The sequence below is a fragment of the Scyliorhinus torazame genome, chromosome 15 (genome assembly GCF_047496885.1).
Source record: "Scyliorhinus torazame isolate Kashiwa2021f chromosome 15, sScyTor2.1, whole genome shotgun sequence".
In the NCBI taxonomy this organism is placed as follows: domain Eukaryota; kingdom Metazoa; phylum Chordata; class Chondrichthyes; order Carcharhiniformes; family Scyliorhinidae; genus Scyliorhinus; species Scyliorhinus torazame.
The window spans coordinates 71676861-71748949 of NC_092721.1; the positions used below are offsets into that span (position 1 = coordinate 71676861).

Consider the following 72089-nt stretch of genomic DNA (forward strand, 5'->3'; position numbering starts at 1 on the left):
GAAATAATGGGCAACTTAGGACTTAATATACTCTGTGGTGCATTGCTCCATGTGGTGATCATAGAATTCTAAAGCACGAAATGGGGCCTTTTGACTGATCATGATGTATCAGCTCTCTAGACGAACTGTCTAATTAGTCCCACTCATTTCACCTATTTCCATAGTCCTACATTTTTCCTTTTCATTTTTACGTTAATATCCAATTTTCTTCTGTAGGAAAATATATATGTGTTGTTCCCTTTAGTGAAAAGGCTTGCATTCTTATCCCAGGCCAACATGTAGTGATTCTGCATCCTCCTCTACAGTGAACATGTAATTATTTCCTACATTTTGCTATTGGTGGGTTTATAGCATTTATATATCCTTTTCCCCAAGTCTGTAATGACCTTGCAATTGTCTTCTCTCGCTCTTGTTATGTTCCTTCCAGCCTGGAACAGCTTTGCAGTTGAATTTTATGCTCACTCAATCAACACTTTATAACGTGCTACAGACTAAATAATAGCAGTCTTATGTTTGCTGTAAATTAGACATGCCAGTGCCAAATTGATAAGTATTCAGTTCTGGCAACATCCAATGTTTCTTGCAGACCTTGCAGCCGAGTGTTTGTGAATCTCTCCTCCAATGTTTGTTCTGCCCTTGTCACTTGATATTGTCAGATGAATTAACAAAGTGACACAATCCTGTGGAATGAACGAAGAGGGGTAGTATTTTCTGTCATTTAATCAGATCAAGGCTGATTTGTATCTTAGCTCCATCCAATAGCACACCCTCTCCCCCCATTACACCCTGCTTTCTCGGTTCCATAACCTTTAATATCCTTGCCTAACAAAACTCTATCAATCACAATTTTAAAATTCTCAACTGACCTAGCTTCAACGTTTTTTTAGGGAAGGCAATTCGGGATTTCCACTAAGCTTTGTGTGAAGGAATATTTTCTGATATCACCCCCCAACAATCTAGCCCTAATTTTACGTTTATTCCCTTAGCTCCTTAACTCCCCCACCAGACAAATAGATTTCCCTATCCACCCTATCAACTCTTTTAATCATCTTAAACAGAGCAATTAAATAATCCCTTTATCTTCGACACTGAAGGGAGTAGAAACCTAGTCTAGAAGCCTGTCTTTATAATTTAAACGTTTTAGTCCCAGTATATATCCTGATGAATCTGTGCTGCACTGCAGTCTTGCAGTGAGGTAGCAATGATGTTCTGAGTATAAACTGTCATGCAATCCAGTCATTATAATTAGCATTGGCTTTTCCATAGTGTAAGTACAAGGCCTCAGTGCATAGGCTCAATACAAGAGTTTAAAAATCTTGGCCAACGATTGATTTTCTTTACACAAGCACTGATGTTGTTTTAGTGCCAACACAAAGTGGAATCTTGTCCTCTCCCCTTTGGTGGGGTTGCATTTAATCAGGTGAGAATGTGGCAGCTGGGAACCCCGCCACCTCCCACCTTCTTCCAAGGCAGGAAGGTCCACGGACGGCCCCCACCACCTCCATCGCCAATTGAAGCCCAAACATGGACAATTATTGGTCACTGCTGGCATTAACCCAGTGATGGTTGGGGACTCACTATGTGGGGAGCATGACACCAACCTCCCTGGGGTGATCCCTCATTCAAAGACACATAGTGTCTGTTTGAGGAACAGATCATCGGAAAGAGAGGGGTGGCTGCTGAGAATCACCCCCCCCCCCCTCCCTTCCATTATTGCGAACACTCTCTCCCTCGCGGCCCCCTTCCCATGACCCTCTTCCCACCATCATTCACCTTGCCTGGGTTCCTCCTCAATCCTAGATCTCAGGTAGGTGTCAAACTGGCAGCTTGTCGAGTGCCTGAGTCGCACAAGATGTTGTGGGTCTTCCATAAAAGAGGGTACACAGAGTCTCACCGGCTCCTCAGCCAGTGACCAAGAGCCTCATTGCCCCCCACAAAATTCTACTCGCTATGTGAAAACTCGGCCACCCCAATGTTGTTAATTCTTAACTGTTCTCTGAACTGGTCAAGCAAACTATTCAGCTGTAGGCTGCTCACCGCCACCTGCTCGAGTTCAATTTGGGATGGACAATAAATGCAGGCCTAGCCAGTGACAACTCACATTCCAAGAACAAATTTAAAAAATGGATCTTGCAAGGTGTTTAAAATTGGAGCACAGCCAAATAAATGCCAGAATACCTGATAACTTATTCCTTCTGTTGGCAACCATGGTATTAAAGAAGACGGGAAAGGGGAGTGTGTGGGTGCGGGGGGGGGGGGGGGGGGGGGGGGTCTGCTGATCTGAAGGGATAGGATCAGAAGGATGGTTGTGCATGTCCAATTGAAAAATACCATCAGATTGTCAGTTAATGCAGCCCTATACCCTTGCATCTGCTGCTATGCTATGGTTGTGATTGGGTGTCAAAGTCAAAATTCGGAATGGACAAGAGAGATCCACATAAGACCATAAGACATAGGAGCAGAAGTAAGGCCATTCGGCCCATCGAGTCTGGCAAGGAGCTCATTATTGCTGATGCCTTGTTCCGCTCCATAACCTTGCCTGCTGACCCACCGGCATTCATCCAACAGATCGAATCACAGGTGCAGCTGTGGGCCAGCAACCTCCCGGCGTCAGATGAAAAGGTGACCCGCATTCGCGACGAGACAGCCAAAGACCATAAGACATAGGAGCGGAAGTAAGGCCATTCGGCCCATCGAGTCCACTCCACCATTCAATCATGGCTGATTTCAACTCCATTTACCCGCTCTCTCTCCATATCCCTTAATTCCTCGAGAAATCAAGAATTTATCAACTTCTGTCTTAAAGACACTCAACGTCCCGGCCTCCACCGCCCTCTGTGGCAATGAATTCCACAGACCCACCACTCTCTGGCTGAAGAAATTTCTCCTCATCTCTGTTCTAAAGTGACTCCCTTTTATTCTAAGGCTGTGCCCCCGGGTCCTAGTCTCCCCTGCTCATGGAAACAACTTCCCTACGTCCACCCTATCTAAGCCATTCATTATCTTGTAAGTTTCTATTAGATCTCCCCTCAACCTCCTAAACTCTAATGAATATAATCCCAGGATCCTCAGACGTTCATTGTATGTTAGGCCGACCATTCCTGGGATCGTCCGTGTGAATCTCCGCTGGACCCGCTCCAGTGCCAGTATGTCCTTCCTGAGGTGTGGGGCCCAAAATTGCTCACAGTATTCTAAATGGGGCTTAACTAATGCTTTATAAAGCTTCAGAAGTACATCCCTGCTTTTATATTCCAAGCCAATTGAGATAAATGACAACATTGCATTTGCTTTCTTAATTACGGACTCAACCTGCAAGTTTACCTTTAGAGAATCCTGGACTAGGACTCCCAAGTCCCTTTGCATTTCAGCATTATGAATTTTGTCACCGTTTAGAAAATAGTCCATGCCTCTATTCTTTTTTCCAAAGTGCAAGACCTCGCACTTGCCCACGTTGAATTTCATCAGCCATTTCTTGGACCACTCTCCTAAACTGTCTAAATCTTTCTGCAGCCTCTCCACCTCCTCCATACTACCTGCCCCTCCACCTATCTTTGTATCATCGGCAAACTTAGCCAGAATGCCCCCAGTCCCGTCATCTAGATCGTTAATATATAAAGAGTGGGCTGTTTAGCACAGGGATAAATCGCTGGCTTTGAAAGCAGACCAAGGCAGGCCAGCAAGCACGGTTCAATTCCCGTAACAGCCTCCCCGAACAGGCGCCGGAATGTGGCGACTAGGGGCTTTTCACAGTAACTTCATTTGAAGCCTACTTGTGACAATAAGCGATTTTCATTTTCATTTCAAGAGAACAGTTGTGGCCCCAACACTGAACCCTGCGGGACACCACTCGTCACCGGTTGCCATTCCGAAAAAGAACCTTTTATCCCAACTCTCTGCCTTCTGCCTGACAGCCAATCGTCAATCCATGTTAGTACCTTGCCTCGAATACCATGGGCCCTTATTTTACTCAGCAGTCTCCCGTGAGGCACCTTATCAAAGGCCTTTTGGAAGTCAAGATAGATAACATCCATTGGCTCGCCTTGGTCTAACCTATTTGTTATCCCTTCAAAGAACTCTAACAGGTTTGTCAGGCACGACCTCCCCTTACTAAATCCATGCTGACTTGTCCTAATCTGACCCTGCACTTCCAAGAATTTAGAAATCTCATCCTTAACAATGGATTCTCGAATCTTGCCAACAACCGAGGTTAGGCTAATTGGCCTATAATTTTCCATCTTTTTCCTTGTTCCCTTCTTGAACAGGGGGGTTACAACAGCGATTTTCCAATCCTCTGGAACTTTCCCTGACTCCAGTGACTTTTGAAAGATCATAACTAACGCCGCCACTATTTCTTCAGCTATCTCCTTTAGAACTCGAGGATGTAGCCCATCTGGGCCCGGAGATTTATCAATTTTTAGACCTCTTAGTTTCTCTAGCACTTTCTCCTTTGTGATGGCTACCATATTCAACTCTGCCCCCTGACTGTCCTGAATTGTTGGGATATTACTCATGTCTTCATGACTCATGGCAATATTGACTATTTCTCATAAAAATGGAAAACCGGGGCAGACGTAGATTACCATGTAGTTACCATGCTGAATATTTTGGAAACAAATGCCTGAAGCTATGGTGCAAACTTGGCACAGCGAATTAACGTTGTGCCAGCCAGAACAAGTGGGCCCCAGACATACCCAATATTGACACTTGTCCATCATTTCCTTTAGGCTGGAAAGCTGTGGGCATCTGCTGGATGTCCCCTCAAAGCTCATCGGCAAAGAAGATTTCAATTTATGGTCATTGTGGTGCTGGTAACAACTCTCAAGTGGGTCTTGGGAGAGTAGGGTGAATGATCGGGACAGGGTGGGTGGGACAGTAGTGGGTAAGAGGCATGCAGTTGGAAGAGGGATAAATGCAAGTGGTCGGCAATTGGGAGAGGATAGTGATCTTAGAGGGGTTGGCTGAGGTAAGTTTAAAGAAAATGTATTACCATTTCCCTTATGGGTTCGGCTCCTCTGGGCATCACAAGGAAACTCTGCCCCCCCCCCCCCCCAGTCCTGAGTTTTATTTCCAGACTGGATCATTCCCCTCTGTTCCCTGGGCCTTTTCCCATCGGATTTGAAATGGATAGACAGCTGCTTCCCACCACCTTCCTGACTGTTTTTGTCAGGACCTCAGCAAGTGCCAACTTGATATGGCCTACCTGTTAAAATAGGCCAAGCCTCTCTGTATCCTCTCTAAAGTTTAGAAATCTCTCACCTTGCTGTCACCCCATTCAAATATTAAAATTAAAACCATTGATCTGTCATAAATTCAGAAGCAAGAGTTGGTAATTCATTAGCCCGCTTCAAATACAAGTACATATAACCACAGCACCATAGAATTCCTACAGTGCAGAGGGAGGCCATTTGACCCATCAAGACTGCACCGACCCTCTGAAGGAGCACAGTACCTGGGCCCAAACCCCGCTCTATCCCCGTAACCCATCCTGACAATGGACACATCTGGAATGGTAATGAACCTTGCAAAGTACATTAGCTACTGAAATATCCTAAAGTAAATTCAATTTTGCCTTCACCAATGCCAGTGATGAAATGATCCACCAGGACAGATCCTCAACATACTTGTTACCATTTATTTGGGAATTGAATGTTGGAGAAAAGTTGGAATCATTCAACTTCTTTCAGGAAGTGATAATTCAAGTAGACTGTGGAAATTAATTATGTCACTATGGCACAGAAGGAAGCCATTCTGCCCATTGAGCCCATGTCAGTTCTCCATAGAGCAGTGCAGTGGACAGATTATCCTGCACATTCCCCATAATCCTGCCGTTTTATTTCCCTCAAATGCCCCTCCAATTTCCTTTTGAAATCATTGATCACCAAGACTCTCAAAAAGGCAGTCTAGAAAAGTTTAGCGTGGAAGACTAAAATTAAGTTCAAGGCTATAAGGTCCAACCCAAGTCTTGAGATTTGATAAGAAATTGGCTGAAGTATAATGTATACCTTTCAATGAGCAGGTTGGGATGTTTCGGGAAAGAACTGACTGAAGTGACCCATATTGTGTTATGCACACTGAGATAACACGGGCCGCAACTGGATGCAGCCATAACTGAATTATACTCCAGACCTTGAAGTTAGTTCAATTTGATTTATTGAATCTGTCACACAGTTAGCACAATTCTCTGTGAGTTCGACTCTCTGCTAACCTAAGTGTGATTACTCTGTCTGACTGAACCAGACTAGCTCTTAGCCAGGTGGTGAAGGTGTTATGTTACATATACACCGGACTCACTCTGTAGATGTCCCCAGTGGAAAGAGGCGGAGTGTGAGTGCCTCGTGCCTTTTATAGTGGGAAACCACCCCCAAGTGTTCTGCCTGCTGATTGGTTATGTCCTGTTCCCTGTGCTGATTAGCTGCCTGTCTGTATCTCATTATGTGCATGTCTGCATATCATGACATCTCCACTTTTCAAATGTTTTTCTGTAGCATATGTGAAAGTATTTACATGTGTAGGCCGAAAAACTAACTTATTTACATAAAATGGCAGATGGGAACATACGTACATGTGAAAACAGGGGCGTCATTCTCCGCCGGCGGGAGTCTCCGTTTTGCCGGCGCCCGGGGGTTTCCCGACGGCGTGGGGCTGCCCCACAATGGGAAACCCCATTGACCGGCCGGTGTTACAGAGACTCCTGCCAGCCTGTCGGGGCAGAAATGTGGCGGGGCGGGTAGGAGAATTTCACCCCAGGTGTCTAATGTGCGAAAACAGAACATAGCAAACAAAACAAATGTTCATAAGTCCAGTCTCTGGGGCTTGCGTCAGATCCGGAGAGGAGGTGGTGGGGACGATGGCGCCTTGATGGGCGGGATTGCAGCCGGACTGGTGGCCTCGTGGTTCGAGGTGTCAGGAGGTGGCACAATAACAGATGGAAACAACAAAGAATGTGGTTGTGGGCGGGCAACTGTGCGCAGTGCCCATCTGTTTCGCCGCACAACAGAGCCATCAGCCATACGCACAACATACGATCGAGGACCAGCCTGTCGAAGAACAACCGCTGGAGCTGACCAGCCACCATCAGGTAGCTTGATCCGAACAGCATCCGCTGGGGATAGCACAGGCAAATCGGTGGCATGAGCATCACAGCCCTGCTTTTGCCGGTCCCTGAGTTTCTGCACCTTCTGCAGCACCGGGAGGTGATCCAGATCAGGCAAGTGTATGGCTGGAAGTGTCGTCCGCAGGTCCCTGTTCATCAGGAGTTGAGCCGGTAGACAGAGGGGTTGCCCTGTACGCAAGCAGTGCAAGGTTGACGTCAGAAGCAGAATCTGCGGCCTTTCAGATGAGCTGCTTCACCATGTGTACCTCTTTCTCAACTTTCCCATTGGACTGCGGGTAATGTGGGCTGGAAGTGACGTGATGAAACTGATATAGCTAGGCAAATCTTGACCACTCTTGGCTGCTGAAGCAAGGACTGTTATCACTCATGACAGTGAGGGGAATACCATGCCTGGAGAACGTCTCTTTACAGGCCTTGATGACAGTCTTGGATGTGAGGTCCGAGAGCTTCACGACTTCTGGGTAGTTGGAAAAATAATCAATGATTAGCACATAATCACGATCTTTGGCGTGATAGTGGTCGATGCCCACCAAGGACCACGGGGAGGTCACAATTTTGTGCTGCTGAAGGATCTCCTTGCTCTGTGCTGGCTGGAAGCGTTGACTGGTCGGACAGTTGAGGACTATATTTGAGATGTCCTGACAGTAGACAGCTTGGCTGGCTCTGCGCCTGCACTTCCCGACACCCAGATGTCCCTCGTGGATTTGCCGGAGCACCAAGCTCTGGAGACTGAGTGGAATGACAATGCGGTCCAGCTTGAGGAGGATACCATCAACCACCGTCAGGTCGTCCTTCACATTGAAGAATTGAGGGCACTGCCCTTTTTGCCAGCCATTGGCGAGGTGGCGCATGACACGCTGCAGTAAGTGTTGGCTGCTCGAAGAGCTCCGGCTCAGAATTGATGAGCTGGAGTCTGAGCTTCAAACACTGAGGCACATCCGGAAGGGGGAGACTTACCTGGACACTGTGTTTCAGGAGGCAATCACACCTGTCAGAGTAAGTAGTTTAAATCCTGCCAGAGGCCAGGGACAGCAGGGTGTGATTGCAAGTCAGGCAGGTAAAGGGAACCAGCAGTCAGGAACTCAGGAGCCTCAGCCCTTGACCCTGTCCAACAGGTATGAGGCACTTGCTCCCTGTGTGGATGGCGAACAGGGCTGCAGGAAGGATGAGTCAGCTGACCAAGGCACCATGGTTCAGCAGGCCATTCAAGGGGAGGGAGTAAATAGGCAAGTTGTAGTTGTAGGGGATTCTATTATCAGGGGGATAGTTAGTATCCTTTGTGAGCAGGATAAAGAGTCCCGCATGGTATGTTGCCTGCCCGGTGCTAGGGACATCTCTGACCGGCTTGAAAGGATACTGGAGAGGGAGGGGGAGGATCCAGTTGTTGTGGTCCATGTCGGTACCAACAACATAGGCAAGTCTAGGAAAGAGGACCTGTTTAGAGATTATAAAGAGCTAGGATTCAAATTAAAAAACAGGTCCTCAAGGGTCATAATCTCCGGATTACTGTCCGAGCCACGTGCAAATTGGCATAGAGAGGCAAGAATAAGGGAAGTTAACACGTGGCTGAAAGAGTGGTGTGGGAAAGAGGGGTTCCTTTTCATGGGACACTGGCATCAGTTTTGGGACAGGGGGGACCTATACCGTTGGGATGGTCTCCCCTGAACCGAGCTGGGACCAGTGTTCTGGCGAAAAGAGTAAATAGGGTGGTCAATAGGACTTTAAACTAGAGATTGGGGGGGGAAGGGAAAGTCGGGGAACCAAGAGGTGAAGTAATCAGTGGGAAGCGTAGCTGCTTAGGAATACATAAAAGCACGAAAAGACAGAACTCAGGAGAGGTTATGATAGTCCCCATCCCACAATATATGACAGTGTATGGAAAGGCTCAGTAAACCAAGGTCCACCACACTAAGAAAAGAAAAAGGGACGGTCAATAGAGAATTAAAGGTGCTATATTTAAATGCGCGCAGTGTACGGAACAAGGTAGATGACCTTGTGGCCCAGATTGTGACTGGCAGGTATGATGTGGTAGGCATCACAGAGACGTGGTTGGAGGGGGTTCAGGACTGGCATTTAAACATCCAGGGATTCACAACCTATCGAAAAGACAGAGAGGTAGGCAGAGGGGGCGGGGTTGCCTTGTTAGTTAGGAATGAAATTAAATCAATAGCACTAAACGACAGGGTCAGATGATGTGGAGTCTGAGTGGGTAGAGTTGAGGAACCACAAAGGCAAAAAAACCATAATGGGAGTTATGTACAGGCCTCCTAACAGTGGTCAGGACCAGGGGCACAAAATGCACCATGAAATAGAAAGTGCATGCCAGAAAGGCACGGTCACAGTGATCATGGGAGACTTCAATATGCAGGTGGACTGGGTAAATAATGCTGCCAGTGGACCCAAGGAAAGGGAATTCATTGAATGTTTACAGGAGGGCTTTTTGGAACAGCTTGTGATGGAGCCCACGAGGGAACAGGCCATTCTGGACTTAGTGTTATGTAATGAGCCAGACTTGATTAAAGATCTTAAAGTAAGGGAACACTTAGGAGGCAGTGATCATAATATGGTAGAATTCAATCTCCAATTTGAAAGAAAGAAGGTAGAATCAGATGTAAAGGTGTTACAGTTAAATAAAGGTAACTACAGGGGCATGAGGGAGGAACTGACTAAAATCGACTGGGAGCAGAGCCTAGTGGGAAAGACAGTAGAACAGCAATGGCAGGAGTTTCTGGGGGTAATTGAGGACACAGTACAGAGGTTCATCCCAAAGAAAAGAAAGGTTATCAGAGGGGGGATTAGGCAGCCATGGCTGACAAAGGAAGTTAGGGAATGCATCAAAGCAAAAGAGAAAGCCTATAATGTGGCAAAGAGTAGTGGGAAGTCAGAAGATTATCATAGATTATCATAGAATTTACAGTGCAGAAGGAGGCCATTCGGCCCATCGAGTCTGCACCTGCTCTTAGAAAGAGCACCCTACCCAAGGTCAACACCTCCACCCTATCCCCATAACCCAGTAACCCCACCCAGCACTAAGGGCAATTTTGGACACTAAGGCCAATTTATCATGGCCAATCCACCTAACCTGCACATCTTTGGACTGTGGGAGGAAACCGGAGCACCCGGAGGAAACCCACTCACACACGGGGAGGATGTGCAGACTCCGCACAGACAGTGACCCAAGCCGGAATCGAACCTGGGACCCTGGAGCTGTGAAGCAATTGTGCTATCCACAATGCTACCGTGCTGCCCTTGGGAAGGCTACAAAAACAACCAGAGGATAACGAAGAGAGAAATAAGGAAAGAGAGGATGAAATATGAAGGTAGGCTAGCCAGTAACATTAGGAATGATAGTAAAAGTTTCTTTAAATACATTAAAAACAAACGGGAGGCAAAAGTAGACATTGGGCCGCTCCAAAATGACGCTGGTAATCTAGTGATGGGAGACAAAGAAATAGCTGAGGAACTAAATAAGTACTTTGCGTCAATCTTCACAGTAGAAGACATGAGTAATATCCCAACAATTCAGGACAGTCCGTGGGCAGAGTTGAATATGGTAGCCATCACAAAGGAGAAAGTGCTAGAGAAACTAAGAGGTCTAAAAATTGATAAATCTTTGTCTTATGTCTTATGTCTTATGGTCTTTGGCTGTCTCGTCGCGAATGCGGGTCACCTTTTCATCTGACGCCTAGAGGTTGCTGGCCCACAGCTGCACCTGTGATTCGATCTGTTGGATGAATGCCGGTGGGTCAGCAGGCAAGGTTATGGAGCGGAACAAGGCATCAGCAATAATGAGCTCCTTGCCAGGCATGTACACGAGCTCAAAATCATACCTTCTGAGTCTGAGGAGGACGTGCTGCAGCTAGGGCCGTAGACATAAACGTGGAACTTGAGAATGCCCAGGCATTCCTTTTCAATTTGGGCGTTCCGCTTCTCGGTGGGTGTCATCGTCCATTATGCGTAGGCGACCGGTGCCAAGGATGAGGTGTCATCGCGCTGGAGCAACACCGCGCCGATGCCGTCCTGGCTCGCGTCTATCGAGATTTTTGTTTCCCTGTCAGGGTCAAAAAATGCCAAGACAGGTGCAGTGGTGAGCTTGGCTTTCAGCTCCAACCACTCTATTTGATGTGGTGCCTGCCACTCAAAGGCAGTAGACTTTTTCACCAGGTGTCTTGAGTGCCGTGGTATGTGAGGCCAGGTTTGGGATAAACTTGCCCAAAAAGTTTACCATGCCTAGGGAGTGCAGCACCGCTTCTTGTCTTCAGGGGTCTTCATGGCTTCGATGGCCTTGACCTTGTCTGGTCCGGGCGCACACCCTGCTGAGATATCTGGTCACCTAAGAACTTCAGTGTCGACATGCCAAAGCAGCACTTGGCCCTGTTCAGCTTGAGGCCATTGGCATGGACACGGTGGAATACCTGCTGTGATGAGACATGTGCTCTTCGGGGGTTGTGGACCATATGATAACATTGTCCACATACACACAAACCCCTTCAATGCCCTCCATCATCTGCTCCATGATTCTATGGAAGATCTCCGAGGCCGAGACAATGCCGTACGGCATACGATTATCGCAGTACCTGCCAAACGGTGTGTTGACGGTGCAGAGCCTTCTGCTGGACTCATCCAGCTGGATTTGCCAGAACCCGTGTGACGCATCTAACTTTGTGAAAAACCGGGTGTGTGCTGTCTCACTTGTCAGTTCCTCCCGCTTCGGGATGGGGTAGTGTTCCCGCATTATATTCTGGTTGAGATCTTTGGGATCAATGCAGATGCGCAGCTCCCCCGAAGGCTTCTTTACACACACCATCGAGCTGACCCAGTCAGTCGGTTCTGTAACTTTGGAGATGATGCACTGGTCCTGAAGATCCTTTAACTGTGCCTTCAGGCGCTCCTTCAGTGGAGCCTGGCAGCGTGGAGCGTGGACCACAGGCGTGGCATTAGGCCGCAGCAGGATCTTGTACCGATGTGGCAGAGTGCCCATCCCGTCAAACACATCCGGATACTGAGCAAGGATGTTGTCAATGCCGGCTTGAAGATCCACGTTGGAGGAGGTCATTGTGTAGACCCGCTGCACAAGGTTTAGCGGCTTGCATGCATCTGCACCGAGCAGGGAGGCCCTGTCTGGCTTGATGATTTCAAACCTTAGCCTTGAGTGAATGCTCCTGTTAGAGACGAGCAGATGGCAGGATCCCAGTGCTGTGATGGCATTGCCGTTATAGTCCAGGAGCTGGCAGGCTGCTGGAAGGAGCTTGGGTGGCTTCTTGATGCGGTTGAAATCTGCCTGTGAAAGGAGATTGGCAGAAGCACCGGTGTCCAGCTTGAACTGCATAGAGCATTGATTTACTTGCATCACCACACGCCATTCGTCCGCAGAAACCACAGTGAGGATGGGCAGGTTCCGTGATGATGTCGGTGAGGCATGTTCACGTGTGGTGATGATGCCCACATGGTAGGGGGACTCCAGGCAATCGTCCTCTGGATCCGTTGTACTGCCAGGATCAGAATCCTGTAACCTTGTTGGACACTCCGAACGCGCCTGCATTGGAATTGGGAGCGCTGGCCCTTGACTGGTGGTGCAGACCTGCACAAGGCTGCATAGTGTCCAGGCTTTCTGCAATTTAAACAGTGCCAGCCTCTTGCAGGGCAGTGTTTCAAGTAGGCGGTGCCGCAGTTCGGGCACGTCATGACGTTGTTACGCTCTGTGCGTCGTCGCACATGCGCAGTGCAGTCGGCAGATGTTCGCACCTGCGCAGTGTGGTGTTCGCTCGCTTCATTATCCCATTCGTATCGCGCATGCGTGGGGCTCCGGGAAGAGCGGGCAAAATGGCCGCTTTCATCAATGCTGAGGCACTGCATCCGGGCGATGGCCTGCACACTCTCTGCCTCGTGGGAGGCAAGTTTCTCATTTTCAGCCGATTTATATTGGGAATACCGATTTTTGGCGTGCTCATGCACTGTACATGTTTCAATCGCGACTGACAGGGTCATATGCTTGATTTTTAAAACCTGTTCTATCAGAGTGAACTCCAAAAACGATTTGGTCTCTGATCATGGAGTCAGCAAGATCACCAAAGTTGCAGGACAGCGCTAGCAGGCGGAGATTAGTTAGGAAGGAGTTGACAGATTCATCTTTACCTTGTAGGCGTTGTTTGAATATATAGCGCTCGAAGATTTCATTGGTGTCCACTTCATAATGACTCTCAAACTTGTCCAGGATGGCCTGAAACATTGTCTTGTCCTGGCCTTCGGTGAAGTTAAACGAGTTGAAGAGTTGGAGGCTTGATCCCCCGCAGTTGAGAGGAGAAGCGCGACCTTTCTTGTATCAGATGCACCCTCGAGGTCTGAGGCTTCGATGTACAGCAGAAACCTTTGCTTGAAAGTCCGCCAGTTGGCACTGAGATTGCCGGAGGTCCACAGCTGTTGAGGAGCCTGGATCTTCTCCATGGTGCCGGGATACATTTGCTGGTCGTCACGGAACAGATTGAGGTAAACCACCTGAGGTAAACTGAAATATACTCCAGACCTTGAAGTTAATTCAATTTGATTCATTGAACCTGTCACACAGTTAGCACAATTCTCTGTGAGTTCAACTCTCTGCTAACCTAAGTGTGATTATTCTGCCTGACTGAACTAGACTAGCTCTTCGCCACGTGCTGTAGGTGTTATGTGATATATACACCAGACTCACTCTGTAGATGTCCCCAGTGGAAAGAGGCGGAGTGTGAGTGCCTCATGCCTTTTGTAGTGGGGAACCACCCCCAAGTGTTCTGCCTGCTGATTGGTTATGTTCTGTTCTCTGTGCTCATTATGTGCATGTCAGCATATCATGACAACCCAGACCTCAGTGTTGTGCCCAGGACTGTGTCAAATTTACACTAATGACTTTGGGTCAGATGCTCAGCGCAAAGCGGTCAAATCTGCACGTGTACCAAAATAGAAGATGCCGTGGAACTGGAGAGTTAACACAGAAATTGCAGAGTGAATTCTACAAAATATTTATATGACGAGAACAAGCTTTATGTTGTGTTGTTTAATGTGGAGAATCTATTGTTGAGTGCAAACACTAACTCCCCACGTTAATAGCAACTGACAGCTTTAGCTTGTGCGCAGTCACTTCCCAGACTACATGCCTTTTGCACTAAGGGAGAACTGGGTGACTACCTATGGCAGCAATATAAAGTGCTAAACATCTTTAAATATAAATAATATATATATTATGTAGTGATCATATATTACATATATGTAAACCTGATTATCCATTTTGTGTTGAGTAAGTCTGAATCTGAGGGAAAAAACATTTTGCGCTGAAGAAATCAGATTTCTACACCTTTGAGATGTTTCGTTATTCTACATTTCTGGATTCAACGTATCTTAATGCCTCCGGCGAACACGTTTTCTGAAGCTTTGCAGATTCTGCAGAGCTGCCAGCTGCCACATGACTGGTGTTAAATCTAGTAAATAGAAATCAGACATCACGTGATTTCTCAGTGTAGAGTTCGCCGACCTGACACTCGACTGTGTAAATATGTTTGCTGCTCAGCTCTTCTGATTGTGAGAGTCCAGAAATGTTACTGGGAGGCAGGCTTGCCCTAACTCCCTTACCAATGCGAAATTGGATGTAAATTACTTTCTTACTTGTTTCTTATGATGTTTTGGGATTTATTTCCTTGATCAGTACTCCTCAAACCTGCTCCGTGGACTCCCGAGTGTCCGCAGCCACTTCTCAGAGGCTCATGAAAACTTTGAATGACCAGCGGCCAGAGAGGTTGGGTGGCAATTCAGATGAAGGTCACATCAGTCCTCAGGGATGTGTTTGCGAGCCTGATGGTTGTTGCTGATAATCATCATAAGCCAGTGACTGCCCATTGCTGCCGTGGCCACCTCCTTGCTGCCAACTATGACCACACACGGGCAGGATTATGTGAAATGCCGGCTAATGTATTGTTAATGACTGGTGTGAATCTTATCCAATCACCACACAATGATCTGGATTCTTCCTCCCCGCCCTCCGCAAGAACGCCTCGGACAAGACGCAGACAATGGAAAAATCCATTCACCTTGGGCGGGATTCTCCGCTCGGCGGATGAATGGTGGAAATATGGAACAACTAGCAGTAGAAGTATGGAACAACTAAAGAAGCCAGCCATTTTCTTTGGATTAATCTAGAGTTAAAACATATTACCTGAGTTTACCTGAGTTTAAATTGATGTTTCCTGTGACATCATCACACTGCTTGGGGCAAAAAGAAACTATGAGCAACAGCGAGTTTTACATTCACAGAGACATAGACTTGAAATAAAACTTACCACAAAATCAATTAAAAATGCACTTACCATATCCATGAAACAGCCGCTAATGTTCCATGCAGCATAAAAAGCCAATGGCTCATCACTGACCAAACAGCACAGATCCCTGGCTTTGACCCCCCCCAGGAATCCAGTGGGCAGCAATCAACTGAATCCACAGGGCATAGACCTGTTCAACAACTAGAAAATGATGGCGACCTCAATTGTGATTGTGACTATGACCTATGGGGCACATCACATCAATCTACCCACTAAAGTTTACTGCGATGAGACACCTAATTTTGCCACGAGACATCTCATGAGGCAACCTGTGTGGCCAAATTATGAACACATCTCCTGCGGCCATTAAGTTCTGGGGTGGGGCTTGAGCCCCGAGATTCTAGCTCAGAAGCAGGGATGGTACCCACTGCACCGCAAGATCTCTTACAACAAAATACTTTCCCCATTGGCCAATTAAGAAAACCAAAAACACAATGCTACATTTGTGTGTTGTGTCACACTCTCCGCAGATATGTAGTCTTGTAAATAAAGTTCCAACATTCCAACAGGATCCTTTCTCCCTGCCACACCAGGGTGAACCTTCCAGTGTCCTTTTAAAAATCTCAACACTCAATCTGAGTCCAATGAACAGATTTCCAGCAGTAAGGCACCCTTTGGGGACATCTTGGATCTCAAAATCTCTGCAAGCCTAATCTCTTCCAACAGAGAATCTGCTCTCACCAGCATTCTGCTTATTGGCCAATAAAAAAACAGTCATTCCCTCTTGTTCTCCATGTTCCTCTGTCTTTCTGAGGCTGAGAACCCAACAAGATAAGATGCCCCCAGGTGTGAAAACTGGCACTTGAGTTTCTATGGATTTTTAAATGTTTAAATTTTTTTAAAATCAGTTTACAGGATGTGGGCATTGGCTGGTTAGGCCAGCATTTATTGCCCATCCCTAGTTTCCCTTCAGAAGATGGTGGTGAGTTGCCTTCTTGAACCGCTGATGTCCTTGAGGTGTAGGTACACCCACTGGGCTGTTGGGGAGGGAGTTCCAGGATTGAGTTCCAGGATTTTGCCCCAGCGAGAGTGAATACTACTTTCTTTGGCACGCAGTCATCCACACATTTGCTGATGAAGTCTGTGACAGTGGTGGTCATACTCGTTTAGGTTGGTCGCTGAGTTCTTAAATATGGACCAGTCCACTGACTCCAAGCAGTCACGTAGAAGCTCTTCTGTTTCCACAGACCAGCATTGAACGGCCTTCTTAACCGGATTCTCCTTTTTAAGTTTCTGCTTGTATGCCGGGAGAAGGAGCACCATCTTGTGGTCTGATTTTCCAAAGTGCGGTCGGGGGATGGATCGGTAGGCGCCCTTGATTTTTGTGTAGCAGTGGTCAAGAGTGTTGTCGCCCCTGGTGGGACAGGAGATGTGCTGGTGAAATTTTGGCAGTACACTCTTGAGATTTTCCGTTCCCATCACGGACAATGGGATTTCCTATTGTAGATAACCATGGGGTGCGCTGCTGGCGGAATGGAAAATCCCGCCGGCAGAGAATTCTCCCCAGTATTTCTTATCAAGGAGATTAACACCTTTGTTAAAAATAACAGTGTAATGGAATTAATAAAAGTTCTAACACATTGTAATGCTAATATTTACAGAACAATTGCTTGGAAGTGTTCTGCTCCCAAAGGCTGACATCACTCACTTCTGAACACAAATTAGCCAATATGTAAAAAATATTTTATTTTGATATGGTTGATAATAAAAATGTTTAAATACCACAGGCTGTGTTCAATGGAGCAATCTGCTTCCAAAACATACTTTGATAAAACATAAATTAAACTAATTAAAATGCAATGACACGAGTAAACAACTGAGATTTGATTTAGAGCCTCTTATCATTTAATATTCATCCACTTAATTAGCATGAGACTTCCATCTACAAGGCCCTCTTTACTCGTGCATCTCTCACGTCCTGAAACAAATTAATACAATAATCACGGTTTTAAAATGGCTATCAAAAAACAACATAAAGTCTATAAGATGCAGTATCTAATTTTTCTTCCCTAAATATTTATAGAAGTCTTGCTGCCAGATACAAATTTTGAGAATTATTTTACCTCTTCAAATGTAACATTATAAAAAGATGTTTATTTCTTAACACTTTGGTATCAGTTGCCATGCGATAAATGCAATAAATAGTTTCTTTAGAAATGGACAATTGAGGAGAAGATGCTTCTGTATTTAAAAGTGGCCCATCACCACCAAAATAGCAAGTTTAATTTAGCACTAATTAAATGTGCTGAAAATATAGAACAGCATAAAAATTATACCTCATGGAACGATTACAGTATTGATTTACTCAAGTGATAGCAGTAATATGAAATCATTGTTTAGGAGGTGGCAAGGTGGTACAGTGGTTAGCGCTGCTGCCTCACAGCGCCAGGGATCCTGGTTCAATTCCGGCCTTGGGTGACTGTCTTTGTGGAGTTTGCACGTTCTCCCCCTGTCTGCATGGGTTTCCTCTGAGAGCTGTGGTTTTCTCCCACATCCAAAGATGTGCAGGCTAGGTGCATTGCCCCTTAGTGTCCATGATGTGTAGGCTAGGTTATGGGGTTATAGTGCGGGGGAGTGAGCTTGGGTAGGATGTTCTTTCAGAGGGTCGGTACAGACTCGATGGGCTGAATGGCCTCCTTTTCCACTGTAGGGATTCTATGATGAGGGACAGTTAAGATACCAGGGTAGAGAAAGCTCTGAGGTTGACTCGGTTATTAAAGAAAAACTATGAAGAGTTTTGTATCGGTGAATGTTGCAGGTTGCAAAATCAGAGAGATCAACAACCTGGAATGAACAGAAAGGGTAGGAGGCTAAATAGTGATTGGGATTTCCCAGCCCCTTGAAGATGGCTTTGCAGTTGGAAGAGGCATGGGTGGGGGACGGAGAGGAGGGATGGGGGTGGTAAGGTGTAGAAGCGGGGGAAGTAGGTGACATAAACACATATGGGAGGATGCTGAAATAGAAATCATCACATTAGGTGTCGATTCGACAAGGGGCGAATTAAATATCTAGTTGAAATGGCACACAGATCTGAAAACAAATGCACGTTGACCAGGATTTTACAGGCCTGTTCCAATTTTCCTTGACGTGCAGGGGGACCACTGGGACGTCAGAGACCTGACAGGTATATCAGGGAAGCAATGGGCCAGCAGCTCTGGTCAGTGCTGCATTCAGCAACTGTCGAGTGCAAAGTGATCAATCATTCCAAACTTTATGGGATAATACGGGTGTTGGGCCGTTTGTCCTTTGTCCCAGATTCTTTGAGACCAGGTCAGCCAATTTCCCGTATGTGATGACCGGTTACTGCCTTAGCATCATGTAAGGTGATGTCCCCTTTAAGACCGGGCTTGGAACCCTGGGGACTCCTCCTCTGGCTCTGCCCATCTGTGAGCCACATATAAAGGGCTGCCTCATGGGCTGTGCAGCAGTCAGCACATGTCTCAGCTCTAGCATAGTTCTTAGTCTAGTAAAGCCTTCTTTACCGTTTACACTCTAAGCGTCGTTATTGAGGGTACCTCAATTTATTAGACTAAACTAGATTCAGGATGGACGCAGGCCTAAAACCAGAGAAGCTCAATCTGGAAGCACGGACACCGAAGGCGAAGGAAATTTTAAAATACTGGCTGCGATGCTTCGAGGCCTACCTGGACTCCGCAGAGACTCCCATCCTGGGGCCACGCAAGCTGCATCTACTCCACGTCCGGGTGAATCTCCGCCACGTTCGAAAAGGCGACAACTTATGAAGAGGCAGTCGAGTTACTCCGCAAGCGGTTTGTCAAACCCATCAACGAGGTACACGCCAGGCATCTGCTCTCTACCTGCCGGCAGCGCTCGGGGCAATCGCTAGACGAATTCGTCGAGAAACGCACCGCACTTTCCAGGGACTGTGACCATCAGGATGTGACAGAGGAAGTCCATATGAACTTGCACATCAGAGACGCTTTCGTGTCCGGCATCCGCTCGACCTACATCCGGCAGCGGCTGCTTGAAAACGGGACAAAAGACCTCCAGGACACGCTAACGCTCGCCTCCTCGCTGGAGGTGGCCCGACATAACTTGGGTACGTACCCCGCGGACTCTGTGAGCCCCCCCCGGACTTCCTCAGACTCAGCCATATTACAGGCCTGCACCACGCGGCGACCCGCTCACCATGGGGGCAGTGCTACTTCTGCGGGCAGGGCCAGCACCCACGCCCACGCTGCCCAGCCCGCTCCGCGATCTGCAGCGACTGCGGGAAGAAAGGGCATTTTGCGAGGGTCTGCCTGGCCAAACCCAGGGGTCAGAAAAACAAAGAACAGCCGGCCCGGAAATCGGGCTCTCAGGCCCGCAGGCCTCGCAATGCTGCTGCGCACTGACCCGACACACCTCCTTCTGACGCGTCATTAGCCTCGTGCTAATCATGGGAGTGGCCATCTTGTCGGCGGCCATCTTCTCGACCCGACACGTGCGACCGACGGCGGTGGCCATTTTACGAGTCCGACTCGGCTGAGGACTCCGACTACCCGCGAGTGGGTGCGATCACCCTCGACCAAACTCGGCCAAAACACCTGCAGAACTCTACGATGCAGGTCCAGGTCAACGGGCGCGACACTGCATGCCTCTTCGACTCCGGGAGCACGGAGGGCTTTATCCACCCTGAAATGGTCAGGCGCTGCTCCCTACGCACCCATCCCGCATCCCAAACCATAGCCCTCGCATCCGGGTCCCACTCGGTACAAATCAAGGGGTACTGTATTGCGGATCTCTCGATCCAGGGCGCCAAATACACCCGTTTCAAATTTTATATCCTCACTCACCTCTGTGCCCCCCTGCTGCTCGGACTGGATTTCCAGTGCAGCCACCGAAGCCAGACACTGAAGTTCGGCGGACCCTTGCCCCCCCCCTCACGGTATGCTGCCTTGCGACACTGAAAGTCGCCCCCCCCTCGCTATTCGCGAACCTCACTCCCGACTGTAAGCCTGTCGCCAACAGGAGCCGGCGCTACAGTGCCCAAGATATGGCTTTTAACAAGTCAGAGGTCCAGCGCTTACTGGGAGAGGGGGTCATCGAGGCTAACAACAGCCCTTGGAGAGCGCAAGTGGTGGTAGTCCGGTCCGGGGAGAAGAAACGGATGGTCGTGGATTATAGCCAGACCATAAACCGATTCACGCAGCTTGATGCGTACCCCCTTCCTCGCATCGCAGAAATGGTAAATCGGATCGCCCAATACCGAGTCTTTTCCACGGTCGACCTCAAATCCGCCTACCACCAGCTCCCCATCCGACCAAAAGACCGCCCCTATACTGCCTTCGAAGTAGCCAGCCGGCTCTTCCACTTCCTCAGGGCCCCGTTCGGTGTCACAAATGGGGTCTCCGTCTTTCAAAGGGCGATGGACCAAATGGTGGACCAGTACGGTTTGCGGGCTACATACCCGTACTTGGACAATGTCACCATCTGCGGCCATGACCAGCAGGACCATGACGCTAACCTCGAAAAGTTCCTCCAGACCGCCCGAGCCCTTAACCTGACCTATAACGAGGACAAATGCGTTTTCCACACCACCCAGCTAGCCATCCTCGGCTATGTCGTGGAAGACGGGGTCCTAGGTCCCGACCCCGACCGCATGCGCCCCCTTAAGGAACTCCCTCTCCCCCGCAGCCTCAAGGCCCTCAAACGGTGCTTGGGGCTTTTCTCTTATTACGCCCAGTGGGTCCCCAAGTATGCGGACAAAGCCCGCCCACTCATAAAGACCACCATTTTTCCCCTCTCGGCTGAGGCTCAATTGGCCTTCAACCGCATCAAGGCTGACATCAACAAGGCCGCTATGCACGCGGTGGATGAAACCATCCCTTTCCAGGTAGAGAGCGATGCATCAGACATCGCCCTGGCTGCTACCCTCAATCAGGAAGGCAGACCAGTAGCGTTCTTCTCCCGAACCCTCACCGCGTCCGAGGTGCGACACTCTGCAGTCGAAAAGGAGGCACAAGCCATTGTGGAGGCTGTGCGGCGCTGGAGACACTACCTCGCCGGTAGGAAGTTTACCCTCGTCACCGACCAACGGTCAGTCGCCTATATGTTCGATAACACGCAACAGGGCAAAATAAAAAACGATAAAATTTTGAGGTGGAGGATCGAACTCTCCACCTACACGTACGATATCAAGTATTGTCCAGGGGAGCTCAACGAGCCCCCAGATGCCCTGTCCTGCGGCACATGCGCCAATGCGTAGGAGGACCGCCTGCAAGCCATCCACAATGACCTCTGCCACCCGGGGGTTACCCGGCTCATCCATTTTATCAAGTCCCGCAACCTACCTTACTCAACCAAGGAGGTCAAGGCCATGATCAAGGCCTGCCAAGTCTGTGCGGAGTGCAAACCGCACTTCTACCGGCCAGACAAAGTTCGGCTCGCGAAGGCCTCGGGTCCCTTTGAGCGACTGAGCGTGGACTTCAAGGGGCCCCTCCCGTCCACCAATCGTTATGCCTATTTCCTCACCGTGATCGATGAGTTTTCCCGTTTCCCATTCGCCATTCCCTGCCCCGACATGACCTCAGCCACTGTGATTAAGGCACTGCACAGCATCTTCACCCTGTTCGGTTTCCACGCTTATATCCTCAGCGACCGGGGTACATCATTCATGAGCGATGAACTGCGTCAGTATCTGCTCAACAAAGGCATCGCCTCGAGCAGAACGACCAGTTATAACCCGCGGGGAAACAGGCAGGTGGAGAGGGAGAACGCGACAGTGTGGAAGGCTGTCCTTCTGGCCCTGCGGTCGAGAAGTCTCCCAACCACTCGCTGGCAGGAGGTCCTACCCGATGCCCTACACTCCTCTGTACGGCCACGAATGAGACCCCTCACAACCAATTGTTTGTCTTACCCAGGAAGTCTACCTCCGGGGTCTCGCTTCCACCTTGACTGATGGCTCCGGGACCTGTTCTTCTCCGGAGGCACGCGAGGAGCCATAAAACGGACCCCCTGGTCGAAAAGGTCTGACTGCTCCACGCCAACCCCAGTTACGCCTACGTTGAGTACCCCGACGGCAGGCAAGATACCGTTTCCCTCCGGGATCTGGCACCCGCTGGATCCCCCACCACAGACACCCCTTCCCGCGCCGCTCCCCTGCAGGATCCAGCGCCCCCTACAACACACCCCCTTCTGGCCCTATCCCCCGTTGGTGAGCACCTACCGCCATCCCTTGCACCCCCCCTTTACACACCCCGCCGGCGCCGGCACCGCTACCCCCAGCCCTGCCTAGTCCCCCTGCCCCGACCCGGACCAACGCTCCGACCACTGTCCTCCCGGATGTGCCCTCAACCGGGACGTCCGTGCCCGCCGCACCACCGCCCGAATTGAGGAGGTCGATGAGGACGATCCGGCCACCGAGACGGATGGACCTACGATGGCACTTCACCCCCCGCCGGACTCTTCTTAAACAGGGGGTGAATGTGATGAACGGTTACTGCCTTATCATCATGTAAGGTGATGTCCCCTTTAAGACCGGGCTTGGAATCCTGGGGACTCCGCCTCTGGCTCCGCCCATCTGTGAGCCATATATAAAGGGCTGCCTCATGGGCTGTGCAGCAGTCAGCACATGTCTCAGCTCTGGCATAGTTCTTAGTCTAATAAAGCCTTCTTTACCGTTTACACTCTAAGCGTCGTTATTGAGGGTACCTCACCATACATCTGATGTTCTAACTTTGTGCATGCACAGTACGCACTGGGCCTCCTCGTCAATCTTCTCTCCAGTAGCCTGAAAGTTTCCACTAAGCCACAGCACTGATCTCACAGCTCTATCAGTGCCCCCCTCCTCCTACCCCACCCTCCACTCTTACAGGTTCATGCTAATGCCTAAGTGTCCCTTAAATGTTTTGCCAAGAGTTGGTCACCCTGGTTGAGTGAGGCAGCTTGTCTTCACAGGTAGGCTGGTGTAGCCAGAGGATATTGCAGTAAGGAGGGGTTTTCAGGGGCCAGGGCCTTATGTCTGAGCCTCCCGGGTGCCATCTGGCTGCTGCATTGGAAGGGGGTTGAGAGGGGTGAGCTGGTTGGAGGAAACATTACCCTTTGAAGCCAGCAGTACCCATCTGCCATAGGCATCGGCACTCAGGAGGCAGATCTTCCAATGAGGAGGAGAACCTGAGAGGGTGGGAGCTGGCGTACGCACAGATTTGAAAAGCAACTACCTCCTGGCCACCATCAAGGGCAGTTGCAGAGTGGGGTAATGGCAGAAGATTGCAGAGAGGACTGCAAGCAGGCTCCAGCATAGAAAAGAAGGTACCCTGTAGCAAGGGTGTATAGTCAAAGGATGAGCTACGAGATGGATCAAAATTGCATCTCTTCCCTGAGGCCATCACAGATCTTTAGCTGTGATGATGGATGAACCGAGCGCTATTGGTATTGGTAGTCATCCGATACCAATATTGGTGAGGGGCACTGTGGCCTTTAACCTTTATACCTAGGGTTCATTCCAGGCCTGCTGAAGACATGTGTGGCATTATCCAATCAGTGGCACATCATTGTATTAAGGTGGTAACTGATGCCCAATCAGGAGGGCCAGCAAATATATCCATAATTGCACTGATCGGGACAGTCAATCTCAGGGGCTGGTTTAACACAGTGGGCTAAACAGCTGGCTTGTAACGCAGAACAAGGCCAGCAGCGCGGGTTCAATTCCCGTACCGGCCTCCCCGAACAGGTGCCGGAATGTGGCGACTAGGGGCTTTTTAACTTCGTTGAAGCCTACTTGTGACAATAAGCGTTTATTATATTATTAGTAGTAAGAACCATCAGTGGATTTTTCCAGATGAAAGGTGTGGTCAATTGCACGCATATCACCATCAAGGCCCTGCACACCAGTCAGTGTCTTTCATTAACAGGAAGGGCTTCCATCCCCTCAAAATGTAACTGGTCTACAGATCCTGCAGGTTTCTCCTCAGTAACCTGGGAGCAGCCATCGCACCAACATACTCAGGGACTATTGGGTGGTTTAGCTTTTCACCTCACCCTGTGCAACATTATGGTTGGATTTTGGTGACAACTATCACCCACTAATGAGAAGGCAACTAACTCCAGTAACGAACTTTCGAAAGAAGCAGAGGAAATACAACAGCAGCTAAGTGGTGACCTGAGGTGACATTGAGCAGACCAACTGAAGTCAACGTATCTGCACTGGTGGAGCATGTGGAGGAATGGTGTAATGTTGCATCCTCTGATGTAGCCCCCTTCTACTTAGAGGTGGACGGTTGTCCCCTGGAGATGCCGGCTCCCTGTGTATGCTGTTGGCCTGTGTAAGAGAACGGAAAGATAAAGGATTATCCATTCCAAAAATGAACCCTCAGCTGGTGTCCAGATCACTATATGTACAGCGGAGGGAGGACACAGAAACTGCTACCCTCATACTCACTTTAGGCCCTCTCATGTCCACTAATGAGTTTAGCCCACTGTGTTAAACCAGCCCCTGAGATTGACTGTCCCGATCAGTACAATCATGGATATATTTGCTGGCTCTCCTGATTGGGCATCAGTTCCCACCTTAATACAATGTTCACTCATGTGCCTGCAGTCCTGCCTGACCACCTGAGATGGAATGGCCATCATGCTGCCTTGCCAGTCCCAAAGCCACCTCTTCCATGGGCTTGAGGATAGTGAGGAATGGCATCCTGCCACCTTTCTTTTGCAATGTAGGTTCTCTTCTGCAGGAACAAGGAAGAGTAATGTCAGTTACCCAAATTAATAACAGGCACAGTATCCAAGCGTGGGACAGCCGAGGGCATCTAGCTACTCTGGAATGATCTTGCAAAAGTCGCCACTGCCTGTTGTCCAAGGTGCAACCATTCCTTTGCTAGGAATTACTGAAATCTCACCCCATTGCCACCAACTTTGGACTCTTCCCGAACCCCCCCCCCCAACCCCAAACAACAACCCCAGCCTCACACTTATACATTTGTTAACCCTTAAGGAGTTGTAGGGTACCCATCTTGGTGAACAAATAAAGTCATTCCCACGCGTGTAGTTCTGCAGCCAAATTCATCCTGATGACTCCACAGTTGTTCACTTCCACAATATATGTTGAGATTTTATTTCGAGGTGGGGCACCACCTCCTGTCCCTGGGGAAGTGGATCTTCCACCTTTCCCGAGTAACCTTTGGGTTAATATACACAGCGTCGTCACTGAACAGTTGGGACCACTCATGATTTTCTATCTGACAACAAATGTCTTGTTTCTCTGGCCTTTACAATGCCTGCTTCACTGACTCATTGGCCTTCTCTGACTGGCAGATGGGCACTGCTGGCTGGGTCTTTAGTGAAAGCCCCAGACAGAGAAGGCTAGGCCTTCATGGAAAGCCCCAGACAGGGAAGACTGGGTTTTCAATAGAGGCCCTAGACAGTGAAGATTGGGCCTTCAACAAAGGTTGAAGATACAGATCCTGCCTGAGTGCAAGCAACTGTACCCCACGGAAAAGAATAGTTTAGCTCCCATGGCATTGCATGTTGTAAATTGAAGAATTTACCGTTTCATATTAGCAAGCATTGTATTATATATACTTTCAAATATATATAACACAAATTGTAAAATGCTGCTATTTTGTCACTCAGCCTGCTTGTATGTCTGTGTGTTTGTGTATTTATCTCCAATCCTACTTTGTTTTCTCTCCCTCTCAGGAAATAACCCTTTGAAATCAGTTTGCATGTCAAAGCTAAATTGAAAATGTTCCAATGATCAGTCTTTATCCTCTTTTGACATATTGACAATAAAACAAATAAACTGATAATTTGTCACCTACCTTTGCTCAGGCATTGACTTGTTGTTCCCACGTAGTGTGAAGAGAATCGTCTTGCTGGTGGGTTTGTCCAGGGTTAATACAGATTCAGACTGCCATCGTGCCTATTGTCGTAGCTGTTCGAAGAGAAACTCAGACACTGCCTGCCCCAGGGAATCAAGGCAAGTTTTCGTAACAAATTTCTCGCCTCTGACGTCTTTTCAGCCTCACTTCAATTACTCAAGTAAATCCATGAATTGGCTTCAGTTTGAGGAAGAATACTTGACTGTCGGGTGGGCCAAAGTTGGCCAGGGCACCAGGGATGAGTTTCCTGCTTTTCTTCAAAATAGCACTCTGTGATTTCTTTTTTTTTCTACATTTACCCGACAGGGCGCACAGTTTAATATCCCATTCGAGAGATGGAGCCTCCAACAGTGCAGCATTCCATCAGTGCTATACTGGGAGAGTCAGCCTTGATTTTTGCTCTACATGTCCTGGAATGGGTCTGGAACACACAACCTTACTTCAGAAACAAGAGTGCTACCACTGCTGACACATTATGGTGCTTGTTGCGACATTACAAATTGAGGGGCAGAGGACAGGTGCATGGAACTCTATGCTCACAATTAGCATGCAGTGTGGTATTGCTCTGCGTCCCTCAGGTTGGACAGCCATGTCCTGTAACTTAATGCTGTCCTTTCGCATTACTGTAGCTGACAGTAAGTGTGTCATTGTTAAGCTTCCAAATGAATAGTCTTAATATGACAGTTGATATTGCTCCATTTACTGAGCAACTTAATGTCTTTGATAGAAATTTAATTTAAACTGATTTCTCAATAGTTCTATTATTAGACATGGAGCTCGGCATCTACCTTGCCTTGTATATGGATTTACTTTGAAATGGAATGCTCCACGGGAGGATTTCTGCCACCATCTAATGGTGAATCAAATTATTACACCTTCTCTTTGTCGTTCCACAAGAAGACAACTTAATTCTTGGCAACCAACACCTTCCACCTTGTGGTATTAGGATTCATGATTTGACAAGAACTTGAAGACTTTGTACAAAGAAAAAAATCCAAACCACTGAAGGTAACTCTGTAGGATAAGAAAGAAAACCAATCTTTGCGACTGACCTTGCAAGGTACTGGCATCTTGCGCTCAACCCACGGTAAAACTTCGAAGCCTGGAATGGAAGGTATCAATGCACCTCAACAGCTTTGACTTACCGGTAATGTAGACACAAATTGGTGGGTGTTTAAGCAGCAGTTTAAACTTTATGTTGCAGCCCTTGGTCTGCAGGCACAGCCCGATGAGAGGCATATTGCATTGCTGCTCACTGTGGCAAGTCCTGAAGCAATTGAGTTCTTCAATACTTTTGCATTTGAAAATGAGGTTGACAGCAAGAGTTTCGAAGCAATGCTTAAACAATTCAGTCAGCATTGCTCCCCTAGAAAAAACGAAACCTTTGAGCACTATATGTTCTGTATGCGCACCCAGAATGCGGGAGAGGCATTCGATAACTTCCTCGCTGACTTGTGATTGAAGGCACAGTCATGCAGTCACGATAACTTCAGCACACTCCAGTCGTCACTAATACAAGACCGGTTGTTTTTGGAATCTCCAATAATAAAGTGCGGAAGCGCCTACTGCGGGAAACAGACCTGCAACTTGAAAGTGCTATTTAAATATGTCACGCTAGTGAGCTGGCTGCAAAGCAGCTCGACACGTTGAATCTACGTAGTTTTGGAACAGAGGCAGAAGAGGCGGCAGACACCATTAGTGTGGTGACGCAGCTGAATAACCACTGTGCCGCGTGCCGCCCAAGGGTTTCACATTTGAATGGTACAAACACTGCTCATCATAACAAGGAGCCACAGACAAGGAGACTTCTTGGGAGTTTATTTGCAATCATGAACATTATGTACAAGTGATTAACATCCATTCTCATGCTGTACAAATACACCTTCCTAATCGTCCTAACTCCAACTTAGTGCTCGCCTGATAGTCACAGTGGATATATGGAAGCAACCTGCTGATTACTACACCCCGTCTGTGATGACCTTGGCAGACGCCTTCTGGAGGGCCGAGAACTGGAGGGCTCCAGCCGGCTTCTGGGGTACAGTCTTCTGCCAGTGGCCCCCTCTTTGGCCTGTGGAGCTGGAGCTGCCAGGGTCACAGGAAAAGGAGAATTGGATGGTCCAGACACTCTCAGAGACACGTGGGTGGATGGCCTTTGCATGTGTAACTGATGATCCTCCTCTCTATGGGTGCTTGAAGGCCCCTGGCTAGCTCCGTGAGGAGAAAGGGCAGCTGGAGTGAGTTTGAGATTCCCTTCGCACTCCTCTTGTGCTGGCACTGATGAAATCCAGTAAATGCCTCAGCGATCGTGTACAGCTCCCTCAGCAATGCAGGACCAATATCCTGGTCTCCATGGCAGCTGCCACTATCACCTTTGTTTGAAGGCAGATGGACTCCTCTATCGTGCCTTGCAATCTGAGGGGTGCAGACAACCCTTCCCGATGTTGCCGAGTCTGTCTTTGCTGCTCCAATGACCGAGATGGAGCCAAGGCCCCAGGCTCCGCATCTGACTCGGACTCAAAGATGTCTGGCCTCCAGCTGTCCTCTGAGTGCTGGCACCCTTGGATTTCCTATCTCCCCCTACTGTAGATTATACAGTGCGATGTGCACACCAGGTTGTGATCCCCAGGCTAATGTATAACTAGGTCCCCCACCCAAGGTACGTCACTGCACAGGCTGGCAGAGGGGGTGCGTGAAGGTTGTGATGGGTCTTCAATTAGTGTGTCTGCGAATTCTTCTTTTGAGGTGTCCTTGGGGCTGGAGTCAATGGTCTAGCTCATGGCCACTTTTGGTTGTTTCCTGGATGTGCCTGCGAGAGAAAAGAGAGAAAATTAGGGCATGGCAGGGGACTGTGAATCAGGAGATATCACTCACAGCAGGGTTGTCTGATGGATGTTGCAATGCAGGATTCTCACTTGGTTGAGCGCTTCTGACCTCGTTACCTATGCAGGAACTGTCCACATCATCGCCAGCCAGCTATATGGCTCTATTTTCAAAATGAGGTCCTTCAACTCAGTCATGCCTCCCACAGTTTGGGATACATCCCGCTTGTTGTGGGCTGGCTTATCCTACATGGAGACAGTATAAGCAGGATGCCTGCCAGGCCGGATGATAAGAATACCTGGTATGTGTAAAGTGTTCCATGGATGGTGTGAGGGCACAATGGGCAGGGGAGACGAGGATGTTTGAGAGAGAGTGAGTGGTGATGACTCTTGAGCTGGATGTGTGAATGGTTTGTGAGTGTGAGAGTTGAGAGTGATGAGAAGAATGATTTAGCCTGGTGGAATGGAGATCATTCATCCTCTTGTGACACTGGGTGGCTGTCCTCTTTTGGAGGGCGTTGCTGCTCACTTTTATCTATGACACCCAGAGCAAAGAAGCACTAAGTTCACAGGGTGGAGGGCAAATCCGGGCCTACTTGTCAGTGATCTGGTGTGTTTTGCATATATGCTGGGAAGTGGACAATATGGTGCAAAAACCCGCCATCGTGGCCAGAGAGAAAAGAATATTTTATCGTGCCTACCATAGTACTTGGTGCAACCCAGGAAAAGTTTTGCCGAATGCTTTTTAAAGCACTAAGCAAAAACGCACAATAATCTTTTGAAAACTGTCATGCTTTTACAGAAAACATCGTGAACCTTTGCAGTAAACTCAATTTGCCACCTGGTAATTAATTCAGGCATATGAGTTATAGGCAAATCCTAACTTACAAAATTAACTCCAGATCTAATATTCTCGACTGTGTTTTCCACACATTTAACTTTTGACTAAGATTAATTCATCCATTCACTAATCTGTTAATTATAATTACTGAGACCCATTGGAAAAATGAAATCCAATAAAACAGTTTTTGCAATTATCAAAAGCATCAATGAAACAGTCATGTATGACTGGTTTTTCGAAGCCTTAAGTTTCGAAAGAAACAATTTTCACTTTTAAAGTATGAGAATGGATATATTTTTTTAATATTTTGGGGGAATATTGTAATATTGTGTTATTCTGTAAAGAAGGTTGTATGCCTGTGTCTGTAAATTATTTAATTAAGTTGGAAAAAGGTTAATGGAAAAATTTGACTGGCAGGTTTAAGACATGGAAGAGTAAAGGTGCATAAATGCATGCATTTGTAATGAGATTTTCTGGTTGGGGTGTTTCATAAGTATCTAGGCTAGGTTTAGACATTTGCATTAGGAGATATATATGGACATTTTTCAGCTGTTATGCTTCAAAGGGGAGTAAGAAACCTTTACACCTTACAAGAGATTAATAAATAAACAAAGGATGGCAACTGAATTTTATTTGATCCCAAAATTGGAGGGTGTAGGAAAACATGAAAGACTTTTATATTTTGGAAAAGTTAAGTTCAAGGAAATGCTGAGGATAATGGAATAGTAGATGAAAGGGAAAATTATAGTTCAGGCAAGATGTTGCATTGATTTGTGTTGGCTGTATAAGGAAGATCTCCTAGAAACTGCTCTGGGCTAGGAGAAGACAAAGTTTGAATCAGCCATCCAGTCAAGGCAGTAAAGTCTTGGGCTGCAGAAAGCAGTCTTGTTTTGAAATCATGGATGTCCACAGCAGATTGAAAATAGAGTGTGAGGTGTCATGTGGTATACCTTATTAAAGTGACAGCAGCTTTGCCTTGTGCTGGGTTTTTATAGGGCGTGATCTAACCAACAAAAGAGAGTCCGTTCCAGCCGGGAATCGAAGGGTTGTTCCCAGTGCTTATAATATCGTGAACGACCCTGCTATCTAACAACTCTGTTTTTTTCTGCTGGTCCAGCATGGAACTCTCCCCTGAGGTCGCACTCAGTCGCATTTCTTGCACTGAGGAGCTTTGCTCGCCAAACGGCACCCCAATCTCTCGACCCCCAATGCAAACTCCAGACCCCCCAATGGTCCAACTCACCTAGAAGGGGAACCTTAGACCCCTTGCACCCCACTTCACACAGGCAATGCACCCCCAGCCCTGATTCCTCGGACAGGCAAAATGCCAGCCTGGTAGTGCCTCTGCTTACCTGGCAATGCCACCTGAGCACCCTGGCAGTGCCAGGCTGGCACACAAGTAACATTGCCAGGGTACAAGTCTGGCAGTGCCAAGGTAGCACCACCAGTGCCAGCATGCCACCCTGCCTAGAGGCCAGCTACTCGGGGGCTTCTAATATCCTGGGCCCCTCCCAGTGCCATTTTGCCTGTTCCACATTTGTGGGCACCAGCACTGAACGGCGCTCGCCTGAGGTCACTGAGGTGAAGAGATTAGGTCCCAAAGCCTCGGCTAGATCAGGTGAGTGCATATTAGAGTGGGACTAGCTACTCACTCTATTGTGCTGATTTGCCAAATACTGATCCTGCCCACAATGGGCTGGGTCCAGATCACGATGTCTTACGAGATCCCGTTAGATCTCGCACAGCATGGCAAGCCAGGTAAGTACTGGAAGAGGCCTCTCCTGGCATCGTGGTATTGTCCCTGGAAACCAGAGACCCAGAGTAATGCTTTGGGGACCTAGGTTCAAATCCCGCCACTGAAGATGGTGAAATTGTAATTCAATAAAAGGGGTCTGGAATTAAAAATCTAATGATGACCCATGAAACCAGTGTTGACTGTCATAAAAACCCATCTGGTTCACCAATGTCCTTTATGGAAGGAAATCTGCTGTCCTTACCTGGTCTGGCCTACATGTGACTCCAGATCCATAGCAACATGGTTGACTCTTAACTTCCCCCTCAATAATAATAATAATAATACTCGCTTAGTGTCACAAGTAGGCTTCAATGAAGTTACTTTGAAAAGCCCCTAGTCACCACATTCCGGCGCCTGTTTGGGGAGGCCGTTACGGGAATTGAACCCGCGCTGCTGGTTTTGTTCTGCATTACAAGCCAGCTGTTTAGCCCACTGTGCTGAACCAGACCTAGGGCAGTTAGGGACAGGCAATAAATGCTGGCCCAGCCTGCGACACCCACGTCTCTTGAAATAATTTTTTTTTTAAATTGCCCTCATTAACCCTCTGTATTACCTCATTAAAGAACTCAAGCAATTTAGTTAAATGCAATTTTCCTTTAAACCTGCAATATTCCCTTAACTATGCTGCCTTTTTTTAATTAACTCACATTTTCCCAAGTGACTATTAATTTTGTCCCACATTATAGGACAAGATTTTATGGTTGCATGCCTGCCTGAAGTCAATGGATCTTTTGCGAGTCTGTTAAATTCTCCATCCCACCTGTTACGATTCCTGTGGCAGGCAGGACCAGAAAATTCCACCTCTAGACCCCCCACCAAGATTGGTAGTATTAGAAGTAGAGGTAGATTTCAATGGAAGAAGGGTATCTGTTCTTGGAGAAACACAGACTGCTGATTTATTATTGTAGGTTTAATGTTTACCCCGAAGACCAGCATTACCAACAGCACTGAATCTGAGCAGACTGTTATGGTACCAACTTTGCAATGGGCAAGTGTTTCCAGTTTTTTTTTTATTCGTTCATGGGATGTGGGCGTCACTGACTGGCCAGCATTAATTGCCCATCCTGAAGGCCAGACCAGGTAAAGATGGCAGATTTCCTTCCCTAAAGGACATTAGTGAACCAGATGGGTTTTACGACAATCGGCAATGGTCATCATTAGACTTTTAATTCCAGATTGTTTTTTTATTGAATTCAAATTTCACCATCTGCTGTGGCGGGATTTGAACCCGGGTGCCCAGAGCATTACCCTGGGTCTCTGGTTTACTAGTCCAGTGAAAATACCACTACACCACCGCCTCCCCATAAAATAGAGACATAAACAGTGAATAGTTTCATTGCAATATCACTGTTGAATCATGACATCACTTTGATCTGTGTGCTATTTCCTAGTGCTCAAGGAGGCATTCAGAGCGACTAATGGGTGAGCTGGACTTAGGATATGCATTAAAAGAACAGGGCAAAGATATTCAGAATACATTTTTGACACTATTTCTCCACAGTTATGCTTTGAGATCCTAATTCTTCCCCCCTGCATGATGAACCCACTCCAGTCAATTCTGGGGCTAGTATGTGTTTAAGCAGCGCAAAATCTGATAGAAAATAGCAAATACTGATGTCTTAGGGATTATATCCAAAGAATAACTGAGGTATAGATAAAGGAGATCCTAGGTTGAGCGAAGTCAACTAACCACTACTGGAGCGGTAAAAGTTCCCTCAGCTCCCACACGTTTTGGAAAATCAGCGAGTGTTCCTGCATTCGGTCACAAGCCAGTGATTGTGGCAATTTGTAAACAATGCAGACATCACTGGAGGGTCACATCAGCCTCTGATGGAATAGTTTGCTAAAACTTGCTGTTGAGATTCACACATGAGTTAATGGCTCACCTCGATGAGGTAACTAATGTTTACCAGTTTTTGTGGAACTATACTCCAATGTGGAATCAACACCATCGGGGAGGAGAAGCAGAGTGCAAATTGATGATATAATAGTAAAGAAATAATGAGAAGATATTTGGATGAAGCAGATATTTCAGTGTAGGGCTTCACATTTGAGTGTAATGGACAGCAGTAAATGGGATAGAAAGTTTTCAGACCTGTGCAAACCCATGTTCATTGTTGACTTTAACAGTGTAGTTACGCTTCACATTTATGTGGTTGTGACATGAGATGCATCTGAAATGCTTCTCATTTAATAGCAAATACAGCAAAACTGTTTGAGAAATCATTCAAATGTTAGTAACAAAAAGCTTTCTTTGCAGTGGTGACAACGCTGGCAGCATAATCACACTCCACACGTTCAGTATGAGTGCAAAGTTCCTTACTAACACTTAACTCAAAGTGAAAATTGGGTATTGAGGAGTTCTGAATTAAATGTAATCTTCACGCACGTTTTCTGCCATTTGGGAAATAGTAACGAGGTGTTAGAAGGATTCCCAGGCTGATTATCAGCCCATTGAACCATGTCATGAACTCTCCTTCCATGGCCAACAAGTCTTGGTGTGGGTCATGAACCCAGAGATTCTGACCCTGAAGTAGGGATATTACCAATATCTGAACCCACAAGACCCCCATTAAATGCAGTAACACACTCTCCTCCAGGGAATCTCACTCTGCTTTGTTTCAGTGTCAGATTGGGTTCAGATATTGGTTTGAAGGTGACATTTACAGATATCTGCATTTGGTGCAAAGTGAGCTTTGATTCACACTGGTGCCACAGTTGCTGTGTCAGTGCCAGCAAATCTTGACACGTATACAAATTTTTAACTGATTTGTTTACAATTTAGAGCCACTTTACGTCACACGGAGCCCATTTTACTCCTTCTAATGACAATCAATTTACTTCAATGAATGCATCTGATTCCCACTCACACTCACTCCACCTTGTCTTTCCTTTGCAGGCTGTCTACAAAGCCTGGCTGTGTTCCCAGTATTTTGAGGCCACACAGTTTCATTGTAGTTCCAGAATTCCTTGCAAGCAATACTGTTTGGAGGTCCAGACCAGGTGTCCGTTTGTTTTACCAGACAATGAGGATCTTGTCTATGGTGGATTGCCAAGTTTCCTTTGTACAGGTAAGTAATTTGATTTGAAGCATACCATTTGGCAGAGAATTCGTCTTTAATACTAGTGCAGGTTGCAATTAGTAATGTTTGTTTTTTTGAATATCAGATTATGAGATAAAACGTCAGAGAACATTCCCTACCAGTAGTTTGTTGACAGGAATTCTACAGGAGTCTAACAATCATGTCAGGAAGCCACAAGAAAGTCATCAGTTGTTGGCGTTAGGGTTTCAGCTGCCATGCCACACTGTGACAGGACATTTCAATGAAGGGAATAGGGAGTGCAGTTGAGAAGATGAACATTTCACATCATCCTTTTACTTACTCTTAGCTGACTGTAAAGAGGGGTGGGAGATGTATGGCAATCGCTTTATTATCTGTGACCTCAGCTTCTGGCTCTGCAAGCTGACATGAGTAAGCAGCTCCTGGAATGAAAGTGGGCCATCAGTCTGTGACTGCCTGGGTGGGAGAAGTAAAGTAAAAGTGGAAATTGTTATAGCGTGCCAAATGATGCACTGCAAACATATGGTGACGGCTACTAATATTGTTATGAGTATCAGTGTCTTGGCTGATTAGATTGAGTCGAGATGATGAGTGGAATAAATCATTATTCTATCCTAATTACCAGCAATTGGCAATTAGTCAAAAACAAATTTGTTGATCTTTGTTGACAGATTCCAAAACAGCACAGTCCGATACATTTCTGGAAACGAGGAGTCAAGAAAATGAAATATGTCAAAAAACAATCTGCACTTCTCACGATGCATCAAAGTCATGTAAATCGTGGCCGCCGTTTTCATTAGCATATCTGGCTGACTGGTTTTGTTTTAAATTTTCAACGTGATTTGCTAGGTTCATCAAACATAAGAAATGAGAATTGTAACTTTGAATGAAACCGCAGTCTGCTCTTTGCATTGCATTATACTGGACTAGTCATAACGAAAAACAAAGTCAGTTTATTGACAGGAAGTTATTTGCTATATAATGATTTGGTGTAAATAGTACCCAGTTAACAAACAATGTGAAAATTATGTCTCATAGATTGTTTAAGAATAGTCCTCAAATGTAGAAAGTTGATTATGTGAATTTGAAATGTTGACCCTGTAGTTTTTCCACCTTAGTTTCTTTCCAACATTACTCAGTCTTTGCCACCCTCACCTTACATTACAAGTTATTTCATCTCCTACTATTCAAAGTCTCAGGTGACAGCTTTACCAAGACCATTTCCCTTGCCTTCTGCCTCAATCAGTACGTAGAGCAACTTGCCATCATCACTGATTTTAACTTCTGCCTTAATGCTCCTCATTCCGTTTTCTGTCGTCTTCCTACCCTCCATTTATCTGACTCTTCTTATCATCTCCAATAATTGCATCAATAGCAACCCTTCAACACTGCTATCGTGAACACAACCCAGTCCATCACACAAACCCGCCTCCCATCCATTGACTCTGTCTACACCTCCGCTGCCTTGGGAAAGTGGGCAGCATAATCAAAGACCACTCTTACTCACTCTTCCAACTTCTTCCATCGGGCAGGAGATACAAAAGTCTGAGAACACGCACTAACAGATTCAAAAACAGCTTCTTCCCCGCTGTTACCAGACTTTTAAACAACCCTCTCATGGACTGATGGATTTATGGACTGATCTGATCTCTTCACACATATTCTTTACTGAGTAGTACTACACTCCAGTATGCTTCACCCGATGCCTGTGTCTATGTATTTACAATGTGTATTTTATGTTTTCCCTATTATGTATTTTCTTTTCACGTACGGAATGATCTGTTTGATCTGCACACAGAACAATACTTTTCACTGTACCTCGGTACACGTGACAATAAACCAATCCAAGCAGTTGGCTCCAACACTCTAAGTTGTTGATTGATCCCTTGTCTCATACATCATTCACATATCCCTACTCTCTATATTACCCCAGCTACCTCCAACTTTTCTTACACTCCTTGTTCAAATTTCATTAGCCCGGTCCCCACATTGTGCACAATACCAAGATCACTCTAGCCAACATATCCCCTACCTATATTCTTCTACTTTGGCCACACTAACCTACCTAAGCCGTGCTCTCCACCTTTTGATGCCCATGGCCGATCTAATCAATAGTCAACCAGCCCATCAATCTGGCTGGCTGTTGCTAGGAAATGGATTCCAAAAATGGCAATTAGGTCCTGATGTTTAATTCATATTTCCAGGATTCCCGACTGCTGAATTGCAACACTTCCTTCACCCCCAACCTTGCTCCCACCCCACATTCTACAAATGTTGGCGCCAATGTTTTGAACCAGATATCTTGACTTGTGCTTCTGCAGAGATAATTGTTGAGGGTAACTTATCATAGAGCAGGCAAAATCTGATAATGCATCACATATATTGCTATATGTTTAGTCTTGTGCCAGTGAAATTAAAGTCAGTACTTACAGATTTTACGGTGTCAAAATTGCTTTGTTTTCAAGCAGCTTACTGATGGAATTGTACAGTTGGAATTAATATAACTGTTTTCTAGATCATTGATAGTTCCACAAATTGTGGATGCTGAGCCGTTTTTAATACCATCAAACAAGGGCTTACCTTGTTTCAAACACCAGCAAATCTGCCTTTGGCTGCCATTGAAAGCAGTAATACGTATCATAGCATGTAACTATTTATGTTCATTAATTTTTGCAATGCTTGATCTCTTGTGTTTGGCATTAACTCTGAAAGACATAAATGAGAACCTTTGAAAAATTAGTTCACATGTCCAATTGTACAGTTAGATTGTTTGAAACCAGCAAATTAATCTAAAATTGTGGCGCACAATCAAGATTTATGGTGCCTCAAGAACGTTTATCAATATTCACACATTCAATTGTTGGATTTCTTTATCACACAGATCTGCCCAACAATCATCCAACCAATACCGAGCCAGAGTGCTGCGATGTCAGATGGGAGTCCTTTAATTCAGTTTCAAATGAACAATCCGAAGGGACAAGAGAAGCAACCAATCCAATGTTGTGTCACAGGTCCACGCTAGCTTCATCAGTGGCATCAAGACTGTGCAACACTAGACTCAAGTTATGCATCCTGGTACTCATTCTTTTGCATACTGTAGTGACAGTCTCTGCCACACAGACTAGTACTGGATTGGGCTTTGGAGGGCTTGCAACATGGGAAGATAACTCCACCAATGATGAGTAAAGACGTATGCCGTTATTTGACTTGCACATTACAGGCTCACTGATTCAAGGATGACAGTCACATCTGATAGAAACTGGGTGTGCTAGCCTCCAAATCGCAGCTTGCCAGGTCATCCAGGTAACTGAAATTAAGATGTGAGCCAGACTCATATAAACAAAGACACAACACAGCCTTTTACTGATGGAAAGACTGTGCAACACAAGACTATTTCTCATGCCATTTTATACATTGTGTTTTAATGTTTAGACTTTGCTTTTTGCACTAGTTACTACAGACCTTTTGTTTCCTGGAACAGTTTCTCAACACTAACTGAATTGTTACACTGTCTGTATTTTTAGTCATTGTGTGCCCCCCATCCAGTAGTTTGTTTTTTCAGCTGTTATATCCTGTGGGTTTACAGTAAGGCAAAAAAAACTGCTGTAGCATCATGGAACAGTGGGGCATTAACTGTCCCCTCTCCCCATGGAAAACCTCATTGTTCCCATTTCATGTGAAGCAGGCACAATTTGACCTGCTCCAGCCAGTATTAAGCAAGAAGAGCATTAAAACATGTACTGATGCCCCGTGCCATACACAACTGCCTCTGCCACTGTTGCACAAACCAGCTGAAAGAAGAACGGTAAGCCAAAGGACTTCTGGCTTCCTCTCAATCCGTCAAGCAGAACGCTAAGTATTTTCCTTATCTGAGGGAGAATGGTGTTGCACAGTTAACAGCTTCTTACATTTTATGATAATATTTAGCCCCAGTCCCCATTTCAAATAAATCAGTCCTTTCTCCTTGGCAATTGATCAATTGAGTGATCTTATACTATAAATCAAATCGCTCAGTGCATTTGAGCTATTTAATTGCATAAGCTTCATTTAAGGTGGCAGCTAGATTTTTGTCTAGTGTTGTATGATAAACAATTCTCAAGGCCGAAGGGTATCTGTAAATTGAACCGCTAAAGACCATTTTACTACAATTGAAGAAAGAATGTTGAGGACTCCAATAAGAATCTGATCAAGGCAAGAGGACTAAATGCTGCTCTGAACAAACTCCCAACCTTTTGCTCTATGTTGAGTTCACTACCGTCACTAGAGGCAGTAATCCCTCGGAAGCCAGAATGTTATCCTGCTCATAAAGCAGTCTCATTTCGACAAACATTTGTTTCTCATTTTGAAATGTCAAATAGCAATGACATAAAATGCATTTTTACATTATTTAAGAAGTTCAGTTATGCATTGAATTAAATATATTAGCTAATATTTGCATTTGATTTTATGATCAACTACATAGTTACGTAGGATTTTCCATACTACTCTCTAACCTCACTTCCAATAAACACCGCTTAACAAACAATGACTGACCATGGTTATAGGGATGTTGAGTAGTTCTCTGATCCACCAGGTAACTGCTGACTGAAGTACAAGAGTAATTCAATGCAAGTCATATGAGATATGTGATCATATGAGATATGTGATCAAGGTTGACTGTGCAAAGGACCAAATAGAAGAATTAGCCTTCAGCAACATGAGAGTGATTTTAACTTCTTGAGCTGATGCACTCCATTCAAAATGTGTCTTTGCTTGTCTCAAACAGTTAGATTTGGGGCTTTTACAAATAAACCTCCACAATTTAGTGTTATCATTGCCAAGAAAATTGGCTAAGTATACAGGTTTCAGCCCAATTCTCATTTAATTCAATTTTTTGCTCTGAATACTCAATTTAAACTATTTAATTTCTTACTGACCAATCTTCGAACTGACTATCTTTAGGGCTAATGAATGACAGGCTCTTTATCATCCCTTTATCTTTATTCCTTGCAGTTATGTAATTGTATTGCACTGCTGACATTGAAACTCAAGGGAGGGATGATCTTTATATCTTCCCAGTCACATTTTCAAATGGATACAAAGTCATAGATAAATGAGCCTAAGTTACATAATTGATTGCTGTCAGCAATACAAATAAAATGAAACCAATATGAGGGTCAGCATTCTTCCTGTTATTGGAGATTAACTAAAAGGCTTTTTGTTTCATATAAGTGTTCCTTTTCTTGCTATAGATACCAGTGATGATGGAAGTCTGGCACTGTTTGTTTCTTATTCATGTCATTTTTTTAAAGCATTGTTTCCGCGTAATGTCTCCCCAGAGTTTGCATAGTGACATTAAACATTGCACATGAAAAACAATCGATCAAAGCCATTTGCAGTTGTAATTATTAAGCACCTTGTGCACCGAAGCAGAGCAAGGAAAGGAAATAGACCATAAATGTATGCAGCAAAAAAGAAATTGTGCATTTAGAGTGTGCCCAGTTACAGTGATAAAATATTATCCCAGAGTTGCCTACTGGGCTAGACATAATCTCAAATTGATTCAGGACTAAATATCATCAACCCACCAAATTCAAGAAGACACTTTATCACCTTTGGTGCGACAGATTAAAAATTCAAACTTTCGTCTTGGCAGAAACATGAATCATCATATTGTGGAGAGATAAACCCTTCTATCATATAATCTCAAACAACAGTAAATTACTCCAGGAGAAAAGTCATATTGATTTTTCTCGTGGACTGTTTTACTTGAAAATTGATCTGCATAACATGAAAGAAAGGGCAAACCATTCATGATTTTAATGGGCAGTGTCACTGAGTATCGTTCCTGATCAAGTAGCTTTCCACTTCGCAAACCTTTCAGAAATTTTGGCTTGGATCCAGCAGCACTTTCTCCAATAGAATTACAGGAACATCAACTGATCCTGGTTAGTCAGTGAAGACCACAGCAGTTAAGGAAGCTGCTTCTTTAAATTATCTTGTATAAATTGAGTTGTAAATTAACAACAAAAAACCAAAGGCCTGTCATGCCGAAGATTAGTTGTGAAGGTCAAAATGCCTGGGATTTTAATCATCAGGAATTGTACTTGTCCCCTGCCAGAACTATGCTGAGGATCAGTGGAAACGTGCTATCCCCTACCCGCTTACCTATCCAAAGATAATGGCAGAGCTGCTCCCCTTCTAGGAGTTTCCTCGTTACCTTGTAAGGCTGTGATTTCCACTTACCCCACACAAGCCAAATTTAATCAAGGATGTGGAGCAAGTAACAAGAACTCTATGTTGGGTGTCGAGGCCACTTTGGCCCAGCCAGGCTCAGACACAACCTTGAATGTATCAGTGAAGGAGACTATGCCTAGAGAATTGAAATGGTAACAGAACCCGCCTGATTTCAGTACAGGGAAACCAATATGCAATCCTTCCGGCCAGATATCATTCTGTGCTTGGCCAGGCAATCTTTAATGCACAAGTGGTAATGATGCAATCCAACCTAATATATTCTTTGGTTAAGTCAGAGGTGGATGTACAGTTCATGGGACCCTGCGCTCACCTTCATTTCTGCAACCCTCTGTACCGCCCCCGCGCAACCTCATGCCCCTCCTGATCCCACCCACCCTCGCCCCAAAGAATGTAAAGGCGGAAGCCACAAAATACACAAATTGATCACTGCATGTTAACTTATAAAAACATGCCTGAATGGGCCCCCAATCCCCATCACAAATGCAACCTGGCCCTCACACACTATCCAGCCCCCATCCCCCCTCTCCCACCTTTCACCCCTCCTCTCCCCTCTCCCACCCTTCACACTCTCCATTCTCGCAATCTCACTCACCTCGCTCGCCCAGGATGTTCAAAGCTGCCTCCAGCCTGACCTGTTGACTCCTTGTGGTTACGGCTTGATTCGGGATGTCGCGCCCATCTGTTGCTCACCTGCCCTCTGCCCTGGATCAAGCTGTCCACTGTTCCCCTCCGCAGCGGACCTCACCTCGTAGTGGTTCTTTCAGACTCCCTAAACAGAGTCTAATTTCACTCTGCATTGCATGCTGATGGGCTCAACAAACACAAGTGAGCCTATCAGCAAACAAGGTAATCAGGCTCTGATGGGATGCCAAGTGCATCGGCCGACGTGTGGCCCCCCGATTGGTCAGGGCCCTGTGCCTAGGCACGGTGTGTTTCATTATAAATCTGCCTCTGAGTTAAGATGCTATTAATACACCAAGCTCAATTGTTTGCAGTGTCATATTGCCTTCTTAAATATGCTTCTAAGACAGTCCACAACTTTGAGAATTCAAGATATGACATTATCAGGCAAGGGTTTTGTTGTTGCTGCAATGCAACATTTCATCATCACTTTCCTAAATCAATTCCTATAATTACATAAAAAAGATGTCAAAATAAAATGAAATAAACTAACTCAATGATCCTAGATAGTAAGCAACAATGTTGAAAAATTGTATACTAGTAGTTTCATTTAAATCTATTTTTTTATTAAGTGACTGTGAACACCCATGAGAACTATCAATAAGTATACAATTATAATGGGTGAAGGAGGGAAAATAAATGACAGACATGTTCAATGATATTCCCATTCTTTTGTAATTAATTAAAAGGATTTTCCAAGACTCATATTTACAGATGTCTCTGTTACTTAAAGAAAAGAAGAAGCTCTTTGAAAAGTTATAAAGGGCACTCGATACTCAACAGACATGATCCTTTTAAAAAGATAGATTGATGATTGTTCAGTCTGTGCAACAAATATGTATTTTTAACATGGTCTGTGATATTCACAGTCTGTGACGGAGTTTTAAATTCCTTGTCATTTCCTCTCCGAGATCACCCCATGTGTTTGCACCAATGTACATTGATTTATTCTGTAGCGTTTGCAGATTTTGCTATGAAGAAAATCTTTAACCAGTTTGTTACCATGTTTTCACCAGCTATCACTCTGTGCTATATATATATATATATTGGAGCTGTTTGTCTTTCTTTCCCCTTTTGTGTCAAATCCATCCTGATATATTTGTGTTAATGTTGTACTTTGACAAGGAACACATTTAAGGGCTATTTTCCAAAATATATACATTTCATGAATTGAAGCATGTTGCCTCTCTTGCCATATTTCATGAGGGACAAATTAGACATTTTTTTACACTCGGTCAATTAAGGATGATCAAACTGTTTCCACTGGTGAGGAAACTGAGGACACAGGTTTAAAATACTTGGCAAAAGGGTCAGAGGGGACACGAGGAGACATTTTTCAAGTTGCAAGTTGCTATGATCTGCAGTGCACTGCCTGAAAAGGTGGCCAAAGCAAATTCAACAGTCACTTTAAAAAGGGAATTGGATATATACTTGCAAAGGACGATGGGGAAATAGTGGGGGTGGGTCTAATTGGATAGCTCTTTCCGAGAGTTGACATAAACACAATAGGCTGATTGGTCTCCTTCTGTGCTGTACGATTCTATGGTATTACTTGTTTCTTTAAAGTTACCCATGACCACACCCGAGCAGTACTATCATTCATAACCATGGTTCACTTGACTTCAGTGGATCTTAATTTCCCTTGCATGAAGTTAAATTATCTACATGTGATAAAGTTAAATCCACTGGAAATATCGTCGATAGATATGAAGTTTGCAAAAAAAAAATGTAGATATATATTTATTATTTCAAGTTAGAACAAAACACATAATTGGTAACATAAATGTTGCATTGAAAATTTGTACCTTAAATATGCAAACAGGTCACTCGTCCTTAGAATCTGTTAGAATAGTGTTTTATTCAACTTCTTGTCTGAAGAATTATGTAAATTAGAACAAAATCTTTGACACAGCCTGTGACAACTATCAATAAAAATATTCAAGTTTATTCTGTATGGTGTAAACAAAATGGTGACCTCCTTTGAAAAACAAAAAATATACTCTTCAGCTAACACTGAAGAAAAACAAGGCACTTGGTGGCAAGAGCTCAGATAGTGAGAGTCCATTTTTAGGGTTTGAAACCAGTCAAAAATGAGTCTGACCAAATCAGAATATTACCCAAATACAGAGTCTGTTGGTATGTTTGTAAATGTCATTACTGGACCCCAGTGAACAAAAATAGAACTATTTCTGTGCTGGTAGTTTGCATTTTTAGTTTTGGTGCATTTGTAAACTCATACAGAGCCAGTGTTTTCTGTGTACAAACAATCAATTTGAAATTTCACGAGGTTATAATTTAAAATTGTTAGGTAAGAAATATGATAAAAGAGTCAGGAAGGAACAAAATTATTGACATTTTTAAGCTATTGGGTAAATATGAAATTAGTTTTTGTATATTTAAAAAAGAATTGCTTCCTGCTCAATTGACAATGCAGCAAAGGTTTTGCATTTTGTTCTGACTACTACAGTATTAAACAGTTTTCACAAAATAATGTATTCTTTAATAACGTTTGAATGTGACTTTTCAAATATTAAATGTCCATAGAATCTACAGTCACTTATTATTAAAATGCAAGATATCTGCTGCTGGGGGCTGGAGAGTGAGCTGAAACTATGATTCTGCAAAATTACCTGTCATTATTGTGGTACGGGCTGCATTACGAGGTCGATGCAGAATTTGCAAGTTCACAGGGCATACTGTTAATGTATGAAAAGCCCAAAAACCTGTAATATGGCAAGAGACATGACAGGAACGCAAATCGCCACGAATAGCGGGGCAACTTGTGTCATTCCTCCAACAGGCTCACAGAAACACCACCAACACATCAACATCCCATGGCAAATTCTCAAAGGCAGCCAGGGATGGATAACAAATGCTGGGCTTGCCAGCAAAATCCTTATCCCATGAAAGAATGTTTTGAAAATGACTGTCAAGAAATTGCTGTATCTGCGCCGTAAAAACAAATCAACCTCATCATATAAAGTTAAGGCTGGTACTTTGGTGTAAGGAGTCTGTTAAGGAGTCAACTATATTTCCAAGGGCTATACACATTGAAATCAACTGGCAATAAATGGGAATCGGTCCGCAATTGCCACGTGAAACACACAAAAAGGCTGCAAGTTAAACTGGGGAAATTATGGGTGGATTTTTCCCATATTTTTTCAGAGTGACAGGCTCTGACTGAAACCCGGCATGCAGCTCTCCAAATGCACAGTCAAGATTTCAGTTCAGGTATTGAGCCTCTCTGAGAAAATAAACTCAGTGGGAGTGTTTAAACTGTCACTGTGTTGGAACGGGGTCTGATAGAGCCAGTGAAAAGGGTGCCCTGAACAGAAAATAAATCCACCTACCCACCCCGCTCCAGCACTCCCCCTCCCATGGACACAGGAGACACCCCCCACCCACTGACAAGAAGTGAGGGTTCACCCCAACACCACAGCATCGGGGCTCTCACCAATCACCCACCATCAGGGGCTCCCCTCTCTGCACCAGCATCAGGGCTCCCAAAACTTTCCCTACCTTCCCCCCAACCACAATCATCAGCATCAGTGGCTCCTCTTCCCAACAAATATCACACAAACACAAACCCCCAATTGGGTTCCCAGAAGTCTCAGCCAGGCACTGCTCCTTAGCAGTGACATCACGTTGGCAATGTTTCAATATTCAGTGAAGCGGGAAATCATATGGTGGGGGGGGGGGGGGGGGCTCAGTAATGAGATTAAAATGTATTAACTTTATTAAAATAAGGTTCTCGACCTTTATGGATGTAAACCTCATCACATCACCGGCGAGGGGTGTGGAAAATCGGGAAATGAGATGTCGCCGGCGAGAATCTCCTTCCCTGATTCTCACCAGATGTTGCGTCCTCGTCGCCGTTCCCGCTGATAGCAGACACGGGCGCAAAATCGCCCTCCTAACAGAAACAGCACCATTAAAGCACCTATGGTGTAATGAAACATCGCAAGATGCTGCACTGGAGCATTATAAAAGAAAGAGTGACAGCAAGTCACATAAGGAGATAGTAGATCAGACAAACAAAAGCTTGTTAGGAGGTTTTCAGGAGTGTCTTAAAAGAGGAAAGCAAGGTGCAAAGGCTAAGCGGAATAAAGAGGCTATTCCAGATCTTGGGTCTATGCAATCGAAGGCACAGCCTTGGTCGATCAGTTAAATTGGGGCTCCACAAGAAGCCAGAATTAGAAGAGTGCAGATATCTTGGAGAGCTTCAGAATAGAATCATAGAATCATACAGTACTGAAGGGGCTCTTCAGCCCATCAAAACCTGCACTGACAAAAAATAACTACTCGAATCTAAACAAATCCCACTTCCCAGCACGTGGCCCAAAGCTTTGACTGTTATGACATTTCAAGTGCTCATCCAAGCACTTTTTTAATGATTGTGAGGTTTCCTTCCTCAACGGTCCTACCAGATAGTGCATTGCAGATTCCCACCATCCTCCGGCATTTCTCCAAAGCCCCTTTAAACCTGCTGCCTTTCACCTTAAAATGATGCCCCCTTGCCATTGAACTTTCAACTAAGGGGAACAACTGCTTTCTATCCATCCTATCCATGCCCCGCATAATCTTAATCACGGCAGCACGGTAGCATTGTGGATAGCACAATTGCTTCACAGCTCCAGGGTCCCAGGTTCAATTCCGGCTTGGGTCACTGTCTGTGCGGAGTCTGCACATCCTCGTGTGTGTGTGGGTTTCCTCCGGGTGCTCTGGTTTCCTCCCACAGTCCAAAGATGTGCAGGTTAGGTGGATTGGCCATGATAAATTGCCCTTAGTGTCCCAAATTGCCCTTAGTGTTGGATGGGGTTACTGGGTTATGGGGATAGGGTGGAGGTGTTGGGTAGGGTGCTCTTTCCAAGAGCCGGTACAGACTCGATGGGCCGAATGGCCTCCTTCTGCACTGTAAATTCTATGATAAACTATGATAAACCTCAATCAGGTCCCCTCTCAGTCGTCTCTGCTCCAAAGTAAACAACCCGAGTTTATCCAGCCTCTCTTAAAACTAAAATGCTCCATCTCAAGCAACATCCTGATGAATCTCCTCTGCACCCTCTCGAGTGAAATCACATCCTTGTGTGGCTGGAGGAGAGTACACATATAGGGAGAGGTGAGGCCATGGAATGATTTGAAAATAAGGACGAGAATTTTAAAATCAAGATATTGTTTGACCAGAAAGGAAGGAATTAATCCTTCACAAAGAAAAAATGCATGGGGGAATGGGACTAAATAATAGAATAAAAGAGTACACAGGGAACAGAGGTTGGGAAACGCTTTACAGTACAAATATTTTTTGGTCGAGAATATGCAGGCTCATAAATGTCTGGTAAAGCACAAAAGTCCTCGAACAGAAAGGAAAACCTTCAAAAGTAAAATGCTGCAGATGCTGCAAAGCTGAAATCAAAGCAGAAAATGCTGAAAATACACAACAAGTCATGAAGACTCTTTGGTGTGAGAAAGCAGCAGAATTTTCCATTCCTGCAAGTGGGAAGAGAGGCGGGAAGGACTAAACCTGGCATTGTAAAGCAGCATGTCAGATTGTTGGTGTGTTCCTGCTTCTTGATCCTTTTCATTACGTGAGGAGTGGGTGTGATAAGTATTCACCTGCAAGTGGCAGGTGGCCTATTAAACCAATTAAGTAGACAATTAAAGCCTGCTCAGCAAAAAACAATTCGAATTTTCCATCTGACATGCAGCCCTCCCTCCACAGCTGCCAAAATTCCTGCCCTGAACTGAAGCCAGAACAGAGCCAGAGATGGAGGATGCCACCCAGCAGTAGACCTAAAAAGGAGAGTTCCATCAATTCTGCACTCGCTGTGGCCGTCGGGCCTTGTAGCTGACGGACAGGCTTTGACAAGCGAGGAGATGAGTTATTTGCCACAGAATGTGAAACAAGGAGTTTGGTGAGTGAAGAAGTTTAAAGGGCTAATTGTTTTCTAAAGCGTAGTTTTTTTCTTTAATCTTTAGTTAATTGTTATATTACTGTTTAAGTTAAGAGGTAAATTAGTTTTATTCTCTTTTTCTAATATTTTTAATATATGTACGTAGAAATATCAGAAAACCAAAACTCCACTGGAACAATAAATACAGGTCCACAACAACCCCTAACACCAAGCCAACAACTCTCCCAGCCCCCTTGATTTTCCCCCTTATCTACCCCTACCCCCCCAATAAAGAAAACAAATCCCAATTCCCCCGCTGACACCTTAATTCACCTTGCAGAAATCGCTAAACGGTTTCCCCTCCCGGTGAAATCATCCTCCGCCCTCCGTAACGAGATCTTGACCTTCTCCAAGTGCAGGAATTCCACCAGGTCGCTCACCCCCCCCCCCCCTTCCTCACCCCCCCCCCCCCCCCCCACCCACCCCCACCCCCCCCCCCGGCGTTGGCGGCTCCGAATCCCGCCAGTTCAACAAAATCCGTCTCCAGGCTAACATGGAGGCAAAGGCCAAGACATCGGCCTCTCTCCCCATCTGGATTCCTGGATCTTCCGACGCTCAAATATCGCCATCAGGTGAAGCAGGAAGCTGCGGTGCTGCATGAAAAGCTGCATCAGCCGGAAACTCACCGCAGTCAGATGGTTGCAGAGGATAAGAGGATAGGATCGCCACAGGAGGAGAGTGAGCGGCTCCTAAAACAGGTTAAAGAAGACACTCACAGTGAGACTACTGGTGACTCCGGTGACACCACGTTAATTCACACCTCATCCCCTCGAGCGTCTCCACAAGCAAATGCAGTCCTGAATGAAATGACTCCAGACGGGGAGAATCGACAAGCCAAAACTGATTCAAGTAAGCCGGACATGACTCCAGACGGGGAGCGCCGCGGACTCAGTGACGGCACACTCAAGGAAACAGCAGATGCCACAAAGGATGCTGACATGAGTAACTGTGTGAAGGACTCGTATTATCCACAGAGGGTAGTCACTGAGCGCAACCAACACAAAAACACAACCCATGAAAACCACATCAACCACAGTAACAAGAAGCGTACCAACGGCAACAATGTCAACAACAAGCACGACAAAAATTACAATGGAACTACGACTGGTACGACATGGTACAACTCTGCCAATGCGGGACACTGTTACTGCTCAGCTGAGTACAATGACATACCACGGCAGGACGACACAGATTGCGTACATCGCTACCACAAGCATCGAAAGAAAAACAAATCAGACAACAAAGTGATTTGACCACTTCTTGGTTCCTTACGCACAGGGACACTGATGGCATTTCAGAGCAATGCCACCATCAACATCACAACCTCACCAACCAAACAAGAAAGCCACTCAACCATAATAATTAATTAATTTTGGACTCATACATATTATTTGGACTTATTGTTTGATAATCACTGTCATCATGATTTGTACATATCGTCATTTATCTATCTATGTTGTTCAATTTTCTTTCATCATGTACAGAAAATATGTAACACGAAAAATGGGGGGATGTGGTGATATACGCCACTGTAAATACACAAGGGGTTAATGTAGATACACTAGGACACTGTAAATACACAAGGGGTTAATGTGAATACACTTAGACTAGATAAACACTAGAGGGAGCACCAGAGACATCATAACACACAGACATTCAACCAATAGGGTAAGATAGGACACGACCAATGGACAGTCAAGACACACACAGAGGTGACACTATCACAAGCGGGCTACCCATGTAAAAGGACAGGGCACACATGCTCTTTCTCTTTCCATAGGCGACACTCAGAGAGATAGGAGCAGATCAGGGAAGCATCACACCCACCGCATGGATTAGAGCAGACTGGTTAGTTAGATATAGTTACTATAGTTAGATTAGCAAGAGAGTCGAACTCAAGTAGGAGAATAGTTAACTGTTCAATAAATGTGTTAAAGCTATCTCCAAGTCTAAACCTTCCTTTGTAAAAGTGTACATCAAGGAAGCAGCTTATGCTACGTCAAGAAGCATAACACGACAATTATTGCATATCGGCACCCACAGCGATATGTCCTCCAACCCGAAGTGTTGCCTGTACTGTTTCCAAACTCGCAATGCTGAGACCACCTCCGGGCTCATGGAATACCAGACCGATAAAAATGGAAGGGGCGCCAACAACAGTGCCCACAAACTTGTCCCCTACACGACGCTGCCTCCATTCACCCCCAAACCGCTCACCACTCAGTAATAGTTCATCAAACTCTGCAACGCCAAGCTCCCCCGACCTCGCTCCCTCTCCAAAAACACCTCCTCACGCACAGGGTCTTCCCCACCCACATGAGCCACAAAATTATCCCATTTACCTTCCTAAAATAGGACTTGGGAACAAAGATGGAGAGGTTCTGGAACACAAACAAGAATCTGGGCAGCACCATCATTTTAACCGTCTGCACGCACCCAGCCAGTGGCAGCAGCAACACATCCATCTTTTAAAGTCTGCCTTAATTCCCTCCGTCAGTCGTGCCAAATTCAATTTATGCAGCTGTGCCCAGCTCCGTGCCGCCTGATCCCTGGGATACCGAAAACCCACCCTCACCACCCGGAATGGCAACTCCCCTCGCCTCCTCTCCTGTCTCCTGGCATTAAACGGGAACACCACACTTTTCTCCAAGTTCTATTTATACCCTGAAAAATGGCCAAAGTCGCTCAGGATCTCCATGATCCTGTCAATGCTGCCTACCGGGTCCAAAATATATAACAGAAGATTTTCCACATACAACGAGACTCTGTGTTCGGCCCCATCCCACTCAACCCCTCTCCAACCCTTCGATGCCCTAAGTTCCATTGCCAACAGCTCTATCGCTAGAACAAAAGGCAAGAGGGAAAGCGGCCACTCCTGCCTTGTCCCCCCAGTGCAGCCAGATGTTCCCCAAACTCAACCTATTCTTCCAGACACTAGCCATTGGCGCCATATACAGCATCCAAACACAATCCATGAAACCATGGCCTAACCCAAACCGACCCAGCATCTCCAACAATTACGCCCACTCCACCCGGTCAAAAGCCTTCTCCGCATCCATTGCCAACACCACTTCTACCTCCGGGGGCATTATACTGACATTGAGAGAACCTGCGCACATTTGCTGACAGCTGCTTCTCCCTTCACAAACCTGTCTGATCCTTCCTATCACCCCTGGCACAGTCCTCTATCCGTGACGCAAACACCTTCGCGAACAACGTGCATCCACATTTAGCAGCAAAATCAGGCAGTACGGCCCACACTGCTCTGGGGGGTCCTTATCTTTCTTTAAGATCAATTAAATGAATACCTGCGACAATGTGGGGGGAAGCTCCTCCCTCCCCCTCGCCTCATTATACGTCCCCACTAGCAGGGGCCCCAGCTCCGCACCAAACATCTTGTAAAACTTGGCTGGGAACCCATCAAACCCCAGGGCCTTCCCTGCCTGCATCAAGCCTACGCTACCCCTCACCTCGCTCAGACCAATCGGAGTCCCAACCCCTGTGCCTTCTATTCCTCCACCCTTGGGAACTCCAGCCCGTCCAAGAACTGCCTCATGCCTTCCTCACCAGGCGGAGGCTCCAACTCATACAACCTTCTGTAGAAGACCTCAAACACGCCATTTACCCCTTCTGGGTCTGACACCACCATGGCTCTCTCATCCCTCTACCAATCTCTCTCGCCGCTGCCTGTTTCCTCAGTTTGGTGGGACAACATCCTACTCGCTTCTTCCCCATACTCGTACATTGCCCCTCCAGCCCTCGGTAATTGCCCACTGCCTTCCCCGTGCCTTCCTCTGCCTCTCCTTTAGAAGCCCCTCCTCTGGCACAACCGAATACCTCTGATTTACCCTCAAAATCTCATTCACCAGCCTCGCTCTCTCCTCTCATTCCACCCTCTCTCTATGTGCCCAAAATCAAAATAAATTTGTACCTGAATACCACCTTAATTGTCTCCCACAGTGTAGAGGCCTTGACCTCCCCCGTGTCATTCGCTCCACATACCCTCGGATGGCTGCCCTCACCCCCTCCCACACCCCCTCATCCACCAACAAGCCCACATCCAACCTCCACTGTGGCCAGTGGGCCTCCCTCTGAACCACCTGCAAATCCACCCGGTGCAGCGCATGGTCAGAGACCAAACTCGCCGAAAACTCCAAATCGGTTACCCCCGCCAACAGCGCCTTGTCCATCACGAAAAAAATCAATCCGGTAGTACACCCAGTGCACATGCAAGAAGTACGAGAACTCCTTCGCCTTCAGCCTCCCAAACTTTCATGAATTCGCCCCACCCCCACACGGTCCATCAACCACCTCAGCTCCCTCACCACCACCGATACCTTCAACGACCTGGGACACGACCAGTTCATCCTCGGATCCAAAACTGTGTTACAATCGCCCCCATTATCAGCTGGTGCGTGGTCCGGTTCTGGGATCTTCCCTAACACCTGCCTCATAAAGTCCACGTTATCACAATTTGGAGCATAAACGTTCACCAGGACCACCGCGTTCCCTCCAACTTCCCACTAACCATCACGTATCTGCCCCCCGGGTCAGCTACAATCGTGCCCACCTCGAAAGCCACTTTCTTGTTGACCAGCACCGCCACCCCCCTCGTCTTCATGTCCAACCCCCAAATGGAACATCTGTCCCACCTATTCATTCCTCAGCCTTGTCTGATCTCCCAGCTTCAGTCGTGTCTCCTGAAGGAAAATAACATGTGCCTTCAGACTCCTCAAGTGTGCGAAAACACGTGACCGTTTAACCGACCCTTTCAACCCCCGCACGTTCCAAGTAACCAGCCTAGTCATGGATCTCCCTGCTCCCTTCCTCTGCTGATCAGCCATACCCCTTCTTTAGCCAGCTCCCCCCAGTCCTCAACTCGCACTTTTCCAGGCCCGCCCCAAAATGTCCACTGCCATCTCTGCTTAACCACTGCGCCACACCAACCACACCCATGTCTGCACCCCTCACCCCCCCCCCCCCCCACTCCCCATCACCAAACAAAAAACCAACCCACCCATCCCCCCCATCCTGATGGCAACCCCCCATTCCACTCCCATTAACTAGCCTTAGCAACTAGCATGGCGGCCCCGACTCAGGGCTTCTGACTACCCCTCATCTCCCCAAACTGCTCCTCAACCCCCATCCCTCCAAACAACAAACAACCATAAAAGGAAAAACAAAGAGCACAGTCACCCTCACCGCTCCGCCAGTCGTAACCCTCGCCAATCCACCCACCCTGTGTGCCCACATTTTACACAAAACACCACTCCACAATGGAGAACCCCCATTGGCCGACTGATGGCACGGAGAATCCCGCTGCCAGTGCGACGAGGCAGAGGATCCCACAGATAGTTTTTAACAACAAAGCGCAGGAGTCCAGAAGGCTGTGTTCCTTCCGGGTAGCAGGGTTTGGGATTTTTACTTAGGAAAGGAACTTGCAGTGGGAGGGGGAGGCTCCAGTTGTCATTGTCCATGTAGGTACCAATGACATAGGTAGAACTAGGAAAGAGGTTCTCCAGAGAGAGTTTGATGATATCGGCACTAAATTAAAAAAATAGACCGTCAAAGGTAATACTCACTGGGTTATTACCTGAACCACATGGAAATTGGCATAGGGAAAATAAAATTAGAGGAATGAATGCATGACTCAAAGACTGGTGTGGGAGAAGTGGATTCTGGTGTGCGCGGCACTGGCACCAGTACTGGGGAAAATGAGGGCTGTACCGTTAGATTGATCATCACCTGCGCCATGCTAGGACCGATGTTCTAGTGAATCATACAACTAGGTAGAGAGGGCTTTAAACTAAATTAAGGTGGGGGAAAGGGTCATGTAGGGGAAGATTGTGTAAATTAAATGGAAATAACAAGGCAATAGATAAAGGTAACAATAAAACTAATGATAATCAGAGTACAGCAGGTAGGGATAGTGATTTCAGACTTAATAGTGTGCCATCAGATAGGGCCGAGTTTACAAAAATAGTTTTAAAAAATTGAATTGAGGACACTATGTCTGAATTACCACAGCTTTTGCAATAAGACAGCTGAATTGTCAGTTCAAAAAGGAAGTCATATTATGAACTGATTGACCTTACAGAGAGAGACATGGCTATAAGGAAACAAGAGCTGGGCCGAGAACTATCAAATGAAAAAATGAAATGAAAATCACTTTTTGTCACAAGTAGGCTTCAAATGAAGTTATTCTGAAAAGCCCCTAGTCACCACATTCCGGCACCTTTTCAAGGAGGTTGGTTCAGGAATTGAACTGTGCTGCTGGCCTGCCTTGGTCTGCTTTAAAAGCCAACTCTTTAGCCCTGTGCTAAACCAGCCCCTGGTTTGTCTCAAGAGTATGAGACATTCAGGAAGGGCAGGGAGCTGAGAAAGGATGGTGGGGCAGCTCTGTTAATCAAAGAGGATATTCGTACTGCAGTGAAAGATGACCTTAGTTCCAAAGAACAAAACATCAAATCCGTTTGGGTAGAACTAAGAAACAGCAAGGGCCAAAAAACATTGGTGGGAGTTGATCACAGGCCACCAAACGGCAGTGTAATGTAAATCACAGTATAAATCAGGAAATTGGTGGTGTATGTAATAAGGGTAATATAGTAATCATGAAGGATTTCAATCTATATATATACACTGGGTAAACCTAATTAGTACTAAATTTGGTGCACGGTTCTTAAATTTTATGCAAGACGGACATTTGGAGCAATACATCAAGGAACCAACTTGGGAACTATTTTAGATTTTGTATTGTGCAATGAAAAAGGGCCAGTTAATAATCTCATTGTGAAACAGTCTGCAGGAAAGAGTGACCTTAACATGTTAAACTTTTACATTAAATTTGATAGTGGTGTAGTTCAGGCAAAGATTAGGGTCTTAAATCTAAACAAAGGAAATTATGAAGGTATGAGGGGCAATTTAAATAACTAATACATAGTTTACAATAAAAATACATTTCTTGAATGCATAAAAACTCAACAAGGAAAATGTTCCAATCGCAGCTAACGAAAGAAATCAAGAATTGTATGATATCAAAGGAAGAGGACTGGGAGCATTTTGCAATTCTGCAAAGAAGAACACCCACAACCTGCAGATCAAGAGTCTGCAGTCCTGCACAACGAGCCACAAACTGATGTGGACAACTACACAACTAACAAAAGGAGGAGGTTCCACAAATATACCCATCTTCAATGATGGGGGAGGCCGGCACAACAGCACAAAAAAACAAACATTTGCAGCCAAGAGCAGGATTGTTCAGATGGTAGGGTTTGCTGCTCTGCCACTTGAAGAATGAATGGAAAATTCATCGCCACTGATACTGACTCCCCCACAGCCATTTAATGTTCCAACAACGCCATATGGTATCAAGAAATAACTGAAGGCACTGGACACTGCAAAGGCTTTTGGCCCTGAAAACATTCCTGTTGCACTGAAAACTTTTTAAATAAAAATATTTTTTTATTCTCCTTTTTCACATTTTCTCTCAAATGTAGACCCAACAATAAACAATAATCAGTAACGAACGTAATGTCAATCCCCATATCAATAACAACGATCCCATTCTCCCGCCAAACTCCCAAACATTAGCCCGCATGTTAACATAAACAAATGACAGAAAGGAATGAGGACTCACCACGGTCACCATTAACATTCGGCTCCCCTCCCTCCAACCCTCCCAGCAATCAACCCCCCTAATGTTCGATGTGATCCAATTCTCGAAAGTGCATAATGAATAACGTCCATGAATTGTAGAACACCTCTGTCCTTCCCCTCAGTTTAAAGTTGACCTTTTCAAGCATCAAGAATTCCAGCAGGTCCCCCCGCCATGCCAGGGCACAGGGTGGAGAGGTTGATCTCTACCCTAACAGGATCCACCTTCGGGCGATCAACGACGAATTGCGAAGGCTACAACATCTGCCTCCGTGCCCGTTTCCAACCCCAGCTGGTCCGACACCCCGAATATGGCCTCCCAAGGGCCCGGGTCCAGTTTCACGTGCACCACGTTAGAGATTACCCTAAACACCTCCTTCCAGTAATCCTCCAGCTTTAGACAGGACCAAAACAGATGAACGTGGTTTGCGCCCCCCGCAACGTTCACATACATCTTCTAACCTTCTCAAAGAGCCGACTCTTCCTCACCCTGGTAAGGTGCGCTCTATACACCACCTTCAGCTGTACCAGCCCCAACCTCACACACGAGGTAGAGGCGTTCACCTTCAGGAGCACCTCACACCAGAACCCCTCCTCCATACTCTCTCCCAACTCTTCCTCCCACTTTGACATGATCCCTTGCAGCGGTGCCTTCTCCTCCTCCAAAATAGCCCCGTAAACTGCAGATACAACCCCCTTCTCCAGTACCCCTGTCGTCAGCACCTCCTCCAGCAATGTGGAAGTCAGTTCTACTGGGAAGCTCTGTATCTCCTTTCTGGCAAACTCTCGAACCTGCATGTATCTAAATATTTCCCCCTGCTCCAGCCCATACTTCACTCCCAGCTCCTTCAATCCCACAAAACGACCCCCAAGAAACAAATCTTTTAGTCTCCTAATTCCTTTCTCCTCCCATCTCCGAAAATTTCCATCCCACTTCCATGGTTCAAATCTATGGTTCCCCCAAATCGGCATTTTCCTTGACCCTGCCCCCAACCCGAAGTGCTGTCGAAACTGCCTCCAAATTCTCAATGAAGCTATTACTACCGGACTCCCTGAGTATCTCCCCGGGGCCATCAGGAGCGGCGCTGTTGCTAGCGCCATCAATCCCGACCCCCTACACAGACTCTCCTCCATTCTGACCCAACAAGAAACATGGACGTTCGCAACGCCTAAAGAGAAATGTGGACAATGTAAGATTCAGACAGGCTCAGAGCCTGAATGTATATTTGTGAGCAAAGAATCCAGACAGCATCGAAACCCCCAACCGATTAGCATTTTAATGGCCCATCCCCGTAACACAAAGGATTGATACCCAGGTAACCGATACAATCCCAGACATTTAGGCGCCATTCCCTCTACTCAGCAAGCATCAACAACAGGGTCAATGACCGCATGGGCACGCCCCCCCATCAATACACCCGCCCCTTTATTGGCTCAGATCGAAGGCAGTGATCGAAAACTGCCCAATTAATTGGGTCCAAACCTAAGGACTGAGCGCGAAACTCCACAAAGATAAAGAGAGTCACTGCAATGTGTTCGATCTCTTTTGGACCTGGCGCTCCGGCATCGTCCATCTCCAATCGCAGCACCACCAGAAGCAAGTTCAAGTTCAACGCCCGCTACCAGACGGATGAGCCCAACTGAGCAGCAGTTACTTCTCCAGACCCAGAAGATCCAGATTCAAACAAAGGCCACTGTTCCTCTGACCTAAGCCAGGTGCCTGAAGTTAAGTACAGGTTGTCATAGTTGTTAGGTGTAGTTTAACAAGTAGTGTTTATGTTGCATGTATAAGTTAATCTTGTGTGTAAATAAAGTACCATTATTCTTGAACTAACTAACTGGTTGTTTGGCTCTTTCATCGATACCCGGTTGAACCTTGTGGCGGTATCATTTGATACCTGGCAACTCTGAGAGCATATCATATCACTATCTAGATAAAAGAAGGGCAACCTTATGGACTGCCATATTTATAGCGTATAAATATAGCAACAGTTATTGGCAACCTCTGACGGGACTCAACCCAGAAGTGACTGTGTCACTCCGAGAGAATCCACAAAACGTTTGAATTGGAAATCCAAATTGGAAAAGTAAAAGAAATCACAAGCGTAAGACCAGTATCGATCTAACCTCCAAGATTTGGAAGTGTGTAATTTGCATGCTTACTAACAGGGATATAAGGTAAGGTGAACTCGATAGATTTTGTTGCGTGAAACTTTCGGGAGTTGTATGAACTGGAAAATAGGTTAAGCCGTACCCGCTGTTTGCACCGCCGCTTTATTCCCCCCCTGTCCCAAATTCACAGTAGAGATCCAGAGATTACGGTAGAAATACAGAAATTACGGTAGAGATGGCAATGAAGGCAATGGAATGCCTTATGCACCCACAAGAACCCGAGGTCGCAGCGACCAACAGAGCAGAGCAGTGTCCCATATGAGAAGAGGAAATTAGGAAGTACCTAAAGGGGAAAGGATGGCCCCTATGGTCTGAGTTTTGTGCAAATGAGGAGACAGGTCCTGGTAGTATAGGACAAACTTAGTGGGATAACCTGACCGAGATCCATAAGAAGAATTTAAGTAGAGTTCGTAAGCCGATGGCAATCGTGTCCTGCTTGGCACAATTGCGAGGCACAGAGGAGGTCGTGAGGACGCTCCGCAGACAGCTTGAAGAGAAAGAGAAGAGTAGTGAGGGAAATGTTAGCGAGTGTGAGAAAGTAAATAAGCAACTCCGAGAGCAGCAGCAGCGAAGGACAAGGAGTTGGCAGATGTCAGACGGGCTAACCATCTTGCCTCTCTCACCTACGTCTACCGAAGTAGCTTTCAGATCCAATATGATAAGGCCTACCAAGACATGCAACGTGCAGTCTCGGTAAGGGAAGAAACAGAACACCAAGTAAAGCAATTGGAAAAGCAATGTGAGGACTTAAAGGCAGCCCTACGAGCACTCCACAGGTCCCCGATGGAACAAAGGTAGAGTTCGGTAGATCATGCCAAGTGCCGGCAGCAAATTGCAAGATTGCAATCACAGCTCTCAGTTCAGAATGGGTTCAGAGATACCTTTGGCCCACAGTTAGATCAGGAAGATGGCCCCGATTGGCAGGAACTTAATGAAACGGCCCATCGATATGTAAACGAGACAGAAATTCAGAATAGATCCCCCCCAGGCCCCAAAAAGGAAAGCACTCGCACCGCCGACTGCACAGGCAGCACCCAATCCTATGAATCCAGTCACCACGCAGCGCAGAGTACCAACAGAAGGCCAACCCGATTTTGTGGAAACCACTAACCATCACCCAGTTAAGGGATGCCCGTGATAAAATAGAAACCTTTCACCCCACATCAGACCCACACCATTTCTTTGAGCGAGTTAGACAACAGACCGTCATGTACGGTCTGGACAAGCAGGAAGAAGTGAAACTCATAGTAATGAGCCTTGACCCGTCTGTTAGTTCAGCCCTTCCCGACCCACAGAATGTAGGAGGAGGTCGCCTCCAGGATATGAAAACAGCCATTCTAGATGCAATTGGCTACAATAGAGGAGATCCAGTAGAAGGATTCAACCGATGTAGGCAGAAAAAAGGAGAGCATCCAATAGCGTTTGCTGGATGCCTCTGGATACACTTCACAGCAGTATTTGGAGATTTAGCCCGCGCCCATTTAACTGCAGACAATATGGCCAAATGGATCCGTATTCTAGTCAGTAAGGACACATCAAGACCCGACCTGGGTAAATGAAGGTAGAAATAACATACAGCACTCTAAAACGCAGGAATGCTACAATTGTGGACAGAAGGGACATTACGCCCGAGAATGCCAAACCCCCCCAGAACCAGCAATGACACCAACAGCCCAACCCCCCACCCAGGGAACTATACCCAAGGGAGCAATACACCAGGGAGCCTGCTCCACCTTACGTGTCCCAGGGGTCATGTTACAACTATGGGCAGTCAGGACACTTCGCCCGAGATTGTAAGAGACCCCCACCACCAGCTAGACTAGCCCCCAGATATGAAAGAGAACACCACCCACTGCAGCTACAAGGTCCCAGCTCCCCCATGTAAACTGTGAGCGCTTACCCGCCACTTCTCATGGCAGGGACACCTCAGCAATGCCACTTCATTTTTGTTTCTGTCGTCCTTCCTCTCTTCTTTGGTCACAGTACACTGACTCCATATGCTAGTTACACCCCAGGCCAAATGTGATTTATTGTATCCTATTCTCTGATGGAGCATGCCCGCTTTTTTGTTAGTTTGTTTTTAAATGTTGAATGTTTGTCTTGTGTACAACTTTGTGTGTCGATCTCATCCCAAAATTCTTGATGCAGTCATACCTACTCCTTTGACGCCACATGGTAGTTGAAGGAAAACATTTGTCGGAAGTACATAGAAATTCAAATTCTTACTGTTCTTGTAAGGTCACTCAGGCAGTGGAGTAACGGCACTGATCCCCGCCCTGCCTGCGGACCCCCTATGTATTTGGTCAGCCAAGTTCGGGTAGTGGAGCAATGGCACTGATCACCGCCCAACCCGGGGATTCCACCTATTCTTGCCCTGCCACGGCTCATACGCACCCCATTTGGAAAATTCTTTTCAAACCTCTTTTTACAGTTCTTTTCATAGTGTGGTTTAAAGAATGCACTTTGCCACAATTTTTGTTTGCTTTCCAGCAACCCTTCGGTTGCTAACCCCCACCTGCTATTTACATGTTAAAACACTTGGTTGAAATGAATTTGCACTGGAGGGAGAAATTGTCCGCCCACTCAGCGCAGCGAATGCAGGCTGCGAGAGTGCTTGCACTGTGACAGAATTTCTTTTTCGGATGTCTTGTCTCCCAAATGGTTGGTTTAAAAAACAAATGAGGGCGTCACATATGGTGACAATTCTAAATGGGAGATTGATGTTAAGGAGAAACAGACAGACAAACAAGATATTACATAGAATTACATATTAAACAACAAGATATTAACAGATATTATGCTTGTACCCCAAGGAAGATACAAATATACCAGGAGACAGAGGAAGACAAAGACAAAATGAAGATGGACCTGATGACGTGCATCATGATCGTCGTTGGATCACTATAGTTGCGCGCGTTATCAGCCCCTATACCCCTCACCACACAGTCCCTGATCATGACCACCCAACACGATACCCCTAGCCCGGACACTACACCACACATAGTCACAGCCACTGATACCCCCACATGGTACGATAATACCATAAAGTGGTATTCCCTTTCTTACACGGTAGAAGCCCTATTGATTATTGCAATACTTTGCAGTGTCATTCAGAAACTCAAACTTCGGAAATGGCGACGGAGAGCCTCCCGCTTCCCAGTATACACACTCAGATCCTCTGTTTTCGGACCTCAACAGACCCCACACTCTTTCGGAACCCTTTTCTGCCTAATAAATTTTGCGTTTTTTTCAAGACAAATTACTCCCTCTGTAATTGGCATAAGTATTAAGTAGAAATGTGATGCTGCTATTGTTTATTTTGTACTGTAATATAAGTTCCTTTGGTTATTAGCTAGCAGCTTAGGTGTAGTTTTGATAAGGACAGTTAGAGGTTCCCCTATTTGTGTAAAGAAGTTGAAATGTATGATTGACTGTGATAGTGCCCCCTTAGATTATATATATATATATAATGTGCGATGTGTTAAAACTTAGGTAAATGTTCCAATCCATAAGACAAAGTAGGATAGAACTTGTCCTTGATTGAGGGTACCCGGCATACCAGAGAACAGAAGAAGATGCAGTGGTGTGAACCATCTCGCTTCGCGCTTAGGATCAAGAGGACGGACTGTAGCCACCTGGGATGGCCACTCACAACAAGAAACATGGACGTTCACAAAGCCTAAAGAGAAATGTGGACAATGTAAGATTCAGACAGGCTCAGAGCCTGAATGTATATTTGTGAGCTAAGAATCCAGACAGCATCGAAACCCCCAACCGATTAGCATTTTAATGGCCCATCTCCGTAAGACAAAGGATTGATACTCAGGTAACCGATACAATCCCAGACATTTTGGCACCACTCCCCCTACTCAGGGTCAATGACCGCATGGACACGCCCAGCCATCAAGGCACCTGCCCCATTATTGGCTCAGATCGAAGGCAGTGATGGAGAACTGCCCAATTAATTGGGTCCAAACTTAAGGACCGCCCAAAAGAGCACGAAACTCCACAAAGATAAAGAGAGACACTGCCATGTATTCGATCTCTTTTGGACCTGGCGCTCCGGCAACGTCCATCTCCAACTGCAGCACCACGACCAGAAACAAGTTCAAGTTCAACCCTCGCTACCAGACGGATGAGCCCAGCTGAGCAGCAGTTACTTCTCCAGACCCAGAAGATCCAGATTCGAACAAAGGCCACTGTTCCTCTGACCTAAGCCAGGTGCCTGAAGTTAAGTACAGGTTGTCATAGTTGTTAGCTGTAGTTTAACAAGTAGTGTTTATGTTGCGTGTGTAAGTTATTCTTGTGTGTAAATAAAGTACATTTGATCTTGAACTAACTGACTGGTTGTTTGGCTCATTGATCGATACCCGGTTGAACCTTGTGTCGGTATCATTTGATACTTGGCGACTCTGAGAGCCTATCATATCACTATCTAGATAAAAGAAGGGCAACCTTATGGACTGCCATATTTATAGCAAATAAATATAGCTACAGCGTGGGAAATTCCCGCCACGCCGCTCCGACGCCGGGCCGCTGATTCTCGGGCGACCAGAGAATCGGCGACAGTTGCGCCCGCGCGGTCGCCGCGGCGGCAGTCTGGGGCCGCTGAAATAGGCCCCCGCAGAGATTCTCCGCGGGCGACGGGCCGAACTCCCACTGAGTACCGCCGAGTCCAGCCGGCATAGTTCAAACCTGGTACCACCCGGCGGGAGGTCGGATCCGCGGCCGCTGTGGATGTCCTGGTGGAGGGTGCTGGGCGATCTGACTCCATGGGGGGACCTCCAAGGGAGCCAGGTCCGCGATCAGGGGCTTCCGATCAGCGGGTGGCCATGATCTGGAGGGGGCCTACCTCATTCCGCGCAGACCCACTGTTAGGTCCCCGACATGATGCTCAACGCCGGCGCGGAGACGGAACCACACACATGCACCGGCGTGGAGACGGCCGACGCACGCATGTGCGAACACGCGCCAGCCGTGGCCGCATGCATGGACTCGTGCCGGCCGTGCAGGGCTGCCTTTCGGCGTCGGAGCAGCGCGCAGCTCTCCGGCGCCATGCTAGCCCCCTAAACACCGGAGAATTGCTGGGCCAGAAGGCCCGTTGACACCGGCGCACACCATTCCGGTGTTTACGTTGGCGTCAACACTTGACCGGGATTTTGGAGAATCCTGGCTCTTGTTTTCAAATAAAGCAGAACAAATCCAATCCGGCCAATTAACCTCTGATCAGTTTGCTCTTAATTTTAAGCATAATGATGGAAGGGGTTATCGACAGTGCTATCAAGTGTCACTTAATCAGCAATAAACTGCTCACTAATGCTCAGTTGGTGACCAGCTAGGGTCAAAAGCTCCTGACCTCATTACAGCCTCACTCCGAACATGGACCAAAGAGTTGAACTCAAGATGGCGCCGGAGCGAAGCGACTCTCTGCGAGTTCTCCCAAACAGATCCACTTTTTACTTCAATTATAATCGTTCTAATCTTCCAAAAATTAATTCTAAAACTAACAGTATTACTAACCTCTCTCTTTTATCCTCTCTTGCAGGCTTGAACATCCTCCAAGGCCCTTGGAGACCTTTTGTCCCGACCTGACCTGACCTCCGCGACCTGGAAGAAGATTGGGCCCAAACCAGAAGTGAAGCCCCAACCTCGATTTGGAGCCGACCCGGACCTCGGAGCTCCCAACCCGACCTAACTACCGATGCCAGCCCCCCGGATCGCCTTGCCCAGTCCCCGGAGCTCCCGACCCGACCCCCGACGGCAAGATCCAGCCCAACGCGACCCCCAGAGACCCGCCCAGCGACCCAACCCGGAGAGGCCCGCCCAACAACCCAACCTACCTGGTGATGGAAGAAAGAAAACTCCACGTGGAGGCCCGACTGGGCCTACTTCAGGATCCGACCCAAGGAGCTCCCAGGGAGGGAACAGACCACGGGATCCAGCCCAACCTGCCTCAGGAAGCCCCTGCCCACGACCCAGGACCCCAGAAAATGGCAGAGACCCCGCGTGAGGACCCAAACGCGTTGCAAGGTATTCCTGCGTCCGCAGAATGCCGGGACCCATCCGGATTGCAAACATGCCCCCCTAGCAACCCCTGTACCTCAACCTGTCCCCGGGACCCTGACAGACGCGACCCCAGATACGTAAACAGCGCCCTGGTCCCCGCCAGCGCCCTGGACCCCGCCAGACGCAACCACATACCTTCCACAAGAGCTGACATCTGCCATCGGATCCCAGGATCATCCAGCAGCAGCCGCCGACCGAGGAAGCGAGGGAAATGCGGCAGTCTGCAGGTTAGACTGAAGCAACGCGGTTTCAAAACCCCTCTCCCCAGTATACTCCTGGCAAACGTCCAAGCGGTCGAAAACAAGCTGGATGAACTTAATGCCAGACTTACCTCTCAGAGGGAAGTAAGAGACTGCTGTGTGCTCTGTTTTACAGAGACATGGCTCACCCCCGCCTCACCGGACTGTACCATACAACCCGAAGGCTTCTCAATTCACCGGGCGGACCGCACGGCATCATCAGGCAAAGCGAAGGGTGGAGGGGTTTGCCTCCTCATCAACTCCTCCTGGTGCTTGGATCTGGCGACCTGCTGCTCCCCAGACCTGGAATACCTGACCGTGAAGTGCCGCCCATATTATCTTCCACGTGAGTTCACTTCAGCCATTATCGCAGCGGTCTACATCCTACCCCAGGCAGAAGTGAGGAAGGCGCTGGATGAACTATACACAGTAATAAACAACTACGAAACAGAACACCCGGAGGCCTTGTTCATCGTGGCCGGAGACTTCAACAAGGCCAACCTCAAGAGTGTACTGCCAAAATTCCACCAGCACATCTCCTGTCCCACCAGGGGCGACAACACTCTTGACCACTGCTACTCAAAAATCAAGGGCGCCTACCGTTCCATCCCCCGACCGCACTTTGGGAAATCAGACCATAAGACGGTGCTCCTTCTCCTGGCATACAAGCAGAAACTCAAGCGGGAGAATCCAGCTAAGAAGGTTGTGCAGTGCTGGTCTGAGGAGACAGAAGAGCTCTTACGTGACTGCTTAGAGACAATGGACAGGTCCATATTTAAGAACTCAGCGACCAACTTAAATGAGTATGCCACCACCTTTGCAGACTTTATCAGCAAATGTGTGGACGACTGCATGCCAAAGAAAGCAGTACGTGCGTTCCCCAACCGGAAACCATGGCTCAATCGCGAGATTGACTCCCTACTGAAGGACAGATCTGAGGCGTTCAAGGCAGACGACCCTGACCTATACAAGAAATCCAGGTACGACCTCCGCAAAGCCATCAGAGATGCCAAGAGAGAATATCAAACCAAGCTAGAGTCACAGACAGACTCTCGGCTGTTGTGGCAAGGACTAAACAACATAACTGGCTACAAAGCGAAGCCGAACAGTATCTCTGGCAGCAGCGCACCCCTCCCAGATGAACTCAATGCATTCTATGCTCAGTTCGAGCAGATAATCAACAATCCACTGTCGAGTGCCCCAGCAGCCCATAATTCACCCATACCCACCATCACAGCTTCCGAAGTCAGATTGGCCTTCCTGAAAGTGAACCCTCGGAAGGCGACGGGCCCGGACGGGATCCCTGGTCGTGCACTCAGAGCCTGCACGGACCAGCTGGCAGAGGTATTCGCGGACATCTTTAGCCTGTCCTTACTCCACTCCGAGGTCCCCACCTGCTTCAAGAAGATCACCATCATACCGGTACCAAAGAAGAACCAGGCAACGTGCCTCAATGACTACCGACCAGTGGCCCTGACTTCAGTCGTAATGAAGTGCTTCGAGAGGTTGATCACGAAGCGCATCACCTCCATACTCCCAGAACGCCTTGATCCACTGCAATTCGCATACCGCTGCAACCGGTCCACATCAGACACCATTTCCCTGGCGCTACACTCATCCCGAGAGCATCTCGAAAACAAGGACTCCTACATTAGACTCCTATTTATTGACTACAGCTCCGCCTTCAACACCATAATCCCAGCCAAGCTCATATCAAAGCTCCAAAACATAGGACTTGGCTCCCCACTCTGCAACTGGATCCTCGATTTTCTGACCAACAGACCACAATCAGTAAGAATGAACAACAACACCTCCTCCACAATAGTCCTCAACACCGGCGCCCCGCAAGGCTGCGTACTTAGCCCCCTACTCTAATCCCTGTACACACACGACTGCGTTGCAAAACTTGGTTCCAACTCCATCTACAAGTTTGCTGACGATACGACCATAGTGGGCCGGATCTCGAATAACGACGAGTCAGAATACAGGAGGGAGATAGAGAATCTAGTGGAGTGGTGCAGTGACAACAATCTCTCCCTCAATGCCAGCAAAACTAAAGAGCTGGTAATTGACTTCAGGAAGCAAAGTACTGTGCACACCCCTGTCAGCATCAACGGGGCCGAGGTGGAGATGGTTAGCAGTTTCAAATTCCTAGGGGTGCACATCTCCAAAAATCTGTCCTGATCCACACACGTCGACGCTACCACCAAGAAAGCACAACAGCGCCTATACTTCCTCAGGAAACTAAGGAAATTCGGCATGTCCACATTAACCCTTACCAACTTTTACAGATGCACCATAGAAAGCAACGTATCGGGCTGCATCACAGCCTGGTATGGCAACTGCTCGGCCCAGGACCGCAAGAAACTTCAGAGAGTCGTGAACACCGTCCAGTCCATCACACGAACCTGCCTCCCATCCATTGACTCCATCTACACCTCCCGCTGCCTGGGGAAAGCGGGCAGCATAATCAAAGATCCCTCCCACCCGGCTTACTCACTCTTCCAACTTCTTCCATCGGGCAGGAGATACAGAAATCTGAGAACACGCACGAACAGACTCAAAAACAGCTTCTTCCCCACTGTCACCAGACTCCTAAATGACCCTCTTATGGACTGACCTCATTAACACTACACCCTGTATGCTTCATCCGATGCCAGTGCTTATGTAGTTACATTGTATATGTTGTGTTGCCCTATTTTCTTTTATTCCCTTTTTTTCTCATGTACTTAATGATCTGTTGAGCTGCTCGCAGAAAAATACTTTTCACTGTACCTCGGTACACGTGACAATAAACAAATCCAATCCAATCCAATCCAAGAGATAAAAGTGACTGCTCTTCACACTGAGGCAGCATCTGACAAAATGTAGTATTACGGAGTCAAAGCAAAGCAGGAGTCAATGAGAATTAGGAGGAAATCTCTCCACTGGTTGGAGTCATACTGAACACATAGGAAGATGGCTGTGGTTGTTGAAGGTCAATCACCTCAGACCCAGAACATCACTGCAGGAGTTCCTCAAGGTAGTATCCTGGGTCCAACCCTCTTCAAATGCTTCATCAATGCCCTTTCCTCTATAATACGGGCAGAGGTGGGATATTCATCAATCATTGTACAATATTCAGTACATTCATGCCTTCTCAGATACTGAAGCAGTCCATGTCCACATGCAGTTTAAAACCTGGTTAACAATCAGGCTGGGCCTGTTAAGTGGCAAATAACATTTGTGATGCACTAGAGCCAGGCTATGGCCATCTCCAATAAAAAAAGAAGCCAACCACATTGCCCTGACATTCAATGGCATTACCACCACTGAAACCCTACTACCAATATCCTGTGATTTACCATTGACCAGAAGTTTAACTGGGCCAGCTATATAAATACTATGGTTACAAGAGACGGTCAGGGACTTGGAATGCTGCAGCAGATAACTCACCTCCTGATTCCCTCAGCCTGTCCACCTAAAAGGTACAAGTCAAGAGAGTGATGGGATTCTCGCCACTGGTCTGGATGAGTATGGCTCCAACAACAATCAAAAAGGCTGACACCATCCAAGGAAATGCAACCCGCTTAATCGGCGCCGCAACACCACCTTTAAAATTCGATCCCTCCACCACTGACACAAAGTGTCAACAGTGTGTCTCATTTACAAGATGCACTGCAGCAACACATCAAGGCTCCTTCGACAGCATCTTCCAAAACTGCAACCTCTACCACCTACAAGGACAAGGGCAGCTGATGCATGGGAACACCGCCTGTTCCCCTCCAAGCCACAAACCATCAACAGGGGTGGGCAATAAATGCTGGCTTAACCAGCGACGCCCAGATACCATAAATGAATTTTTAACAATCATCCTGACTTAACTATGTCGCGGGACAGCACGGTGGTGCAGTGGTTAGCACTGCTGCCTCGTGACGCTGAGGACCTGGGATCGATCCCAGATTCTGCACATTCTTCCCATTTCTGCATGGTGTCATGTGAGAGTGCCTTTAAGAAATGGGTGTTTTTTGTAGAGTAGCTGTAGTGGGTATACCTTTAAGAAATGGGTGTTTGTTACTGCAGTGGTGTCAGAGTGTGGGTGGAGCTGGACTGTCTGTCAGCTTTTGGTTTCACTTTGAGAAAAGCTTGGGTGTGTCTGTTTTTTTTTTTGGCTTCGTTTCAGTGTTGGAGCTGCAGCCAGCCACAGAATGTGTAATGTTCTTCTCTCTGCCATGTAAAGACTATCTCTTGATCATTTGGTGAATTCAGAATGATAACTGTTCTCTGTAGTGAATTTAAACCTGATGTGCTTCTGTTAAAAGTTTTTTTTTAATGTCTTATGGATGTTAAAGGAAAGTAAGGATTACTTAGTGTTGTATTCTTTGGGGGTTGTATTTGAATTGATGGTTGCTAAGATGTTCACCATATGTTTTAAAATGGTTAACTTGTGTTCATAGAATAAACATAGTTTTGCTTAAAAAAATACTTTTCGACCTCTGCTGTACCACACCTGTAGAGTGGGCAGTGTGTTCCCCATACCACAATCTATTAAAAGTTGTGGGTCAGGTGAACGCCATGATACATTTTGGGGTTCTCTAAATCCTGGCCCACAACAATGGATCTCACCCCCACAACCCAAAATGATGTGCAGGGTAGGTGAATTTGGCCACGCTAAATTGGCCCTTAATTGGAAAAAAAGAATTGGGCACTCTAAATTTTTTTTTAAACTTTCTCGCCATTCCTTCACTGTCACGAGATCAAAACTCTGGAACTCCCTTCCTAATATCACTCATGTGGTAGAGGTCACAGGCGCAATTCAATGGGACAAAAACAGACTCCCGTTTCGGGTACGTTCAGTTGGGTGTTTCTCAGCGCTGAAAGAACGGCACTTGGCTATTTTATTTTGCTTCGGGAAGGGGGGTGGGGGCGGGGGTGGGGGTGGGGGGCTGGAGGGGTGGGGGTTGGGGGGGGGAAGGGTGGTACGCCCCGCCAAGGTCACACTTATATCATTTAATTGTGGATCGGGACATCATTTCTAAATGCCGCTCTGATCTTTTGACCTGCCCTCAGCTAACCCACCATGCCTTCAGGACTCCCTACTGCATCCAATTTAATTCTTCTGGGGTTCTTGAGCCCCCCCCACCTTCACCCAACCTCTTATGGGTAAGGCACTGTATGCCTTACCCCTGGCATGGGTAACTTAAAAACTAGATTCCTTGGCACTGCCAGCCTGGCACCCTGGAAGTGCCAGGATGGCACTGCCATGGTGCCCAGGTGGCAATGCCAAGGTGCCAGGCTGGTAGTGCCAAGGTACCTGGGTGCCAGAGGGGATGCCATGGTACCACTCTGACAAGAAGCTGACCACCCAGGGGTCTCTAATGGCCTGTGAGATCCCCCCAGGTGCCGATATGCCTGGTTCACGTTTGTGTGGATCATTTCTAAACGGCACCCTGGCGAGTTCTCCCAGGTGCAGCCGTGAGGTCCCAGGCCCCAGGAGAACCCAAAGTCGACATATTTCAATGAGCCTAATTGCTCACTTAAATATTCTAATCTGGATCCTGCCCAGCGAGGGCAAGATTCAGATCGTGACATCTCGCGAGTTTCAACGGAATCTTGCGAAGCGTTTCAAGCGTCACAAATCCACACCAAGTTGGGTGTGACAAGGCTGCTAAATCATGCCCTACAAGTTTTGAAGATGCTATTGAAGGAGTCTTGGTAACCGGCTGCAGCACATCTTGTCAAAGGTACATACTCCCATTTCCCCTTGAATCCCATTGTTATCGGCCAGGGTCTAGGGAACCCCAAAGTGTATCATGGAGTTCATCTGACCCACAACTTTTAATAGATTGTGGTATGGGGAGCACACGGCCCACTCTACAGGTGTGGGACAGCAGAAATGGAAAAGGTTTTTTTAAAGCAAAACAATGTTTATTTTATGAACTCAAGTTAACCTTTTTAAAACATACAGTGAACATCTTAGCAACCATTAATTGAAATACAACCCCCAAAGAATACAACACTAAATAATGTTTAATAACTTCAAAAACAACATCCAGAAGACAAATTAAACACCTTTTAACAGATGCACATTAGGTTTACATTCACTACCAAGAATATTTATAATTCTGAATTCACCAAATGATCAAGAGATAGTCTTTCCATGGCAGAGAGATCACCATGGCAGAGAGATCAACAGTACACCTGCTCTGTCTGGCTTCAGCTCCAACACTGAAAACGAAACTAAAACACACCCTGAAGCAAACAGCCTAAAATGAAAGTAAAAAGCTGACAGACAGCCAGATCCTCCCACACTCTGACATCACTGATAAACACCCATTTCTTAAAGGTACATTTCTTAAACACCCATTTCTTAAAGGTACTCTCACATGACACTTCCACTGAAGAAAAAAAAAAACACCTACTCCAAGATGGCTTCATATTTCACCTCTTCACCATCCTCTAAGAACTGCACACAGTAAATAGACTTTTTCGTTTCAAAAAACAACACACGCAAACAGATAAAATAATATAGTCCATTTTTGTTCTTCTTCCTCCAACTGAAATCCTTTGCGATTGACAGTCTCTTTGAACAAGAAGGTCCTTGCACGATCCGTCCATTTCTCTACGCCTCGGCATTTCTCTTTAAAGTCAGATATTTTAGTTCAATCTGATTACAGAGTCTCTTGTAAGTCTCCAACACAAGAGCATTGGTTATCACAGCTTTCAGGCAGTCAAATGCCTATTGAAAGTCCGCTGTCCACTGAAATTTTCGAAGTTCCTTCAGCAAGTCTATCAGTGGAGCAACCACGCTCAAACCTTTTTCACCAATATTCGATCAAATCCACTCATGCCAAGAAATCGCATTATTTCCCTTCATCTTGAGGGTATTGAAAACTCCTCAATAACTGTTGGTTTCACATCCTGTGTGACCATTCGACCCTGTCCAATTGTATGGCCAAGGAAAGTGACTTGGGCTTTTCCAATTTCACTTTTGGCTGGGTTTATCACCAAACCCGCCTCCTGAAGTCAATCAAATAACTCCATCAGATGTTTTAAATGTTCTTTCCATGTCTGGCTGAAAATTACAAGATCATCGATGTATACCTGAAACAACTTTGTCAGTTAACCGTTGAAATGTGGCTGGTGCGTTTATCAAACCAAATGGCATAACTTTGAATTTGGATATACCATCTGGAATCACAAAAGCTGAAATCTCCTTCGCTCTTTCGGATAAAGGTACCCGCCAATAACCTTTAAGGAAATCCAATTTGGAAATAAAAGCTGATTGTCCCACTTTCTCAATGCAATCCTCCAAACGTGGAATAGGATAAGAGTCCATTCTTGTAACTGCATTAACCTTTCTATAGTCCACACACAACAGTTGGGTACCGTCTGGTTTTGGTACTGTGGGTGAGCTCCATTGGCTGCAACCCACTTCAATTATGCCATTTTTAAGCATACTCTCAATCTCTTTATTAACCTGTGCCAATTTTAAAGGGTTAAGTCTGTATGGATGTTGTTTGATTGGAACAGCATTTCCCACATCTACATCATATATAGCCATTTTAGTACTTCCCAATTTATCTCTACAAACTTGCTCATGTGATATCAATAACTCTTTCAGGTCAGTCTGTTTTTCCTCTGGAAGGTAACTCAACAATTTATCCCAATTTTTAAGAACATCCTCATTTTCCAATTTAATTTGAGGTTTGTCAAATTCACAGTCATCTGGATTTGGTTCGTCACTTTGAGTTAGAATCATTAAAACCTCCTCCTTTTTCTCTCCTTCCCTTTCAAAGTACCTTTTAAGCATGTGACACACTCAGTGAGTCTTCCTTCTATCTGGTGTTTTTACCACATAATTCACCTCACTCAATTTCCCTTCAATATGACAAGGTCCACAAAACCCAACCTTCAAAGGTTCACCACTGGGAACAACACTAAAACTTTATCTCCACAGCGAAAACTACGAACTTTGGGTTTCTTGTCCGCTACCCGTTTCATCACATTTTGTGCAACCTTTAAATGCTGTCTAGCCAAATAACCTGCTCTATTTAATCGTTCCCTAAAATTTGACATGTAATACAATAATGTAAGTTCTGATTTCTCACTCACCAATTTTTCCTTAATCAATTTAAGTGGTCCTCTTACCTCATGACCAAAAATTAGTTCAAAAGGACTGAATTTGGTTGAATCATTAGGTGCATCCCTAATTGCAAACAGTACGAATGGAATTCCTTTATCCCAATCCTCTGAATAATCTTGACAATAAGCCCTCAACATTGTCTTTAATGTCTGATGCCACCTTTCTA

The 72089-nt window shown here is 46.4% G+C and overlaps 1 protein-coding gene across 1 annotated transcript; it reads left to right on the forward strand.

The window, feature by feature from the left end:
• Window positions 1-31397: 31397 nt before the first annotated feature.
• LOC140391306 (NALCN channel auxiliary factor 1-like) lies at window positions 31398-44079 on the forward strand. The gene is made up of 4 exons (XM_072475899.1): window positions 31398-31560; window positions 32646-32707; window positions 34637-34808; window positions 37681-44079. The coding sequence occupies exons 1-4, from the start codon at window positions 31398-31400 to the stop codon at window positions 37983-37985; spliced, it is 702 nt and encodes a 233-aa protein (XP_072332000.1). The 3' UTR covers window positions 37986-44079.
• The last annotated feature ends 28010 nt before the right edge of the window (window positions 44080-72089 follow it).

Excerpts from the sequence above, each read along its gene's own strand:
- LOC140391306 (XM_072475899.1), top strand. The coding sequence starts at position 31,398 with ATGCCACCCTGCCTAGAGGCCAGCTACTCGGGGGCTTCTAATATCCTG. Across the intron at positions 31,561-32,645 it reads CAAAGCCTCGGCTAGATCAG|GTTTAATGTTTACCCCGAAG; the intron begins GTGAGTGCATAT and ends TTATTATTGTAG. Across the intron at positions 32,708-34,636 it reads AATCTGAGCAGACTGTTATG|GCTGTCTACAAAGCCTGGCT; the intron begins GTACCAACTTTG and ends TTTCCTTTGCAG.